The sequence below is a fragment of the Watersipora subatra genome, chromosome 3 (assembly GCF_963576615.1).
Source record: "Watersipora subatra chromosome 3, tzWatSuba1.1, whole genome shotgun sequence".
NCBI classification, from domain to species: Eukaryota; Metazoa; Bryozoa; class Gymnolaemata; order Cheilostomatida; family Watersiporidae; genus Watersipora; species Watersipora subatra.
The window spans coordinates 57,784,896-57,856,984 of NC_088710.1; the positions used below are offsets into that span (position 1 = coordinate 57,784,896).

The following is a 72,089-nucleotide window of genomic DNA, read 5'->3' on the forward strand; positions in this document are numbered from 1 at the left end:
AGATGGTAAAATGTTTGTTTCAATACAATTTCTATAATAAGTGGCCCTGTAAAAGCATTACTATAATTCCAATGAGGAGTCGTCTTTGCCAAAAATTCATTTGGTATGAAAATGACATTCGACATTAATTGTGGATTCATCAACAATTGAGCTGATGTGACCCCGGTGCTTGAAAACACCTTCAATACACTATTTACCTATTACTATCTATGTATACTGGAAGAGATCTTGTCAAAGTGCCGTTACCACGGCACATCCGTTTCAACCTCAATCAGTTCATCTGAGTTTCTTGTAAGCAGGTAGTCTGTTATTCCAGTCTCCAGTTTACCTCATCACAGCTCACAAACGTACTCAACTCCCTAAAATGGCACCCAGTTTATTTAACTGCTGTGTCTATGCTATGGACACAGCAGTTAAGTATGACATATCAAAGTTGCTCAGCCTTCACTTGCTCGTTAATGTAGTTGGATATCGGAAGTTGGGAGATGCAGGTTTGAGACATAGGCAAGGAATCATCAAGCTACAAAAGGATTACACAAACTCAAATTAGACAGTTGCTAAAACTCACAGGAAAGCAACCAGCATAATAAATAACTATACAAATAATATCTAAATTAGGTAAAAAATGGAAGTAGGCTCAGAGTTGTTTCCCATTTGACTCTTTTTAATCATTAGATAACACTTTGTAAAATTATGAACATATGATGAACTCATTTGGTTAACTGTTGTTGCCATGCTTGAGGCATATACCTACTTGGATACTCTCTTGAGAAGGCTGACAGAAATGTCCGGTATACCGCAGACGAGTTGTTCGAGCCTATCAGCTGTGTAAAGGAAGAGGATTGCCACTGGTATTATGGAAGCCCTGCCATACTGCATTAGCCTGCAACAAAAAGATATCCAGCATAAATATTATAGTGTATCCAGTTACAGTAATACCTTGAGATAATGCATACCTTAATGCATTCCCGGACCGAGCTCATATGTCAATTCATTTGTATCTCAAATCAAATTATCCTATACAAAAAAAAACCGATACAAATTGATCTGTTCCCATTGACTGAAGAAAATACCTAAAAGCAGGATGTTACAATGGATAGACACAATTGTAATTGTTCTAATTCAACACCTACGCTCACAAAGTAACGAATACCTATCTAGTGGTTACGATCTGGGATCAAATGCGACATTATTATGTACAGCAGTAGATAGAGTTCTTGCCTTCAAGACAGGCGGTAGCGGCTAACGACGTTGTGACAGAGATTTGACGGCAAGAATAACATAACATAAACTTTAAAGGTTGACTTGCAACAAAGTTCACATTACAGTTATTTGATATGAAAAGATTCACCATGTCTTACTCTGTTGTGTTGTAAGTGCAAAATATGTGGAAAGGTGATTACAAGCTCTTAAAAGCTCAAAAACGAACAGAAAATAGCAGCCACACGAGACCGCCGTAGTTTGGATTCCTTTTCCAAAACGGCTCAAATGTGATGTAGTTGTGAGAGATGGTTTCTGTTTACACTTTCATGCAACCTTATTCGTCGAAATATTTTCACAAATTTACTTCACGCATTCAATAAAACCATTTCTATTGTTCTTACGCGTCTGTTTTATCGTCATTGTAATGCTGTCACTTTTAGCACTGATATCTTATAACTTACCGTAAAAAATCGTTAAACTTTTTAACCTTAGCTCGGAGTACATATCATTGTCTGATAATCATGACGAGCTTGTTGGTCACTTGTGATAATCCAAAAGTGCTGCAAAAATTATTTACGAAGTATTGGGTCACATGATCAGATTACGACTTGGCCATTGAATAATGCCGAAACAAATCTGCAAAGTAGCGAGCATCTATATTTGATAAGGGGTCTTCAGTAAAACCCGAAGTGTTTGTCATAAACTAGTACTATGATAAGTTTTATAGTTTTATAAGTCTACAACACAACAGAGTAAGACATGGTGAATCTTTTGATACCAAATAACTGTAATGTGAATTTTGTTGCAAGTCAACCTTTAACAGAAATGTACTTAGCGAACTTAAAACGTACTTACACACACTTAAAAATAAGTTTTAATCTTATGCTACTTCAAACTCAGTTCTTATTTCATTTTTTACTTTTTTTCCGGTTTGACTCTTTTTCCCTCACTTTTGAAATTTTTCAAACTGATTGACAACAAAACCGAGCAATGCCATTCTCATAAGCAGCCTTTCGCACACTTGGCTACCTAGCGGCCGCATGAAAAATTGTTTTGTGTTCTCGTATCTCAAATTCATCTCCTGATTGTCTTTTTGTAGTTGACTACTTAATTTAACTATTTATTAATCAGTTTATCAAATGGAGTTATTAGCAACAAGCAATTAGTAAATATGTTGGCATTAACAGCACAGCAATCCGATATAACACAAACCTACGAATATCAAGTTTCATCATAGGGTACCAACGATTTGAAAAGACAGAAGAATGGAATACAGACAAACCGCACTTAACAATCATACAAAGATTTTTTTTACATACGATGTAAAATTCAAGCAAACGTTTGACTCTAGACCTAAAATAGTTTTTTTACAGATAGCTTAGTAGTTTCTCAAAGCATTACAAATTCGTGAAAACAAGTGAAAAGGGCGTTGAATATTACCAATCAAAAAACATTAAAATATATCCATTTTATTAGTACAGACTTTTGCTAGTTAAGGCTGAGTGAGGTTTACATATCACTGAGCCTGCTGTTATATTTTCATGTCAATTCAGTAAAAATAAAACCTCTTGTTATTGATTACTGGTATTCAATTTGGTAGAGTAACAATAAAAAACTTCTTTTAATTGATTATTATTGCTTTATAAGTTTTTTTACATGCGAATTAACTTCATATGTAGAGGCCTGATTTCATATGTAGAGGCCTGACTTCATATGTAGAGGCCTGACTATATATAGAGCTAGAAGTTACCTGCAGATGAAATTCATTTAATCCATATAAGAGAGCTCTTTCCACATACTCCTTCCTGTTGTGAAAAGGTCAATGGTCAACTATGCTACTACTGGCACATACTTGTTATCCGAGCCTTGGGCCTCAAAGCATGTAAGAGGTATTACCTGTGCAGAGTACAGTGCAGCATAAAATATACTGCAGATAGCGTAACTGATTCCATAGCAATGTACAAATTTATTACATACATGCACATTTACATGAAATCAACTATTTCAAATAAAAAAGAAGTGGTTTAAATAATGCATAATTTGCGACAAAAAACTAAGTCAGAGTGACTCGTTGCAACTACTAAGTGTCACTCTTAGTTTTGAGTTATAACAAAAACTGAACTAGCAAAATAAAGTAGGAGAGGGTACCTCATGAAAGTCTTGTGGAGTAACGCTATCCTCGTCGATATCTCTAATCCTCCCGTAGCTCTTCGATATCCTCTGGGGTTAGAGAGAGAGTCCGACTTGAAGTTTTTATATTGCAGGAGCTAGATGCAAGTCAAGAGGCTTTTTGGTTCTCACAGCAACTCCCAGCAAAATCCCGATGAACTTAAACTGCTGTAGGTGTAGTTCACTTGTCAGACTCGGGTTCAGCAAATACCTTTAACGATAGGAACTATATCAGAGATGCCAGTTAAGAATAATAAACAAGTCCATGAATTATGCTACAAAGAATAGTGTAAACCAAGACATGAGCAGAATGAAAAAACAACAGAAACAAAAAATAAAGTAATTTTTAAAGTAATAGAAGTATTAACAGCATCAAAACATTGAAGAGTTTACTATTGTGATAATTTTAAATCTGTTGCAGACGTATAACAAAAAGTAGTAAGGAGATGCTCACCTGTCTCTGTTGTATTCAATATTATTGAGTCAGGTGTAGGGATGAGTAACTCTCCGACTCCAGTTTCCGACACATTTCTGTGATTGTGTCATCAAATACTCCTCCAGGATCATCCGCTCCTTCGCCAACAGGCTTTAAGCTCTTGTCAGCACCCTTAAATCACCAGACCTTAATTTTACGAATTGACTTGATATCTGTGTTATAATTAGCTTAGGTTTTCCCTTTCTGCAACAAATAATGAGTTAGTTTTACAAGAGAAAAAAACCATTAGAAATCCTGTTATAGTGTGACAAACAATTAGATGGCTTTGACTGAGTTTGTGTTTCAACAAAAAAGCCCAAATGCTAACTAAATCAACCTAATTAGATATTGTTCCAGCATGGAAATATAATGAGTATGTGAGAGCGGGTGAAGGAGTTTTACAAGAGTGAAACAAAGCGGTGATATTAGTAATGCATCCAACATGGCTAGATGTGTGCAAAAACATGTTAACTCTAAGAACACATGATATATACCATAAGAAGTGCTGGCAGGCGACTAGGAACCTCTGCCAAACTAGGTTAGAAAATGACGGCCTCCCACTGAATGAGACCAGGGCAATAGGTAGACACATACCTATTAGTAGTAGTTCAAGGTAATGGATAGTTCCTTTGCTCTAACTCACAAGTGACCAGCAAGCAAGACTCTTGAAATTACATCCATGCTATTGAGTCTTTAAGCCAGCTTACTCGGTGCCAGTAATTTTTAGTGGTTTGTGGTGCGAAGTTCTTCCTTGAACCATTGTTTTAGCTAAGCTCCTGACAAGAAGTAGAGAGAAAAACTCGAGGCAAGGGGATTGAGCGGATGGGTGCTAATGTTATGTGCTTCTCTCCCGAGTTGAAGTTTCCATAACCATCCTGAGTGAAATTTACCAATAGATAACATAAAGCATAGAAAACTTATTTGCACATACAATAACACCAGATAAATATACATTTACAAGTGGAAGGTAGCAGTGCTGGATAAAGCAAGAAGCACTGGGAGCATCTCACACCATGGATAAGGCACTCAATAAAAACACAACTTTACTCTTTTACTCATATTAAAGATTGTGCAAAGCATCACAAGAGCAGGTGTGAATCGGTAAACAAATTAAAAACAAGCCCAGATTGGCAGTTATACCTTAAATATGTCCTTGGCACTCCGTGATGTCACCAACTGTGTGATGCGAACAGCATAAGTATGCCCAAGCTGCCCATCAACGCGATTTTACCAAACAAAAACATCTCCTGTACTGCTTAAAGCCAGGGTGTGCTCAGGTCCAACTGCACTGTCCTCAACAAAGTGACCAGACAGAGTTTCGACTGCCTGAGGCTTGTTGGTGCATCGTAACACCTCACCATGGCCTGTTAGACGATCTAAATTAGCGACAGATATTAACATTTTAGTATGACTCACTTCCAATTTCAAAATTTCAGCAGGTTGAAACTACAGGGACTAAACAAAACATAAAAATAGTACGAATGGTTTTTATTGAAGGGTTTTGCATATTAAATATAAGCCTCTACAATTTCTGGTTAGTTGTGAAACCCAAATACAAAACAAGCCCTTATTCCAAGTGTAGACAACTCAACCCTTACTGAGAGCAACTGAAAACTGTGTTTCAGCAGCTTCCTTGGTTATTCCTACATCCACAAGCTTTGGAGTAACAACTGGCTATGTTACAGCCGTGATACAGCCAATGCCAAATTTCTTATAGTCACCATTACCAAATAACCAGACAAGATTGCCATCAGTTGAGAGTACGAGAGAGTGATTAAAGCCTACAGTGGAATTTAGAAACCTCTTGTGTATTTTATTCTGATGTATGATGAACAATAAGGTGAAATAGTTATAACAAGACCTTATTATAACTCAATACTAGCTCAAGTTTATATAATCTCATTGCTCATATAGCAGTTAGACAACAAGAACTAGTTGTGATAGAACAAGTATACCATTTAGACAATAACAAAATAAGAAGGTTAAATATATAGCACATCCTAGGAAAGTAGAATAGTGTCTGTTTTACAAAATCACCATTTATTAGGGTTGTCTGCACCCATAAGTATGTACTTCTATAAAGTGAATGTTTTTGCATGCATTCCCGTCAGAGGATACCTATTGCTGAAAATGATTAGTAACTTCATAAATCAATTAATAAACCATATATAGCTTACACTAGCATATACTAATGTGAGGTTTAGCTTTGTGATAATCATCAGTTTGAACATTCCTCTAAGTGATACCTGCATAAATTATACCAATATACTGCCACTATTTAAACACTACTTGAAATGAAATTAACAATGATGAGATCACACACAAACATACCATTGCAGAACTGTTAGCTACCTGTACAACGTCCTCCCCTTGGAGACTCTCGATATGCTTTGGGCGTCGCTTTCGATCAGTATTGCCATGGTAGAGTTTGCCATAGTCTCCATCTCCCCAGCTAAAAACCTCACCACTTTTTCCTAGGGCAAGACTGTGGCCATCTGAACCAACTGAGGTGGCTATCTGGGTTATGACATAGCCTGGACAACAAACATGTGCATTAGTGAAGAGATAATCCTTTATTAAGGATGAATTATATAATCACTAGCAGTAATTTGTCTGTCATGCTTAACACAAAATTAGCCAAATCTATATCAATCTCATTGTATGTCTGTCATTCGTTAATATGATTAAAGTCTATACACTGGTATTGCATTCGGAACCAGCAGTTCTGCAGACACACGAGCTAACCACTTCACTACATTGTACTTGCCATACAATAGAATAATTGTACACATACTAATGCAGCGCTTGCGAAAACATGTCAAGCTCTAGAGAATAACCTTCACGGCTCTTATTATAGTAAATATTTAGACTGGCTCAAGTTGCTCATATTAATTGGGTAATTATTTTATTACCCAACTTCAACTTTACCAAACAAAACGTTTACAAATTACCCATTAAGTCTCTTTGTTTAATTCATTGAGGATGAGCATGAGTTCCCTGTTTGTTACATCATGGAAGTGACAAAAATTAGTTATTAGGAACAACACAGAGCAAGAAGTCTATATTTAAATTAAAAGTAAAAATTGGACTAATTTCTCAACTGCAGCAGAAATTTGAAAAGAGCGGGAAATCGTAGTGATAATTGTATTAGTATATAATAGGCATTTCTATTACGGGTTTATCTTTATTTCACTTGTTACCAAGAGTATAGCAATATTTTATAATCTTTTAGCTTTTGAGTGTTAGCCATAGCAAGCTTTGCATTAATTACGGTATGGCAGTTGAATGTAAGACATACAGCAAGCAAGTTGTGCTGCACAGCGTTATATTTTACTTTTAACCAGCACGGGTGTTTCATAAACTTCAACTCTTCTAATATACTGGTGCGAGAGCAATTGGGAACTTTATTGTAAGTAAACACATACTGTAGAACAGTTCATTTTTTCTCCTGTTTGTGGTGTAATCATGACAGTTTAGTTTCATTTGATAATCAAGATGATAAGTTATTGCCAGTTTTAGCATGAATGTTTGTATGTTTTCATTTATAGATTGTTATAACTAACTTTTATTACTCTTGCTTTATTGCTTACAGAGTACAGTGTCACAAATATAAAGACTGTTGCTAACCTAACCATATCAGCTCCAATCCAGTACAATAGTACATGAGGAATGGTGAGAACAGGTGTTTTGAAGGAGACTAAGTTGAACACAGGGTAAGTGTAGATAAGACTCAAGGTAGGATCAGTGTAACTTGAGGTGAAAAGCGGTGAAACTCTACAGCGCTCTAGATCACAGTACTCAGGTAGAATGCTCGCTCTCTATGTTTAATAAAATAAACATTTGATAAGTACAATAGACGCTCCTATAACATAAACCTTCTCTAACATAAATTCTAGTTAATCTAAAGCATTTATGTAAAATTTTTGCTTTATATTACGTAAAAATTAAAAACCAAGTGAGAGGTATTACCTGCGCAGAGTACAGTGCAGCACAAAATCCACTACGGATAACGTAGCAGATACCATAGCAATATACGTACTTTTTTACGGACTTGCATATTTTCATGAACTTGTAGCCAGCTATTTCAAATATAGGAGAGGTGCTGTAATGATGCATAACTTGCGACAGAAAAGTGACAGTCAGAATGACTCGTCGCAACTACTAAGTGTCACTCTTTGTTTTGAGTTATAGCAAAAACTGAACTAGCAAAATTAAGTAGTGAGAGAGAGAGGGTACCTCATGGAAGTTTTGTGGAGTAACATCATCCTCGTCAATATCTCTCATTCCCCTCATAGCTTGTTCATATTTACAAGGGTTCGAGGGAGCCTAATTTAAAATTTCCATATTGCAGGTGCTAGATGCAAGTCGAGACGTTTCTTGGTTTTCACAGCAACTCCCAGCAATATCCCGATGAACTTAAACTGCTGTAGGTGTAGTTCACTTGTCAGACACAGGTTCAGCAAATACCTTTAACAATAGGATTTATATCAGAGATGCCAGTTAATAATTATAAACAAGTCCATAAATTGTGCCACAAAGAATTGTGTAGACCAAAGCGTTGGCAGAATGATAAGACAACAGAAACACAACAGATAAGTGGAACTTAAGGAACTGACACCATGAGATAAAACAAAAGTTGGTGTTGTTTAGAGTAATGAAGTGTTAATGGCATTAAGACATTGAGGAGTTTACTCTTGTGGTACTTTTAGATACTTTACAAAGCATCTAAAAATGCTTTGTATAAAAAAGCTGTATAAAAAAGCAGTGAGGAGAGGCTCACCTGCTCCTGTTGTATCCAATATCATTGACTTAGATGTAGGGATGAGCAACTGTGCAATGCCAGACTCCAGTTCCTGACATATCTCTGTGATTGTGTCATCAAACACTCCTCCAGCATCATCTGCTCCCTCACCAACAAGCTTCACTTTCCAAGCTCTTGTTGGCAGCCACAAATCAGCAGGCCTTAATTTTATGACCTGACATCTGTGTTATAATTGGCTTAGGGGTTCTCTTTCTCCAACAAATAATAAGGGAGTTTTATAAAGATAAAACAATAGACATAGAAATGCAGTTATGGTGTGACAAACACTTAGATGGTTTTAACTGAGTTTGTATTTCAACAAAAAAGCCCAAATGCTAAATAATTCAATCTATGTAGATAATGTTCTAGCAGGGAAATATAACGAGTATGTGAGAGCGGGTGAAGGAGTCTTACAACTCTAAAGTAAGGCAGTGATATTAGCAAAAACATGTCAACTCCAAAAAGTACACATGATGTGTACCATAGCAAGTACCGGCAAAAAATTAGGTATAAGAAACCTATAAAACGTACACATCGTAACACCAGACAAATATACATTTACGAGTGGAAGGGAGCAGTGTTGGATGAAGCAAGAAGCACTGAGAGCATCTCATACCATAGATAAGGTGGTGTTTATTAGTGGTTATACCTTGGGTATGCCTTTGGTGCTCAGTGATGTCACCAATTGTGTGGTGCGAACAGCTTCAGTCTCATTTGTTCAAACCCAAACTGCCCATTTACGCTGTTTCCCACACAAAAACATCTGCATTGCTCACAGCCAGAGTGAGCTCAGACCAGACCGCTATGTCCCCTATAAAGAGATCAGACAAAGTTTATACTGCCTTAGGATTGTTGGTGCATCGTACTGCCTCATCATGACTTGTTAAACAATCGAAAACAGCCACAGATATTAACAAGGTGTTGTAACTCACTTTTAATTTCAATATTCTAACTAGACCCTTCAGCATGTTAAAACTACAGGAACCTACAAAAATATATGAAACAAGATTACAAATTGATTTTATGTGAAGAGTTTATACATTCCATTCTAAAATTTATATCCAATACTTTTATTTAATATTTAAGCTACTGTTGGTGAAAAAAGCAGCTAGAAAATACCTTGACCCTAAGTGTAGACAACTCCGCCCTTGCTGAGAGCCAATGAAAATTGTGTGCCAGCAAGTACCTTGGCTATTCCAAGTTTGCCATAATCACCATCACCAAATAACCAGACAAGATTACCATCAGTTGAGAGAGCAAGAGAGTGATTGAGGCCGCAAGAAACCTAAAAAAATCCTTTTGATAGTTTCAAGAGTGCTTCAAATTTTTCACACTCGCATTTTAAAGAATGGGTGTTAATAAGAATTGGTTATTTTATAAAGTTAACAAAGTCAGCCATACACTATTTTTCTTTGTTAAAATGTATTTTACTATCATATCATATTTGGCTCACCTACCTGACCAACTGGCCTTTCGAATTCCTGAACCTTTTCCGAAATTTTGTGGTTCACAACTGCTTTCCTTAGTCTCCGTTGCTAAAGGTGAGGAGAGCAAAGGTTGCTGTGACGAAAGCACTATGTTTGTATCTGCAAGAGAGCTAATAGCGCAATATGGGAATGTATGAGCAGACAAACCTGAATTAGTTCATGGCAAGAGTAAAATATCAACATCTGGTTAACTCCAGCAACGAAAAAAATTTCAAGTAAAGATGAATAAAAGTGTTTCGTTTTAACAGAAATGCGAGCAGCAGAATTCAGAAACCTCTTGTCTATTTTATACGAGTGTATGATGAGTAACTATCTAGTCACAGTTATAACAAGACCTTAGGATTGATAGAACTCTGTTAGCTCAAGCTTAGATAATCATAGAGAATTAAGAGAATCCCAGTGCTCATATTGCAGTTAAAAGATAAGAGCTAGCCTAGTTGTCATGGAACAAATTTAGCATTTAGACAACAGGATAAGAAGGCTACATATATAGCCCATCATAGGAAAGTAGAATGGTGTCCTTTTACAGAATCATTATTTCTCAGGGTTGCATGTACCCATACTTACGTACTTCCATTAAGTGAATGTTTTTTGTATGTATTCCCATCAGAGGGTACCTATTGCTGAAAATGATTAATAACTTTATAAATCAATTAATGAACCACATTTAGCATATACAGTACTAGAATATACTAATGTGAGATTTAGCTTTGTGAGAATGATCAGTTTGAACATTTAAGGTGATATCTACACAAATTAGACCAATATACTGCCACTGGTTAAATACTAGTTGAAATGAGATTAACAATGATGAGATCACACACAAACATAACAGAACTGTTAGCTACCTGTATAACTTCCTCCTCTTGGAGACTCTTGATATGCTTTGGACGTCACTGTCGATCACTATTGCCATTGCTCAGTTTGCCATAGTCTCTATCTCCCCAGCTAAAAGCTCACCCTTTCTCCTAGGACAAGACTGTGGCCATGTAAACCAACTGAGGTGGCTATTTAAGTTATGACATAGCCTAGACAATAAAAATGTACATTAGTGAAGAGATAATCCTTCATTAAGGATGAATTATATAATCACTAGCAGTAATTTGTCTGTCATGCTTAACACAAAATTAGTGAAATATTTTACTGAAATAATCGCTGTATGAGTTTTGGTATCTGTAAAACTTACAAAATTACCCACGAAGCCTCTTCGTCCCTTCATCTGATTCACTGAGACCATGAATGAGCTCATTGTTTATTATATCACGAAAGTGACAACAATTACTTATTAGGCACAACACAGAGCAAGAAGACTATATTTAAATTACAAGTAAAAATTAGACTAACTTCTCAATTGTAGCAGGAATTAGCAAAGTTCAAAATAGCAGTAAATGGATTTGCAGTCGAGGGTGCATGAATGCTAGGATGGTGTAGGCAGAGTCTGAGCTAAAATTAAGTAAAACCCAAAGGTTAAAATAATGGGAACTCATAGTGATAGAACATGAGGAATAATGAGAGCAGGTGCTTGTAAGACACTAAGTTGAACACAGGGTAAGTGTAGATAAGACTCAACGTATGATGGGTGTAACTCAAGGTGAGACATGGTGGAACTCTACAGCACTCTACATCACAGTACTCGGGTTAAATGCTCACTCTCTAAATTTAATACTATAAACATTTGCTAAGTACAGTGGACGCTCCTATAACATAAATCTTATATGACGAAAATTTCAATTAACAATAATATTTTATGTAAAGTTTTTCCTTTGTATTACGTAAAAAAATTCATATAACGTAAAGCGTCAAGTCTGCGCAAGTTCTCAAATTCGATTTTAATAACGAGAATCTCATAGTTAGTTGTAAAAGTACCTTTATGAACTACCTGATAATTACTATGACAAACATAATAATAATGGCAGATAAGCAACTGATTTGAGATGTTGCTAACTAGGTTGTTCTAACATATTTGAACTCGGTGCAGAATAGTTGCAATTTAAAGTTAAAATAAAATATTGTATTTAATATTACTTTAGGTGCTAACCATCTGCCTGGATTAATGACCATGTACAGAGTATCTTTAGTAGACAACTAGCAAAGAGCTATACATTGATTAAGGGTCTAAAGCAACTCAAATCTTAACCCTATCAATATAGACATGGTATCTGTGTATTAACTAAGTTAGCGACATGCACAGGTTACATTGCGCCAACAAGAGTTGAGTACAGACGATGTTAATTAACCTGCAAACACCTAGCAAAAGGGCTGTGGTATTGTCTGTGAAATCGCAACACCAACAAGAACTGGGTACAGACAATGTTAACCTGTAAACACCTAGCAAAAGGGCTGTGGTATTGTCTGTGAAATGGGAACACCAGCAAGAGCCGAGTACAGACGATGGTAACCTGTAAACACCTAGCAAAAGGGCTGTGGTATTGTCTGTGAAATTGCAACACCAACAAGAACTGAGTACAGACAATGTTAACCTGTAAACACCTAACGGAAGGGCTGTGGTATTGTCTGTGAAATGGGAACACCAACAAAAGCCGAGTACAGACGATGTTAACCCGTAAACGCCTAGCAACAAGGCTGTGGTATTGCCTGTGAAATTGAAACACCAACAAGAGCCGAGTACAGACGATGTTAACCCAAAAACACCTAGCAAAAGGACTGTGGTATTGTCTGTAAAATTGGAACACCAGCAAGAGCTGAGTACAGAAGATATTAGTTAACCTGTAAACACCTAGCAAAAGGACTGTGGTATTGTCTGTAAAATTGGAACATCAACAAGAGCCGAGTACAGACGATGTTAACCTGTAAACACCTAGCAAAAGGGCTGTGGTATTGTCTGTGAAATTGGAACACCAACAAGAGCCGACTACAGACGATGTTAACCTGTAAACACCTAACAAAAGGGCTGTGGTATTGTCTGTAAAATTGGAATCTTGTGAATATTAACATTAGCAGGTGTTTTTCTTCTCATACAAACTCTTTTGTTGCCATGTCAGCTGGCTAGTGTGGAATTGTCTACTCTCAGTATATGGATAGAATTATTGTGATAATAAGTATGATAAGAAACAGTATACATCTCAGATGTTTAACACATCCACCCGATAGAAACAAATAAAAAATATTAATAATTAAATGTAAAAATAATTTCAGTCTCAGTTCGAAAAAAATACAAAACTTGCTTTTAGAGCACAAAAGAATTAGCCAAAAGCCGCACAGGATGTCCTGTTACTAGTTCTATGTATTAGAATAACACCGGACTCCATGCTATACACAGTGTGTAATGACAAGTCTGCCCTTATGACTACTTTAGCCGGATGACCGAAGAATATATGACAAAAGAGCAGCCAAATTCATAAAAAACCTAGAAAAATCTAAAAACATCTTATTTTTATGTGACAAAAAACAGCATTCAAGTTTGATAACTTAACGCAAAATCCAAAAGCTCAGCAAAAAATGTAGTTAAATATTTATTACAACAGCCACAGAAATAGCTAAACTACTATTAAAAAGTATTAAATATGGTATCTACTTCCTCTAGGATATGGCATAACAAGAATACATACCTGGTGTATTTGTTAGATGTCAGATGCGTATATGTATGCATTTGGGCATACTCTAGCTTGTTGACTCATTGAACGTTCCAGAATTTTAACAATTCTCTGAGCTCTAGAGAAACTTTATCCAAGCTCGGCATAGGTGCTGTCAATATTCAACTTGACTAATGACTGTGCAGTGTTACCAGCTCTGCAATATCCTCCCATTCTTCGCTAGTGACTTGACAGTTAATATTGATTTTCTCCTTAATGACACCCGCGCAGCAGGTAGAACAGCTTAAATGTCTTGACCAATGGTACACCATGACAAATTTCTAAAACAAAAAAAATCTACAATTTATTCAACTGAACAAATTGTTGTGTAATAAAAGTACATCAGACTAAACTTCCTTATCAGTTAGTTACAGAACACAAATTTATTTCAATATGTGATTGGGCAGCCAGTAGCATAGCGACTAACCATAAAGAATTGTGCATAGATAGAAACAGTCTACAGATCAGAGAGTCAACTAACCATAGAGTATTGTAAATAGATAGAAACAGTCTAGAGGTCAGAGAGTCAACTAACTATAGAGAGTTGCGCATAGATAGGAACAGTATAGAGGTCAGAGAGTCAACTAACCATAGAGTATTGTGCATAGATAGAAACAGTCTAGAGGTCAGAGAGTCAACTAACTATAGAGTATTGTATATAGATAGAAACAGTCTAGAGGTCAGAGAGTCAACTAACCATAGAGTATTGTAAATAGATAAAAACAGTCTATAGGCCAGAGAGTCAACTAACTATAGAGAGTTGCATATAGATAGAAACAGTCTATAGGCCAGAGAGTCAACTAACTATAGAGTATTGTGCATAGATAGAAACAGTCTAGAGGTCAGAGAGTCAACTAACTATAGAGTATTGTATATAGATAGAAACAGTCTAGAGGCCAGAGAGTTAACTAACCATAGAGTATCGTACATAGATAGAAACAGTCTATAGGCCAGAGAATCAACTAACCATAGAGTATTGTGCATAGATAGAAACAGTATAGAGGTCAGAGAGTCAACTAACCATAGAGTATTGTACATAGATAGAAACAGTCTAGAGGCCAGAGAGTCAACTAACTATAGAGAGTTGTATATAGATAGAAACAGTCAGAGGCCAGAGAGTTAACTAACCATAGAGTATTGTACATAGATAGAAACAGTCTATAGGCCAGAGAGTCAACTAACCATAGAGTATTGTGCATAGATAGAAACAGTCTAGAGGTCAGAGAGTCAACTAACCATAGAGTATTGTACATAGATAGAAACAGTCTAGAGGCCAGAGAGTCAACTAACCATAGAGTATTGTACATAGATAGAAACAGTCTAGAGGTCAGAGAGTCAACTAATATGTTCAATATCGACATGTTAACATAGGACTATGAGCGTGTATGGTAGATGGCCGGCCCAGCAGAAAGGTTCTTTCGAGGCATGGTTACTCTGCTACTCACTTCCACAATGAGTTGGGTTCACTGCCCATTCTCCAGATCTTGGACTTGTGTAGTTAAAAAGAAAACTCTGAAATCCTGTGACTGGTTTTTGTCAGCATCAATCTATACTCATATTCCAGACTTTTCTTACGCTGTCTTAAAACTTGTGATTTAGCAACCGGTAATAAGAGATAGACACTTTCGTGTAAAAAGCAAACCTTTGAGATTACTAGGATGAATAGTATGTGTACAACTCACTTAGAAGCAAGAGAACCCTAGTAACCTTTTAATATTTTTGTGACAGAATTTCAAATCAGAACAAATATGAGACAGCCCACTGCCAAACAGGAAACCAAACAAGTTAGCAAATAACAAATTAAAGTAAAAATAACTATCTAGATGTATAAAAGGAGAGACATATTTAACCATTTCCATACCTTTTTGGCATAATTGTAGGAATTCTGGAGACCTAACCAAATGGATTATTTACTCCCAGCTGCGGCTCCAATCGGTGGATGATGATGTAGATGTGGTAGACAGACTAAATGAAGTGACGTCTAAAATATAATATTACAAGAAACTTATTAAACCTTGATTAGACCTATCAGCATATTTTACCAATCTCAACCCAACAGGTCTTTACAAAGCAACACGAGTACTACTTGTTTCAGTAAAGAGCAATTTATCAACCCTCATGCTGGATCTTATGTTATGTTTGAGTAATATTACTAACATTCATCAATAATAATAAATACTCGCATCGATATAACATTGTGATAGCACAATTAATAAACCTATCACAAACCAGTAACATTGCTGCATGGAAATGTTATGAGCTATGAAGACAAAATAATAACAATATATCATAAAATCATCACTCACGAGATTCAGCAGAGCTTGATAGTGTGCATGACCTACAAGATCAGGAGACTAAAATAAATTCTATACAAAAATAGAAAATACTGCCAATAGAGGAATCAATCAGCTGTGTAAGAAATAGAAAGGTGCTCCATAACGTGCATGAGAGATGAGTTTTACATATGGAATATGAGATGAGGTAACGCTACTATGATATATATTCACAAATCTGTACAAACAGACATGAAAGCTTACCTGAATATTAATTAGAGCCAGTTAGTGAATATAGCAGTTATTATAAATACATAACAACATAAACCAAGAGATGCGTTACAGCTTTAAGTTTTAACCTATGAAACAAAAGAAGGGCAACAAAAAAAGTGAGTTAAAGGTACAAAGAAATGAACAGCAACTTACGAATTCTGATGCAAGATTTCTGGAGGAGAAAAAGGTTGTTAGTAAGCACCACATTAGAGTTTGGAAGGAAGTCGTTGATTTATCATACAATGAGTAACCATGCGAGTATCTTACCTGTTTGTGTTGCCTTGTTACGTTTCAATCTGAAAATAATAAAATATTATATTCACATGTTCAATGAGGTGTTATAGTAATTATAAAGTTAACAAAAACATGAAAATTGAAAAGGTTGAAGAGTCTAACTAGAGATAATGTTTAAGATCTCCATATGGCAGCAGGCTAGGAAACTTTACCTAACCTTGAGCGGAATCACCATTGCTGTCAATTTTTTTTAAAATCTGGTTTCACGAAAACACAAAATGTTAGTCAAATTTTTTTCTTTTAAAATTTAGTCATGCTACTAAAATTTTCAAATATTAAAAAATTTAATCGTTGAACAGATAATTTATGAAATAAATTAGTTTTATATTGTAATTTGTATAACGTATAATGAGAGTTGGATTGAGCTTGTTGAACTTTATGAATTTGTGTTGTCAATAATACAGTGAAAAAGAACAGTTTTGTCTGAAAACAAGTTACTGTTACTATCTTATCTCTTATTTAGCAATAAAATGTGCTATAGTATTTACTTACGGTTTGATAGGAAACTTCCGGTATACCGGAATCTTTTTTGGCTCAGCTGAAAAAAGATGATTAAAATCATACAATGGCAGGTATATTTTATAACTTGAAAATATTATAATCTATTCTTCAGATATGAACATACTAATTTACATCCTGCTAATCTCAGTTCTATATTTCAATGTTGCCTGCCACGGTGCAAGTCTTTTTTCAAATACAAAATAATAGTGAATAGCTATCCAACACCCAAGATTCACAATGTGCGTATAATAAGCATAAGTAAACCAATCTTATTCCAAAAGATATGATCTTAGAAACATTTAAGAAATTGCAAAACGATATTGCCAAGTCTGATAAATTGATTTAAAACTGTAACTCATCAGTAAGTGCTTCTGTCCCATTACTATGGTAAAGTATTTATGTAATCTATTTAGAGCTAAAACAATAACTAACCTTATAAGGTCAACAGACAGTCTATAAATAAAAATACCTTCATGAATTATGAGAATGATGATTAATAATTACAGAATTAGTGTTATTTCATGAGAGTCTGTCATAGTTTATATTTTCAGAGCAATACTTAATATTAATATATAACATGTACTAATATAACTAAGTGTTCATTTACTACAATACCCAGACACCTCTATTTCTACATACAGGGTTACTAACACTAACCAGATCCTAACAGATTTACTAACACTAACCAGATACTAACAGAGTTACTAACACTAACCAGATCCTAACAGAGTTACTAACACTAACCAGATTTTAGCAGAGTTACTAACACTAACCAGATCCTAACAGAGTTACTAACACTAACCAGATCCTAACAGAGTTACTAACACTACCCAGGTCCTAACAGAATTACTAACACTAACCATATCCTAACAGAGTTACTAACATTAACCAGATCCTAATAGAGTTACCAACACTAACCAGATCTTAACATAGTTACTAACACTAACCAGATCCTAATAGAGTTACTAACACTAACCAGATCCTAACAGAGCTACTAACACTAACCAGATCCTAATAGAGTTACTAACACTAACCAGATCCTAACAGAGTTACTAACACTAACCAGATCCTAACAGAGTTACTAACACTAACCAGATACTAACAGAGTTAAGTACTCACAGTGTCCAGCACGATTTTTCCTTAGGTAAAAATTACCATTCTTTTCGTAAACTCCTGTAAACAGCAGTATTAGTCACTCTCTGTTAACTAGTCATGAATAGGTAATATAGTATATCTGTTAACTAGTCATGAGAATGCAACATGATTATAATAGTAGGGCTGATTGATCCTCATAGACTTGTGATATGAGCACTAGAAGATGTTAAGGTTTGATATATAAATACACACAAGATAACTCTTTCAGCCTACTCTCTAGCACACGGAGTTCACTCATGAACCTTATAAAGTGTATCCAACATATCTTCTCAAATAAAACTATGTCCTACTATAATTGTGTCACATTATTTTGGCTGATTGCTTATTTGGCAATACAATTGCAATGAAACTACCTGACTAAATTAGCTAATGTCTATGTCTATGAAGATCGTAATGGTAAATCTTTTCTAAGATAAGACCTGTGTCCGCCCTTCTATCTGAAGGCACGGTTCAAGGTTGGGAAAAAAGATTACATTATGGAAGATTTGAACTCGTGACACCCAGCTAATTGACCCCCTTTCATTGTTATAGTAAAGATGAAACGAATAGTAAAGAGATATTTATTCTCTTTGCTTTATGACAAAGATAGCGAGCAGAAAGCAAAAATAATGTCGATGGAGTTCGCAAACAAGAACTTTAATTCATAATTTCTCATGGCACATTAGACTACCAGGGTTCAATAACATGTATCTATCAAAATTGAAGTTATACCATTCAGTAAGACATACCAGAGTCGACTCTCTTTGGTTTTGGTGCCAGCACCACTTTTGGTTCCTCAGGAACAACCTTACGTTTTCTCTGCCCAAAGGGATTTAAATAGATGGCGGCCAGCCTTAAGAAAATATAAACACTGAAGAAAGTTGGTGTAGCTCAGCAAACAATCATAAATGTTTTAAATACGATTGAAAGATTACACTATACACTAAATTCTCTAAATTCAAATTTGGTGGTTAGTGAGCTAAATACGTCGAAATAACGAAGATACTGATATGCTTTTGACCGAGATCCCTCCTACAATACCTAAAAGATATACGATGTTTGCTGTCTCAGTTTGACACTAATGGTTATAAGTAGTAGTGAAAACCAGACCGGAAACAGGGAATAAAGATTAAAACAATGACAAAATTAAAGCTTAGTTTAGTAAAATACAGTGAAACTCGGATAACTCAAACTTCAAGGGACCGAGCAAAAGTGTTCGAATTATCAGAGTGTTCAAGTTATCAGAGCACTGTCACAAGTCCATGTATTTACTTATTTATTAGTAGATACATGAACATATACAAACTATAATATAAATCAAAAGCACAAATGGCTTGTTTCAAATTAAATGCTTCTAATGTAAAGTTTAAAACGTTTTTATCAAAAATTATAGAGATTTTTCTATCACTTGAGATTGGTTTGTTGTTTGAGGTGATGTTATTGCCAGGACGTTTTTTAGATTGACATTGGCAAAACTTGATCGTTGCTGAAATGCTCAAAGAAAAGACATCTTTTTCTTTTGAGCGTTTTACCCACGATCAATTTTGCCGATCTTTCTTGAAGTTTATGCAAAGATTACCTTACTTTACCTGGGATTCGTTAAGAGCAACACTCCGAGGCAGTTCAATTAAAAGTTTTACGGTACATTGTATATCACTCACGCTTTTTGAATGGATACTTATTGAATGTACACACGTATTTTGTGTTTAGGTCAAACGATGAATAGTTTTTTTTAGCTAAGACAACGTATACGTTTAATTACAATTTTTAAGACGTTTTAAACATTCAACATTCCGACGTTAATTCAACACGGAATCAACGTCGAAAAACTATTCATCACGGGCTAGCCGGGTCACACACTCAAGGATTTTCGCCACGCAAATACAAAACAAAAACAACATGCTGTTTTTGTTTTGTATGTGTGTGGCGAAAATCCTTGCGCCCGTAACCCGGCTAGCCCAGGCTATTCATCGTATAGCAGTATAAATCAAATTTCACCATACCTTTAGAACAGTCGTTGACAAAAATATTTTGCTGATGGAGGTAATAACGACGCTTATGAATTACGAAAAGTTGAGGTTTACCTCTATGGCTTGGAATAAAGTGATTTTCTAAAGCGATATAACAGTTCGTTATAACAGTGTTGAGTTCGAGTTATATAGAGCCATTTATCATTGCGTGGGAACGGACCAAGCAAAGCCAGTCGAGTTAACCATGTGTTCGCTATATCCGAGGGCGAGTTATCCATGTTTCACTGTACCTACTAAAATGTAGCTTTATGTGTCTGTTTAGTAAGCTAAAATTATTTAATTTAAATTCAAACTTTATTTCATACGTCTGTCCCAAAAGAGCTCCAAACAGAAAGTACTGTACATAATAACGTTACATTTTAGTACAAATAACAACCATTAAATACTATACATGTATATATAAAGTTCCTGCAGAAAACTATAGCTACTAAAGTTAATATACTATTTTGTTACTAGTGTTTGTTATTTACATCAAGTATATAACAATTTTACCAGGAGGTATTTGCATTAGATAATTGCCATACGCTTCTATGCCACTCTATAACATATTTTCACTTAACGTTGCAAGGCATGGGAGAGGGGGTCACTGTGGTCACGATTGATATGATGAGACATTGGTAGAAGCTGATTCAGTAGTTATACGTAATTAGTAGTGTGGTAAGAGTTAGACTTGATGCCTACATTATATAATACAATGAGAAACCCAGCGAGAAAACATGTATTATCCAGCATTGAAGGAGAGTAGAACTAACTACATCACCTCCAAGAGGCTAGACGATGTACATCCACACCAGCTGTTAAACTTTTGTGTTGTCATAGTAAGTATGCTGTGTTAAATATACAAGATAATAAAAACTCACCGCGCATCTGAAATTCTGAATCTTTTGATTGGGTTTTTCTTTGCTACAGATAAAGACATCACATATCAGCTGTAGTTCTGTGTAAAGTGCAGTTTTGTGCAAGTGCACAATCAAACAATATAACTAAACGGAGCATTAAGTAGTAATAATAAAATTTAATAATGATCCAAATATAATTAAAAATAACTTGGCAGAAACCTGTGAGAGATACTAATTGTAACTAAATTAAAAGCCTGTAAGAGATACTAATTGTAACTAAATCAAAAGCCTGTGAGAGATACTAACTGTAACTAAATCAAAAGCCTGTGAGAGATACTAACTGTAACTAAATCAAAAGGCTGTGAGAGATACTAACTGTAACTAAATCAAAAGCCTGTGAGAGATACTAACTGTAACTAAATCAAAAGCCTGTGAGAGATACTAACTGTAACTAAATCAAAAGCCTGTGAGAGATAATAACTGTAACTAAACCAAAAGCCTGTAAGAGATAATAACTGTAACTAAATCAAAAACCTGTGAGAAATACTGACTGTAACTAAATCAAAAGCCTGTGAGAGATACTAACTGTCACTAAATCAAAAGCCTGTGAGAGATACTAATTGTAACTAAATCAAAAGGCTGTGAGAGATACTAACTGTAACTAAATCAAAAGTCTGTGAGAGATACTAACTGTAACTAAATCAAAAGCCTGTAAGAGATACTAACTGTAACTAAATCGAAAGCATGTGAGAGATACTAACTGTAACTAAATCAAAAGCTTGTGAGAGATACTAACTGTAACTAAATCAAAAGCCTGTGAGAGATACTAACTGTAACTAAATCAAAAGTCTGTGAGAGATACTAACTGTAACTAAATCAAAAGCCTGTAAGAGATACTAGCTGTAACTAAATCAAAAGCCTGTGAGATATACTAACTGTAACTAAATCAAAAGCATGTGAGAGATACTAACTGTAACTAAATCAAAAGCCTGTGAGAGATACTAACTGTAACTAAATCAAAAGCCTGTGAGAGATACTAACTGTAACTAAATCAAAAGCCTGTAAGAGATACTAACTGTAACTAAATCAAAAGCCTGTGAGAGATACTAACTGTAACTAAATCAAAAGCCTGTAAGAGATACTAGCTGTAACTAAATCAAAAGCCTGTGAGAGATACTAACTGTAACTAAATCAAAAGCATGTGAGAGATACTAACTGTAACTAAATCAAAAGTCTGTGAGAGATACTAACTGTAACTAAATCAAAAGTCTGTGAGAGATACTAACTGTAACTAAATCAAAAGCCTGTAAGAGATACTAGCTGTAACTAAATCAAAAGCCTGTGAGATATACTAACTGTAACTAAATCAAAAGCATGTGAGAGATACTAACTGTAACTAAATCAAAAGCCTGTGAGAGATACTAACTGTAACTAAATCAAAAGCCTGTGAGAGATACTAACTGTAACTAAATCAAAAGCCTGTAAGAGATACTAACTGTAACTAAATCAAAAGCCTGTGAGAGATACTAACTGTAACTAAATCAAAAGCCTGTAAGAGATACTAGCTGTAACTAAATCAAAAGCCTGTGAGAGATACTAACTGTAACTAAATCAAAAGCATGTGAGAGATACTAACTGTAACTAAATCAAAAGTCTGTGAGAGATACTAACTGTAACTAAATCAAAAGCCTGTAAGAGATACTAACTGTAACTAAATCAAAAGCCTGTAAGAGATACTAACTGTAACTAAATCAAAAGCCAGTGAGAGATACTAACTGTAACTAAATCAAAAGCCTGTGAGAGATACTAACTGTAACTAAATCAAAAGGCTGTGAGAGATACTAACTGTAATTAAATCAAAAGCCTGTGAGAGATAATAACTGTAACTAACCCACTTGAATATTAAATTGAGCAAGTGCATTGGTCAATGAAAGGCATCTAAACATTCTAGTTTTATACAGGTGTTGCACAAGCACCACAAAAATGTGCATTTGCAACTCCGTTAGTATGATTTAAGGGTCGAATCAAACATTGCCATAAAACTGTTCAAGTGTTCAACTGATATACATTCTATTCTCTATGACTTAAGCAGCGGTGGTTCAGAGGTTAGGGTACTGACTTATGATTAGTGAGCCACTTTTTCAAGACATACAAGGACTATTGGTGGTGTTAGGAAGAGTATCTAACCATGATTGCTCTTGCACTGCACTGCTAAGGAAAACAACCTTGACAGGAAACCTGAGAAAGGTATCAGAAAACCATCTCGGTACCCTCCCAAAAAAGTCCATTAAATGTCTAATCTATTAGAAAAGATGATGACATGAGGGACCTGCCTTCTGCAGATTACACCTATCCAACTATTTCTTACATCAAATCAAGGGCGGGTAGACCAATCTACTCAATAGTAACTGACATCAAATCAAGGGTTGGCAGATCAATTTATTCAATAGTAACTGACATCAAATCAAGGGAGGGTAGACCAATTTACTCAATAGTAACTTACATCAAATCAAGGGTTGGTAGACCAAGTTACTCAATAGAAACTGACATCAAATCAAGGGTAGGTAGATCAGTTAACTTAATAGTAACTGACATCAAAACAAGGGTGGGGAGACCAATTTACTCAATAGTAACTGACATCTAATCACAGGTGGATAGATCAATTTACTCAATAGTAACTTACATCTAATCAAGGATTGGTAGACCAATTTGCTCAATAGTAACTGACATCTAATCACAGGTGGATAGATCAATTTACTCAATAGTAACTGACATCTAATCACAGGTGGATAGATCAATTTACTCAATAGTAACTGACATCTAATCACAGGTGGATAGATCAATTTACTCAATAGTAACTGACATCTAATCACAGGTGGATAGATCAATTTACTCAATAGTAACTGACACAAAATCAAAGGTGGATAGACCAATTTACTCAATAGTAACTGACATCAAAACAAGGGTAGGTAGATCAATTTACTCAATAGTAACTGACATCTAATCACAGGTGGATAGATCAATTTACTCAATAGCAACTCACATCAAATCAAGGGTGGGTAGACCAATTTACTCAATAGCAACTGACATCAAATCAAGGGTGGGTAGACCAATTTACTCAATAGTAACTGACATCAAATCAAGGGTGGGGAGACCAATTTACTCAATAGTAACTGACATCAAATCAGGGGTGGGTAGACCAAATTACTCAATAGTAACTGACATCAAATCAAGAGTAGGTAGACCAGTTTACTAATATTAAATATTAAATTGAGCAAGTGCATTGGTCAATGAATGGCATCTAAACATTCTAGTTTTATACAGGTGTTACACAAACACCACAAAAATGTGCATTTGCAACTTCGTTAGTATGATTTAAGGGTCGACTCAAACATAGCCAGAAAACTGTTCAAGGATATACATTCTATTCTTTATATGACTTAAGCAGCGGCGGTTCAGAGGTTAGGGTACTGACTTATGATTAGTAAGCCACTGGTTCAAGACATACAAGGATTATTGGTGGTGTTAGGAAGAGTATCCAACCATAATTGCTCTTGCGCTGCACTGCTAAGGAAAACAACATTGACAGGAAACCTGAGACGGGTATCAGGAAACCATCTCGGTACCCTCCCAAAAAAATCCATAAAATGCCTAATCTATTAGAAAAGATGATGACATGAGGGACCTGCCTTCTGCAGATTACACCTATCCAACTATTTCTTACATCAAATCAAGTACGGGTAGATCTATTTACTCAATAGTAACTGACATCAAGTCAAGAGTAGGTAGACCAGTTTACTCAATAGTAACTGACATCAAATCAAGGGTTGGTAGACCTATTTACTCAATAGTAACTGACATCAAGTCAAGGGTAGGTAGACCAGTTTACTCAATAGTAACTGACATCATAGCAAGGGTGGGGAGACTAATATACTCAGTACTAAGTGACATAAATTATGGGCTGGGATACCAATTTACTCAATAGTAACTGACATCTAATCAAGGGTGGATAGATCACTTTACTCAATAGTAACTAATAAATTCTAATAAGAATTTAGGTGATATCTAACTTACGTCGAGGCCCTGCCTTTTTATTGATCTTTTCATTCTTTTGATTCTTCACTCTCCTAACAAGGGATTTATATTAGTATCACTGACAACATTAGCTAGTCTCTATAACAGCAGTGTGACATCAATGGTCAATAGAAAGATGGTTTAAACAGAACATTAAAAAGGGTATTACTTACGAGGCATCGCACACCTTGTTACTGCCGAGAGCTGCAATACATATGAAACAATAATAACATAATAAGCATCTCTGGTAAGAGCATATTAAAGCAGTATGTTTGGATGATAGAAACAATGATGCAAAACACCAGGGTTGTCATGCATTAGAACTGCACTGTATCCTCACAGTTGGTGCGCAGTAATTCTACAGTGTGTTACAATTTTCTAGTGCGCAGTAGACATTTACTGCAACTGAGCTCTTACTGGAAACTGCCCACTCTAATCTACTGCATATTCACTTCAATCACTTTCATTTGAAACCCAGCACTTCATGCGTACTGCTAATGCGCGTAACTTTGAAACTGCATGTGTACTGTAACTGCGTATTAGTATGAAGTTGATACTGTGCATCAACTCAAACTGCTGATTTTCCAAGAATTTGCACTGCATTGTGCAAAATTGTCAGATGCTATGTTCAGCAAACTCATGAACTTGTATTTTAATTCCATATCGTTTCGGAATAGAGAGTCAGGCTTTATCACAATTCCGATCAATGAAATTAGAATCTTAGTATTGCATCGTCGTTAGCATTTTATATTACTAGAAATTCCCCTGTCATACAGCCCACGACCAAAGTGATATTGGAAAAAAGAAAGGGTACTGATAGTTGAGAAATGCAATATTAGCAGTCAAATGGCACTGAAGTGCAATAGGATAACTGCAATGGTAGCTGTAATGTACTGGGTGTGGGTGTTATTATGTACAACAAACAGCAATAATGAAAGGAAAAAATTATATGTTTATATCTTCCCCCTGCAATAGGAGAAATGTAATATTAGAAGTAAAATGCACTGATATTATTAGAATAACCAGTATTATCAATATAGTAATACAGTAATGATAGAAAACCAATGCACAATTTTGTTTACATTTCAAAACGTCATAGCAACCAATATCAAGAAGTTGTGATATTTATCTAGATTTTTAGAAAATCTATTTAACAAAATGATTTAGGAAAAATAATAACAGTAACATATTGCCCAACATCGGTCACTATATACTTCGATCTTGTAAATTCGAATGACTATTCTTATAGTTAAGTCTTATAAAATCGAATAATTATTCTTATAACTAAACATCGTAATAATCTTATAAGAATCGTTAGAAAAATATCATTATCATTTCCTTTACGTTCACTGCTTTGGACATCAGTTGGAATACCAAAGTACTCATTATAAGTGTCTAAAATGTCAGTTACTTTGAAATCGGCAAAAAAGAAACAATTACTTTTCAGTACTTTTACGTTAGTTACAAAAACCTTCGGCAATTCGACAATGCTATAGACTGGTGAAATGTGCACATTTTTGTCGTGAAATGCGCACGACTTAATGGTTCTACTCTCTGTCTCACGGCCTTCTCGGCGTTTCGTTGGCCGGTCTTAATTTTGATTAAAAAAGGCTTGTCAAAGTTTTAATAGCGGTTTTAGGCCAAGTTAATCTGTCTATTTATGAATAATCCGATCAGATGGGTAAGGTGTAGGATATTGTCTACAATTTTCAAAAACTTAGTAACATATTTAAATAGGTTTATATGTGTTTTGTATCGTTATTATACTTAAACGACTCCATTGAAAAATGGTTAAATTTGTTGATGAGATTTCGGTACAAGAGTTTGCGATGGCCGTTGATGAATAATTTTCGTGAGTTGTGTGCACATGTGCATTTATCATAAAGCTCCCGAACAATCGCTTCGCTCTTGTTTGGTCGTGGGAAAACCATAATAGATTATCACTTCAACCGTATACAGTATGCTAATTGTGATCAATTTGTTTGCCTGTTCATACTCGAGTTTGGGCAGCATTCACATATCGCAATGGTGTTGTGGTTGCAACCCAGTCAACTCAATACTCGATTTTGTAATGAATTTTCACAAAAATGTGCCGCGCTTGGATGTACAGTGTAATGCAAAAGTGCCTACTGTATTTAGCTAAATGCGCTTTAGCAACTTTCTTACGGAATATAACACTGCGCCCTGGGCAGTAGGCAGGCCGCCATTGCACCAATACTGCTTACTGCGCATTAGAAAATAGTTGTACTCCATGTTTACTACGTACTGTGCAGTAGTAAAAGTATGTAATGAAAAATTTGTTATTTAAAATGTTAATGCCCAGATGTAAAATGCAATGCATTTTGAAGGCACAACTCTACAATACACTTCCATTTACTCAATAATAGCTAATTAACTAGAGTGAGAATGTTAAAAATTTAGGTGATATTGGAAATATGATTGATCTAACTTACGTCGAGGCTCTGCCTTTTTATTGATCTTTTCATTCCTTTGATTCTTCACTCTCCTAACAAGGGATTCATATTAGTATCACTGACAGCATTAGCTAGTGACTGTAGCAGCAGTGTGACATCAATGGTCAATAGAAACATGGTTTAAACCATAGATATAGTAAACCCTACTATATCTATGGTTTAAACAGAACATTAAAAAGGGTATTACTTACGAGGCATCGCAAACTTTGTTACTGCCGAGAGCTGCAATACATATAAAACAATAATGACATAATAACATGCTGTTAGAGATGATTAGAAAGTGACTCGATTTAATGCAATTCTCATCAATAAATTAACAATTTCCCAATTCAATTGCATCATATGTCATACCTCTTTTATGAAACAATAATAACATAATAAGCATCCCTGGTAACAGCACATTAAAGCAGTATAATTGGATGATAAAAACAATGATGCAATAAAATTGAAGCTCTCTTAAAAGTGATCAGTAACCAGGGCCGTATTCCCTGGAGCGGCTGGGCGGCTGAGCCGCCCCAACCTTTTAGTAATTTTTACCGGCTAAGTACTAAGAATTGCAGTCTAAGCTCATTCACTTGGAATTTCCAACTACTAATGACGAGCGCTAGATGCAACTAGTGATAAGGCTCACTAATCTAGTACAATTGTATTAGTTTTGCCTGCCACTAATGCAGTGAGTGAAAGATCCTTTTCTGCATTGAAGCAAATCAAAACAGATGAGGAGCACTATCGGGCAGGCTTGTCTAAATAATCTTCTAATATTACACATATATAAAGATGTTGAAATACATGTAGATACAGAATCAGTTGTGAAAGATTTCGACCATGGACATATTGACAGAACAAAATCTATTGCAATAAAGAAGTAATGTTTTTTGACAGAAATCTGTATTGTCATAAGTTTTATATCGCTTGTTGAATAAAGAAAAAGTTTTACCTACCATGAACCATAAGCAATATATTTATGTAGACTTCGATGCTTACAATTGATTGCATTTATGCATATTTTGAGGGTTGTTGATGCCTAAAAGGTCCAGAGCTCCGGGGCGCTGCCCCGTACCCCGTTGAAGAGGGATCGTATAACACCGCCCCCTAAACCCCAAGTGTTCATAACTAGTTGCCTAACATTTGCAGCCCCAACTTGCAACCAGAGAATACAGGCCTGTCAGTAACATACATAAAACTGACAGTTTACAACAATGCGAGACAAGCCATAAGTATAAGTCAGCATTCTTGCTACTATCATCAGCTCTCATTTTATCATCTCAAGCCTGAGAGTTATGACTTTATTTAAACAATTATATCTCGTCGATGGCAGACGTATATTGTGAAATAAAGACACAGAGTGACACACATTGACATATACATATGATATGCTAGCGGTAACATAATGAGGAGTATGTCTATATCATGTTCATCAGGATAATAATGGCTGCCAAGCGTCTTAGCCACACATATGTTTAGATAAATCTTGATTGATTTTTAATAAATTTCTCAATTGTAACCGAATATGATGCAATGTTCTTCACATTATATTCTAATAGTCCTGCGCATTCGTTAAATGCAGAACAGTGAAAAATACCTTTATAACTATTGCCAACTATACCTTGACATAGGAAAGACTTGGTCTTTTTTTGGACAGTTTTTAAGAATGAGCTTTCCTTGGTTCTTCTGCCACTTTTATCAGTGGTCACCTTCATCGGTGAAACCTTCCTCACTGGAGCCAACTTTTTTTTGTTTAAAAAAAAGCCTGTAGCCTTGCTGTCCAGGATGGTTGAGGAACTTCTAAAATATGAATATTACTTTATTTTGCATGGTTCTCAGTACCACCTTGCGGCAATGTTGCATGTTTGAGTATTGCGATGAGTTATTTGAATGATTAAAGCTGCCCAACGTTGATAGCATTAACTTATATTATAATTTATGCACGCAAAACTTAGGCTAGTAAGGCCAGAGGAAGAGTATACTCACGTTCCATAGAACATTTCCTCAGATTCATCGATTTCGTTGAACATGTTGTAACAATCTTCTACACCCAAGGTTAATGTAGACTATTACGATATGCACAGTCAGTAGTACACTATTGCGACGGAATAATGTAAAGCACAATTGACGGCAGCGTACAATTGCAGAAGATTGATGTCAGACAACACAATCGCACAGAACAAGTATAAAATGGCGCGATCTGTACAGTTGATAGTAGTGTACAATCGCACGAGATAAATATAAAATGACACGATCAGTACAGTTGATAGTAGTGTACAATCGCAAGAGATAAGTATAAAATGACACGATCAGTACAGCTGACAGTAGTGTACAATCGCAAGAGATACGTATGAAATGACACGATCAGTACAGTTGATAGTAGTGTACAATCGCACGATATACGTATGAAATGACACGATCAGTACAGTTGATAGTAGTGTACAATCGCACAAGATACGTATGAAATGACACGACCAGTACAGTTGACAGTAGTGTACAATCGCAGTAGACGAGCACAGAATCACACCATCAGTAGATTTGATAGCAGAAGACAATGAACTAGAAGGGAGAGCATTCGTGAAGCCAACAATTATTCACATTCCAGAGCATCACAATGACTTCAGCAACAATTTCCATTACCAGTAAATCATGCTGATAGACTTAATTCAAATATCTTAAATGGACTGTTCATTCAAACATCAATTTGTTATAAATTAATACATTGATAGTAGTGTTAAAGCCTAAAGCGAACCAATTTTGTTACACATACAGGGTTTATAGATTTCTGTATATGAGATAACCAAATGTTCTCTCATAATGAAGATATCTACATACATAGTCTTTTTTTCAATTTATGCATATTATTAGTGATTAAAAGACATGTATGAAATATTCAGGGAAAAATGTGTTGACAGAACATACTTAGAATGCAAAATTCACATTTTTCTTATGGCCAATAAAATATATACATGTACAAACTCATAAAAAATTGCACTAAAGTGCTTCAAAAACTCAAAAAAATTCAAACTTATATAGAGAGGATATCTTTTATTTTACATTATTTGTAGACCATAATAGCCGAATATTTTAGTGTAAAGATGTGGTAAGGACAGCCAAAAAATTTTGAATATCGTCTAGGGGTGACTGACCTGTATGGTGTACTAAAAGCTTTAATCTGACAAATGACATTCTCAAGTACGATTACTTGCTAGGCCGACTATTGCTCATAAATGTTTGATTTTTGTTGAAGCTGTGCTGGAAAGATATACTTAGAATATATCTGATGAAGCATCAACCTAGAAGCCCTTTATATGGCAAGGTAAAGCATTGATTGAGCTATAGCATAGCATACACACATAGAATCCACATAAAGAATAGTAATACAATGTTGAGTTTAACTACCATATAAAGTGGATGATGGAACTGAACTAGGGTTAGGTTAAAGGAAACTGTCGGCTCTCTTTACTCTCGACAAGAATAAATACACTGAGTGTATCACCAATGAGAGTATATATTTGTGCAATATATATATACATGAAGTTAATTTGTACACATACAAGTAACAACACGCAGGGAGACTGTCGCTATCTATGCATTGACCTTCTTATCAGGCTCCTTATATAGCCAGTTGGTGTTGTAGGCTCCACCCTCTGCTGCGGTCCCAGCTGGCTAGTCCTATGTTAACTAGTTCAGTGTATCGAGCTGGCTCATCTACAACCGAGTCTGGTGCTGTGATAATAAGACTCGGTCCGGTTGTGGCATCGAGCAAAGGCCAACTGGGCAGCCAGTCCTGATCTCCTCGCTCTACTGTCACAAACTATTATTTAACTGCAAAAAATAATTTGTTACAAAACACATTATTATCTCAAATCAGCTCTTGGGATATTCTTAATAAATACACAAGAAGTAACACTTGAATAGGACATTTAGGACATCGACAGCTTTAGCCACTCGAGAGCCAGATGATGTCTACCTATCTCGACAAATACCGACGGTCCATTGACTGATAAATCTGTAAAAAGATTGTGAAAATTAAAACGTTTTTCGACTTGAAGGAAGAAGCTAGGTAAGTGGGATGGCCACAGGAGCTAATCAAAATATGATTGGATGATTGTTTTGAAGATCAATTCATAATGAGCGCCAACTGGCTGAGAGCAACCAAGAGTAGACCCTGAAAGCTATTATCATATATCACAGCCTTCATCTCAACCATCAGTTCAGTGTTAGTCATGAAATTAATATCTCGGACTCTTCTGGATTATACTTATAGTCAAATCACCTATACTGCAGGTTGGATTACTTGATAGCTACAATGTCATGGTATAATTTTTCTTCATCTGGTTCGTGGCAGATACAACGAACTTTGACTTGGATGTTAGCGGTGTACGGTTGTGAACATCAGTTCAAGGTTATTTACTTACCAGCAAATCACTGAGAAGATGAATCACTGCAAGACTATTGGCACACCAAAAGATAGAATAGTTCTGGAAGAAGTGAGTTGGAAAATATTAAACAAAAACAACAGAAAATAGCCTAACTGGAAGAGAATTAGCTATATAGGTCAATGAAGATCTGCAAAGATTGTAGTTACAGCAAAATGATATTAGAGATTACAAACATTCATTAACATATTACAATAGTTTCATTTGCTTTATATCCATAGGTAGAAACTTCCCTGATATTTTTCTGTAACTGATCTCACCGTAACAGTACGGGAAATAAAAATAAAGGTACATTTATAAAAATAGAGCATATATATTACCAATCCGGCAGCCACAAGTTGAATGGTTGAATGGGCTGAGCTTGTGCTTTAAAACACCTTCAGTACACTATTCATTGACCTGTATATGTACATATTCAGGTGTATATGTACACATTCAGGTGTATATGTACATATTCAGGTGTATATGTACATATTCAGGTGTATATGGACATATTCAGGTGTATATGTACACATTCAGGTGTATATGTACATATTCAGGTGTATATGTACATATTCAGGTGTATATGTACATATTCAGGTGTATATGTACATATTCAGGTGTATATGTACATATTCAGGTGTATATGGACATATTCAGGTGTATATGTACATATTCAGGTGTATATGTACATATTCAGGTGTATATGTACATATTCAGGTGTATATGGACATATTCAGATGTATATGTACATATCCAGGTGTATATGTACATATTCAGGTGTATATGTACATATTCAGGTGTATATGTACATATTCATATGTATATATACACCTGAATATACACATATATTCAGGTGTATATATGTACATATACATTTGCATATGTACATATTCATATGTACATACATGTATATATATACCGCAAGATATCTTGTCAAAATGGCATTACCACAGCACACTTTCTTTTTAAAACTCTACAGGTTCATCCGAGTTTCTCGTAAGCGTGTAGTCATCTATGTATATGTACATATTCAGGTGTATATGTACATATTTAGGTGTATATGTACATATTCATATGTATATATACACCTGAATATACACATATATTCAGGTGTATATATGTACATATACATTTGCATATGTACATATTCATATGTACATACATGTATATATATACTGCAAGATATCTTGTCAAAATGGCATTACCACAGCACACTTTCTTTTTAAAACTCTACAGGTTCATCCGAGTTTCTCGTAAGCGTGTAGTCATCTATGTCTATGCTATGGCAGTTAAGTAAGGCCTGGCAAAGTTTCTAAGCCATAACTTGCTTGCTACCCTAGTTGAGTATCCAATGTTCAAAGATGCAGGTTTGAGAGGTAAACAAGGAATCAGCGGGATACGAAAGGATAACACAAACTCCATTTAAACAGTTGTTAAAGATCAAAGGAAAGCAACAAGCATGAAAAATATTTAAAATAAAATATAAATGAGGGAAAAAGTAAAGCATGCTTAGAGCTCTTTGGTATTTTGGTGTGCGTGAAAATGAACAAACGACTCCAATCTCTCCACACATTCCATATATTTTTTAACATATCAATTGTGTAAGTTCAATCTTTCGTTTGACTTTAGACTCAAAACAACTTTCAATATATAACTTTTGTTGTATATTCTTAAAACATTACAGCTTTGTACATAAGAGTGGAGAGGGAGATGGATTGAGTATTAATAATCAAAAATGCAAAAACTTTAAAATCTATCAATTACCATAAAACCTCCAATTGAACACCACCTCTATTTAAATGCCACCTCTATTTGACCACCACCCTGAAAAAAGGGTTGAAAAATAGAGCGCCACTCTCTATTTGAGTGCCACCTTCATTTGCCCGCCACTTTGCCAATCTTTGATCTTTACAAACCCATAATATTAATTGATCAGTAGAAAAGTGTCTACAAAATAGTACTAATAATGACTTGGTTATATCAATAACATTTAATTCTGTCATTGTTCAACTCGAAAGATTTAATTTTTTTTATTAAAACTTTGAAAGCAACACCATAGAAATAAATAACAACTTTCTCAGGCTAATAGTAGCTCCTCGTTTAACGCGCTCTTGATACTTGGAAGTACTGTATATAAAAACGGTTTACATTTACGATGGTACAAAGGTTATGTTTAGCAAGCAAAGCATTTACGCGTTGCATTTGTGCTAAATGCAAAGTGTAAAAGTTTTGCTCTGCCTAAAAGTTGTTTGGACGGTAATATCGACTAGTTCAGCAGCGCAGAAAAAGAGTTGACGTCAGAAGACATTGCATCGTTATATTATTTTATTATTAGTAATTATTATATTATTCTTTCAAATATTATTTTATAATTTATTATTATTTTATAATTTATTATTATTTTATTACTACTAATCTATTACCAATGACCAATTTACTACTATTTTATTGCAATGTCGGTTAATTGGCTAGTCATCCATATGAGAGAGCTCTTTCCAATACTCCTTTCCTGTTGTGAAATGTCATCTGTATGTCCTGGCCCTCGGCCACCATAGGCACATACTTGATATCTGAGCCTTGAGCCTCAAAGCGCGTAAAAGATATTACCTGTGCAGAGCACAGCAGAAAAAAAATATACTGCAGGTAGCATAGCGGATACCACAGCAATGTACAACTTTTATTACATACTTGCATAATTGGGTCATGATACAAAAAGTGGGATTGAGACAAAAATTTAGATAGTTGCTCAGCTAAACAGAGAAAATTCTACAGACTCCACTGCAAAAAAATGTAGCTTTATGTTGGTTAGAACAGATTTTTAGTAAAAACTCTACATATGGTACTGTATATCTTTTAAAATGGGCTGAAACACAAAACCGATATAAATATGCCTGGAAATTTCGAGTGATGTAATTATTTACAGTTAGAGTCACCTTAGACCTTAAAATCACCAGTAAATTAACCCTATTGCTACAAATATGCAGTTTCGAGAACAGAATTTTACGCTAAATCTGAATATTTAAATAAAAAAAGTTTTAACTCTTACATGTCCACATATAATATCAGCTAACCAAATTTTGTTATAACTGGATTGGCTACTGCTCACGAATATGGTAATATTTACCAAAGCAAAATACCTATCACTTTATAGGTAGTACAATAAAACTTGCTAATTCTGAAATAAATCCATGAAAAGAGTGGTTTGGAAAGAGGCTTAGATGCTCCTAGACCAACTTTACAAGAACATTTACAATGAAAATAGTGGTTTGGAAAGAGGCTTAGATGCTCCTGGACCAACTTTACAAGAACATTTACAATGAAAAGAGTGGTTTGAAGAGAGGCTTAGATGCTCCTGGACCAACTTTACAAGAACATTTACAATGAAAAGAGTGGTTTGGAAAGAGGCTCAGATGCTCCTGGACCAACTTTACAAGAACATTTACAATGAAAAGAGTGGTTTGGAAAGAGGCTTAGATGCTCCTGGAACAACTTTACAAGAACATTTACAATGAAAAGAATGGTTTGGAAAGAGGCTTACATGTTCCTAGACCAACTTTACAAGAACATTTACAATGAAAAGAGTGGTTTGAAGAGAGGCTTAGATGCTCCTGGACCAACTTTACAAGAACATTTACAATGAAAAGAGTGGTTTGGAAAGAGGCTCAGATGCTCCTGGACCAACTTTACAAGAACATTTACAATGAAAAGAGTGGTTTGGAAAGAGGCTTAGATGCTCCTGGAACAACTTTACAAGAACATTTACAATGAAAAGAATGGTTTGGAAAGAGGCTTACATGTTCCTAGACCAACTTTACAAGAACATTTACAATGAAAAGAGTGGTTTGGAAAGAGGCTCAGATGCTCCTGGACCAACTTTACAAGAACATTTACAATGAAAAGAGTGGTTTGGAAAGAGGCTAAGATGCTCCTGGACCAACTTTACAAGAACATTTACAATGAAAAGAGTGGTTTGGAAAGTCAGCCTCTCAATTATCAAGTTCAAGTTCACTTTCATGAATGAAGTTTCAAAATGCAGTCTTAACTCTGATGACTTCCTGATCCTCTAGCTTTGCAATTATTACTTTAGTCATCTTCGGCATCAATTAACCAATAGAACTTGGGAAGTTATCTGTCTAAACGTTCTTCTTCATCAGATAATTCTGCATTCGTTACAGTGCCAAAGTATTTTTCTAATGTAATTTTCAAGTCTTTATAATTAATCGAGCCAGTAAAAAATTGATTGTTTGACTCCGCGACGCCATTTTGAATTATTTTCGGTTTTCATAGCAATGGCTTTCAAAACTTTTTCAAACAGCTGTAACTTTCAAACTTCACATCATGAGGAAAATGTTTTGTGTAAATCAAATAAAATAAGAAACAAATTAAAACAACTATAAAAGTGTTTAAATGTAAATGTGGAATGATTAGCAAGTGATAGCTAAATAAAGTCTGTTTTGCTACAAGTAAAATAAAAGATGATTTGGTAATGATACAATCAATACGAACCGAGAAAACAAAATAAAAACCCTGAATATGTTGAATTAATAATTATAATTTGTGCATAGACGTGTGTGTGTTAAAAAGGTTAGTGTTCCAGCAAAAGCTATCTATCAAAACTTTGAATACGACCATACTGGTACCCATCGATACTGGTACAAATGTTAAAATGAGATATCAGACTGTCTTTGTCTGACCGAACAGAGAGAGAATGTAAAGGCTATTCCTACTCAAGATAATACAATTGTCCGCATGAAAAGTATTAGCCTTTACCGATTCATCAACTGAACCTTACGAAAAATCAAAAACAGAAGTGTAACGACACATTTGAAATTGAAACGGCACATTTTAAACTTACAAATACAAAAAATAGGTAATGGTAGCAAAAAATTAGTCTTTAAACAATTTCAAAAAATAACAAATGCAAAAGGTAATACTAGTTAATAGTCAAAAGTGCACATTTAGTGTGTGCATACGGTATATGATAAGAGATATAGAATGTTGAGGACTGTATAGCTCAGTGGCTCAAAGGCATGATTTGAAACTTGTGGTTACAATATCCATGAGTTCAAATTCAGCACGCAGAGAGTTTTTTATTCCAAAATTTTAATAACCATTAATGGACAGGCAGACATCTGAACAGACGACAAACAATGACAAACTTTGAGATTTATATATATATATATATATATATATATATAGAGTTAGACATAAAGTAACATTAGCTAAATATACTTTTTTGAGGGGCTAGCAAATAGACAAAAGCTTCTTACCTGTTTAGGTTGTAGATTGAAGAGCCTCCAGCTTGAGTAAACCATAGACCAATGGTTGCTAAGCAAGAGAAGACGACTTTGGAAGAAGTGCTTACAAATCTCTTGTAGAGCTGTATACTGGCCTGGTACTGGATCAGGCACAGAATCTTCAGTAGAATCACATTTTAGTGTGACAGACCAGACTGCTGGATGACTCCTTCCTGTAGTGACCTTTTTTGGACAAAGTAACAGTTGTGTAGACCCAGTGTAGAACACCACAAGGGCAGGCCTGAATAGGCAGATGAAATAAAAGCAAACCCAGATTGGCAGTTATATGTTGGGTATGCTACGAAGGGTTTTTATTGAAAGATTGTTATGTGTTGCATATTAATTATTACCTTCTACAATTCACGGTTAGTTTTGAGAGCTGGCGTTTAAGAAAAAGAGCAGAAAAGAGAACATCTTCGCCCTTTGGTTTTTGTGATGACTGCGATTAAATGTTCGTTTTTGAGCTTTAAGAGCTTGTAATCACATTTCCATATATTCTGAACCTACAACACAGCAGAGTAAAACATGGTGAACCTTTTGATACCAAATAACTGCAATGCAAATTTTGTTGCAAGTCGACCTTTAAGATAAGTTCTTTATGCTGAGTGGAATTTATGTTAAAGAAGGTATACATTATAGGAATGTCTACTGCATAGAAAACACTACGAATGGTATTGATGCGAAGAGTCTTTATATGTTGCATATCAATTGTTAGCCTTTACAATTCCTGGTTAGCTGTGAAAGCTAGTGTTTTTGATAACGAGCGCAGAATAAAATACCTTGACCCCAAGTGTAGACAACTCCACCTTTACTGAGAGCAACTGAAAACTGTGTGCCAGCAGCGACCTTGGCAATTCCTACATCCATTAGCTTTAGAATAAAAACTGGCTTTGTGGCAGTTTGGGCACTGCCAATACCAAGTTTGCCACAGTCACCATCGCCAAATAATCAGACAAGATTGCCATTAGCTGAGAGTGCGAAAGGGTGATTGAAGCCTGCAGTAGAAGTTAGAAACCTCTTATCTATTTTATACTGATGTATGATGAACAACAATATGTTGCAATAGTTATAACCAGACCTCATGATAACCCTATACTAGCTCAAGTTTATATAATCTCATTGCTCATATAGCAGGTAGACAACAATAACTAGTTGTAATGTAACAAGTATACCATTTAGATTTTAGACAATAACAAGATAAGAAGGTTAAATATATAGCACATCATAGGAAAGTAGAATGGTGTCTGTTTTACAGAACAGTTAATTGCCAGGGTGGTCTGTACCCATGTATTACCTACTTCCATAAACTGAATCTATTGTAACTTTTGGTACGCATTCGCATCAGTGTTCCTACTTTCAAAAATTATTAATAAATAAATCAATGAATGAACCACATTTAGCTTACACTAGAGTATGCTAATGCCAGATTGCAGATCTACAATTTTGGAAATGTTAGATTGTAACTGCCAACTTTAGTTTATTTGTAAAAATCACCAGTTTGAATATTCCTCTAGGTGATACCTGCATAAATTAGACCAATACCCTGTCAAATGGGTAAATGGTGTCTAAGTGTCTAAATGTCTAAATGGTGTCTGTTTCACAGAATCACCATTTATTAGGGTTGTCTGCACCCATAAATACATACTTCCATAAAGTGAATGTTTTGTATGCATTCCCATCAGAGGGCTTTCACTGCTGAAAATGATTAGTAAGTTCATAAATCAATTAATGAACCACATTTAGCTTATACTAGAATATACTTTTGTGATAATCAGCAGTTTGAACATTTAAGGTGATATCTACATAAATTATACCAATACACTGCCACTGGTTAAACACTAGTTGAAATGAAATTAACAATGATGAGATCACACACAAACATAGGATTGTATAACTGTTAGCTACCTGTACAGCGTCCTCCCCTTGAAGACTCTCGATATACTTTGAACGTCACTGTTGATTGCTATTGCCATGGCCAAGTTTGCCAGTCTCCATCTCTCCAGCTAAAAACCTCACCACTTTCTGCTAGGGCAAGACTGAGGCCATCTGAACCAACTGAGGTGGCTATCTGGCTGATGGCATAGCCTAGACAATAAAAATGTGCATTAGTGAAGAGATAACCACATAAATTATATAATCACTAGCAGTAATTTTTCTGTCATGATTAACACAAAGTTATTAAAATATTTTACTGAAGACCCTCGATATGTTTTGGGCGTCGCCACCAATCACTATTGTTTTTGCCATAGCTTCTGTCTTCCCAACCAAAAAGTAATTTATTGTTAATTTATTGGTATTTATTAGTTACTGATTCATCATACTGTTTAATTAGTTTTATTTACACATTTTAATTATTGATTAATTATTTTTTCATCACTACTTTCCGAAATGTTTTTTATGCCACATAAGTGCAACATAATGCCCAAGGGTGTAATATCCTTAATAATATGTTATATTGTGTCTGTTTAATTGTTTGTAGGTCATACGAATGTCCAGGTTGAGGTTGAGCTATTTCACATTAGACATAATACCCAAGTGGGTCTTGCTCATCTCATCCTCAATATTTTTTCCAAAAATTAGCGCTATATTTCACTGAAGTATAAATTTTCATATTTTCGAAACTTTAATACATTACCCATGAAGTTCGAGTCTTTGAGAATGTGCATGAGTTCCTTGTTTGTTACTTCGTGAAACTGACAACAATTAATTATTAGAACAACATAGAGCAAATGGGCAACATTAAAATACAAATGAAAATTAGACTGATGTCTCAACTGCAGCATAGCTGAAACAGGAGTTAGTAAAAGGTGAAATGGCATTAAATGAATGTTAGGATGGAGTATGCAGAATGTAAGCTAGAATTAGACAAAAACTAAACAGCTGACCTTACTACCTCATCACATATCTCATCTAGATACAATATACGATGTGTCACCTTGTTATAGTGGAAAATCAAGTTTTTGAAATAGCCATATACATGTATTAGCGATGTTCCCACACACGTAAATGTCAAAAGATTAGTTGTTAGGTAGGAAACTTAGCAGTTACAATACATTGCTACAGCATATATTATCTCCCATTAGCGGAAATAAGTATCCATCTTAACAACCATTGCTTACGTGCGCCATACATGTACAATATTCTTATTGTGGAGCTGGGAATTATCTACTCAGTCCGTAGCAACACTATAGTAGGAAAACCACTTCTATTCAGTCTATGCATTTATATAGAAGTAGCTTAATAGTTATATTCATTCTATGTCTAGCAACTAAGAAAGCAACATCAATTAAATGTATACTAATAGGTGATCGATCAACATGTATATTGTATCGTAATATCTTACGTCTAGACTGCTATGCTAACCCCCAACCCAGACTGTAGAGGGTTGGTTGAAAATGTACGTACAGTGGCGTATATATCTATATATATTAGAGCTGCACAACGATTATAAAAATTGATTAATAACTGGTCTGAACCAGTTAATCTTCTATTAATCTTGGAATTAATCTAGCAAAAATCTGCATATTCAAAAACAAATAATACAGCTACATATAGATTAATTATATTTTAGACAATTGTTAGCAGTAGTACATGTTATGTACAGTGTACATAAGTTACAATGTAATAATTATTATGAGTATAAAAACTGTCTATGAAAATCTTTAATTAAGTCAGCCAACAGTTGAGACAGCACAGTTTATTCCCATTATCTGAATAAAGAGATGCCCTCTTCCTACATACAATATTGCCAGCTTTAGAGAATAGCCGTTCACAGGGGACAGTAGTGCCAGTTGTCAGTAGTATTAATTATTGTCTGCAACAACTGGTGATGATTTCTGCGCGGTAGGATAAGAATTAGTTAAAATATATCTTAATGATGATGTGCTGTGGTGGTAAGCAGATTCTTTCTGGCATATACCGCACTTAGCTTTCTTGTTTACGCTTCCAACAACTTACAGAAATGCGCTACCTAGGGTGGAAAATATTTTCTGCTTTCATGTTCCAATAAAGTGTCAATCTTATATTACTGACATTCTGAAGCTAAAATATGATTGTGACTTTTTTGAAAAATGAAAATACATGTAAAATTTACGTGAGAAAATTTTTAAAAATGAACAAAAATAAACTGTAAGATACGTATTAAATAATACTGAAATCACTTTTGTTGCTATTACCTAAAAATATGTTCAAACAACTAGCAACAAGGCTGCTTACAGCTAGGTCGGCACGGCGCTTGTTCATTGTATAAACAAGTTTAATGTTAGCGACTCACTGTGTTTTCATAGTTGAGTGCAAAATAATTGCGGTTGTAATTTATTGGTAAGAAAGTGTTGATTGTCATAATATTTATTTGTTAGTAAATTAAATGGTAATAACCTGCTACGTTAGTATTACTAACGTATGGTACTAAACAGTACAAAGGAAAGGAACCACATCAAGATCATCACCTCAGTTGCATTTTAATTGAAGATTAATTGGCCAAACTCAATTAATCGTGTATTTGTATTGGTCGCGTTAATCGTTTAATTAACGCGATCATTGTGCAGCTCTAATGTATATACATATATATATACATATATATAATTATATCTATATATATATATAGTTGTATTTATAGTTGTATATATCTATAATTATAGATATATATATATACCCGATAAAAAATTGTTTCCTCACCCCGGATACCCCGTATGGGTGGTAAATTCTGCTCTAACTCGGGTCTCCTACCAGAGACCTGGGAGTTTGAGCACTCGTCTCAAGATCTTAGCTGTTCCCAATAGCGCACTTTTCTGCAACTCACCTGAGTTGATTGTTGTTGGTATTTGGGCAAGCCACATTTTATGCGCCGGTGTTATTGCGCCCAGTGCCCCAATCACTACTGGGATTACGGTTGTTCTTACATTCCAGCATTTTTCAATTTCTTCTCCAAGAGGGAGATATTTTTCTACCTTTTCTTTTTCTTTGCTGGCTATATTGTAGTCATTGGGTACTGCTATATCTATTATAGTAGCCCTCTTGTTCTCCTTGTCTACCACCACTATATCTGGTTGGTTTGCTAGGACATGCTTGTCAGTTTGGATGTAGAAGTCCCAGAGGATCTTAGCGCGGTCATTTTCATTGACCTTACCAGGAGCTTCCCACCAGTGTTGTGGTTTATTAAGGCCATACTCATCACATAGACTTCTATACACAATACCTGCGACATGATTATGCCGCTCAGTGTATGCGTTCCCTGCTAGCTGTCTGCATCCACTGATGATGTGTTGGATGGTCTCAGGTGCATCTTTGCACAGTCTGCATCTAGGATCGTCTCTAGTGTGATAGATTTTCGTTTGGAGTTGCCTTGTTGGGAGCACTTGCTCCTGGGCTGCCATGATTAGCGACTCTGTATTGGCCGTTAGGTTTCCTTTGTTCAGCCACATATATGTCTGGTGAAGATCGCCAACCTTAGATATTTGTTGGTGGTAAGCACCATGAAGAGGTTTCGTATGCCAGTCAATTTCCTCATCATCAGGGCATAGGTCCGTTGTGAGAGCAGCCGATTGAAATTCAGCTAGCAAATTATCTGAGATGGCCATGGAGGCTGCATATGCTTTGATGCTTCGCTCCTCCTCTTTCACTGTCTGCTGTACACTTTTGAGTCCCCTACCGCCATCTTTCCTATCAAGATACAATCTAATAGTATCAGATTTTGGGTGGAGTGCTCCATGCATGGTCAGCAGTTTACGAGTTGCTATATCTGTTTCTTTGATGGCTTCCTCAGTCCACTTTATTATGCCTGCTGGATATCTTATTACTGGCAGTGCGTAGGTATTTATTGCCATGATTTGGTTCTTGGCATTGAGCTGGCTCCGTAAGACCTGCCGAAGGCGTTTCTTGTATTCGGAAATGGCTTTGTGACGTACCTCGGCTTCGTGGTTGATGTTGCTTTGCATAATCCCCAAGTACTTGTACCCTTCTTCTATATCTTTGATGGTACCATTTGGCATTCTTAGGCCATCTGTGAGCATAGAATGGCCTTTCTTAAGAATTAGCCTTCCACATTTCTCAATACCGAAGGTCATTCCGATGTCCTTGCTGTATACCTGAGTGAGGTGTATGAGCGAATCAATGTCCCTTTCTTTGTTAGCATACAGCTTGATGTCATCCATGTAGAAGAGGTGGTTTATCTTGGTGCCACTCTTAAACTGGTACCCATATTGAGTCTCCTCCAGCATATTGCTTAGAGGGTTTAGGCATATGCAGAAGAGCAGCGGTGATAAGGAGTCACCTTGATAGATGCCTCGCTTAATTTGTACACTCGCCAGCTTTTTGCCATTAGCCTCCAGTTCCGTCTTCCATTTGGTCATCGACATCTTGATGAATGCCACAAGAGCAGGGTGAACATTGTACATACTGAGGCACTCAAGTATCCAACTATGGGGAATTGAGTCATAGGCCTTTCTGTAGTCAATCCAAGCCATGGCAAGATTGGTTTGCCTTCTCCTGCTGTCTTGACAGACCGTCCGATCCACCAGTAACTGATGTTTAGCTCCTCGGGTGTTGCGCCCAATTCCTTTCTGAGCACTGGTCATATAGTGACTCATGTGCTCTTCCAGTTTGTCTGCAACTATTCCTGAGAGCAGTTTCCAAGTGGTGGGCAAGCACGTTATTGGTCGATAGTTTTTGGGAATCGGCCCCTGCTTTGGATCTTTTATCAGAAGCACAGTTCGTCCTTTGGTCAGCCATTCTGGATGGTCACCTTGTTCTATTAGGTATTCCATCTGCTTAGCCATTCTAGTGTGAAGTGATGTCAATTTCTTTAACCAGAAGGCTTGAATCATGTCATGGCCAGGTGCTGCCCAGTTTTTCATACGCTGCACTCTGCACTTAATGTCGTCTTTGCTGATGGTGAGTCCTTGCTGAGCCACAGTGTGTTGTTGGTTCTCTTTAAGCCTCTTCAGCCAATTTGCAGTGGTGTTATGAGTGGTCTCTTTCTCCCAGATGTCCTTCCAGAACTTTGAAGTGCTAGATCGGGGAGGATCAGACATTGGCCTCTGCAGTTCACCTTTGAACTGGGAATACACTCTAGATGGATTATTGATGAACAGTTTGTTCATTCTCTTGTTATCTCGCTCTTTGGTGTACCGCTTCAGTCGTGCCGAGAGTGCTACTAGCCGCTGTTTGGCAGATTCTAGAGCTTCTATTGTGGCTTCCCTTTTTGGACGCTCCAAACTGTGGTTAGATCTCTCACTGAGCCTACTAACTTTCTTGCGCAAGTCCTTGATCTTATTTTGTAGCCTCAGCTGCCAGGATGGAATGGCTTGAAGCCTTGTTGGCATTGGCTTAATATATATATATATACATATATATATATATATATATATATATATATATATATATATATATATATATATATATATATATATATATATATACACACATATATAGATATATACATATATATAGATATATATATATATATACACACATATATAGATATATACATATATATAGATATATATATATTTAAGGCATCGTTACATAAACTATAGCATCAGATTAGCCTTGTTGTAGAACCATAACCTAACCATCACTAGACCACCTCCCACCTGAAGCACTTCACTCACATACACAGTGAATAACACTATAGCACTGGCTAACCAGAGTCCTCTGCGCCTAACGACAAACACAACTGAAGTGAAGACTATCCATATACCATGAGATTTGGACTCATACTAATACTGAAGGTAGATAGCTCATTTAGAACAAAATCAGCTACAACAATCGGACTAACCTATCACATATATCATCTACAAATAATTTATGTCACCTGACTAACCTATCGCATATCTCTTTTAATGTGGGTAATCAATGCCATCTTACTAACTCCTTGCATACTGTAAGCCCTCTAACCCCTTTATAACAGTTCGTATAAAACTGCGTGAATATTCAAGATTTTTGTAGTGTCTTTGCCTTTCGGTAGGGTAGACCTCGACCTTTATTAGCTATGCTTTCATTTGCTAATCTAACGCGGAATACAAGAACAACAAGGGTGGGCCGAACGCGGTGAAGTTTGTCACCGAAAGAGCGCCTGCTAATCTAGTCCGAGAGCCTTCCGCCTTTCTATATCGTATATTATAACGGATGTTCCGGCGCACGACACCGTTTAAAATAATGGCTTTGCATAATCAAAGAGTTTTGAAATCGAGTTAATTTGGCATTACCTACTAATTCTTTGTCACTCAATGAAAATTAATCGGTTATTGAGTGCTTGTGGACGTTGTGCTAGCTATACTTGAGTCTGATAAGAATTACTCCAAGAATTATTCGGATGAGCTTATTGGAATATCCGTTGTGTATTCCAATACAGACTAGCCAACCCAAGAGTGGGGCAATGCGTGAGATTTGGTTTTGGGGCAATTGATGTATCAATGATAGTACATATATATAAAATTGTGGAAATTGGGGCAAAAATCTCACGCATTTTCATTTATTCTTTGGGGTGATTGCGTGAGTCTCTCGCCCAAAGCGTGAGAGTTGGCAGGTATGCTCCAAAATGTTTGGGCAAACGTTATGTCGAAAATCCACAAATATAGTTACGTGAAGGCCTACGTTTTGCTGCAATGTCAAGGCTGCCGATCGTCGCGTTTCAAGATTCAAAAAGGTTCTGTGAATGTAACCAACTTTCGATAAAGATTTTGCAGGTAGCCTACATATCGATAATCCTATGATCGCAACGTTTTTGAAATTATTGTCTACTTCTTTCGTGTTTCTCAATTTAGATAATGTTGTTAAAGTTTTTTAATGGACAAATATGTCTTGCAGTGTTGTTATTTTTGATTTAACACAAATAGGGTCTGCCTTCCGAAACATTGTTATAGGTGGAAATGGAGAAATTATGTTATGCATAACTAATCTGAATCTACACACAACATCAGTGTTGATTTTGCTATGTCATTTCATTCTATTTTGATTATGTTCAAGTGTGCGCTTTTGCTTTGTCATGTGGGAACTAATTTGATTTTTACTGGTTCAGGCACTCTTCTCTTCTTCTTTCGGACACATTAGAGCAGGAACAAGCGGTGCGCCTCATAAATTAAAGTCATTAGTCAGTATTTATCAGTAGTATCTTACTATGTCACGACCACAGGTGTCCTTAAGCGGGATATTGCCGAAGCCGGGCCGTAGTTTACACAAAAAACTTGTTTTTTTGGTGCGCGCGCGTGTGTGTGTAGACTACGGCCCGGCCTCGGCTTCGGCAATATCCTGCTAAAGAACACCTGTGGTCACGACTATATGTTATAGAGCAGCGTGCTTCTGCATCGGTATGTTACGAGGGCAGTTAGCAAGCAATCTTTGATTTCAGTTCACCGACTTTTTGTGGTAGGAAGATGTTATGGTACACTGATTTGTTGGCGAATATTGGAGAAGGTTCTTCTTTTGGCGCAGCCCTAGTTGTCGTCATTTCAGTAGGGTGGTCTTGTATAAGTTCATCATATAAGCTTGACAGAGCATTATAGTTTTTTTCGTTAGACAAAATACGGTATAAGAGAGTGTGTCTTATTTTCATACGTCTATCTGCAAGTGTGTCGATCTCAAGCTTTTCTCGAGCAGCAGTAGTGCTTTTTCTTCCCTTGATGTTGGCAATATACCTTATGGCGTTGTTCTGCACCATTTCAATATTTTGAACTAACTTGTTGATGGGCGTGTACCAAACTGAGCTAGCATATTCAAAATGGGGTCTACAAAGGCTTGTATACACTAGAAGTCTGGCTTTCTCTGGAGCATGGTGGAGCGCACGTTTGATCATGCCAAGTTGGCGATTTGCTTTGGATGTTTTATCATGTATATATGCGAGTTAAATTTTAGGTCTGATTGTAATATCATGCCAAGATATTTAGTTTCAGCAACGATCTCAAGAGGATTGTTGTCCTGGTGGTAGTCTGGCGGAGGAGATGCCGCAGTAGGGTTAAATACCATTATCGAGCATTTGCTTACATTAATGAATTACAGGTGAAGGTGTTAAGCAATTGTAAGCAATACTGATACTTACCAGTAACAGATAATTCTTTATTTTATAAGTCCAGCTATTAAAATACTGTTGTGGAAGTCAGCGCTGACTAGCCACTTGCAAGTAGGTTCTGCGTACAAGTTGTCTTACACCAATTGAGTAATAGCTATCATGCACAACTAATTGCTGCAAGCAAGGTGACTGGTGAATGAGTATGGCTCTTTATTCACACGCCAGCTCTATAAGCATGAAAAGATAGTTCTAACAATTAGACACATTTCACTACAATCAAGCGTAATGCCGAAATGAGTTACAAATAATAGATACTCAAACAGTTGCACTTGTAAATGTAAGAATGTTAAGATATATATGTATACACAAAGCTGCACAAAGGTAAGCTACTGTTACCATGCTGTTCTTAATGCAGATTAAGAACGTAATTCTCATCTTTAGTTCTGTCATTCGTAGTCTGTATTGCTAGCTCTGTGCTCTTTGTTCCCATCTTAACACTGAAGCACCTTTGCTTATATAGCAAGGGCTGAATGTTAATTTATGGGCTTTCCCTGCAAGCTGGTCTTTTTGAATTACAGGCTAATTTGAGAATAGCTGAACACTTATGGCAATGGGAGAAGCTCAGCTTTGTCAATTCATCACATTCTCCAACCCTAGATGCGGTGTCAGTATTCAAATACTGGCCTACAAGCGTCGATAAAGGATAGATTAAGGAACCAGCTACAATGTTGACAACCCTGTTGCAACCTTAGGTTACAATACTTAGTTGTACTGAGAATGCAGCATTTTCATTTTGTTTTGTTTGCTCATTTTTGATGTTGATTGAGGGTTCCTTTAGCCCGAGAGCTTGTATGTGTTCTAGATTATCATATTTTATAAGAAGCTTTGTGTATCTGCTTTGAATTTCTTTCTTTTCTTTTACCACTTCTGCAAGGCGAGACTCTAATGCGAGCTCGTACTGGGATGGTACTCGAGGTCGTTTCACTTCGTTCCCTTACAGCTGGCAGGCTGTTGCAGGCGCAGTAGTAGCTTTGCTACTCAAATACGATCTGCAGCTACCAGCCGCTTTGGTGGAATGATTTTGTTTGCTGGATTTGCCGCGACAAGTCTACGCTTTTCTTCCCTTAACTCAAAAGCTTATTTTTGTTGTTCTTTTGTTAGATCATTGATTATGAAGATGTCAGTACGTTCTTTATTGCTATAGTTTGCCACGAAGTACCTCATGGCAACTTCTGCGGTGAATGACACTTTGATTGGTCGGTGATTTGGGTATGGGAAATGTCGTTTTCTTGGAGCAGTTTCAGCATGATTGTTCGAAGTGCTTTTTTTGCCTTTGGGGACATTGTGGATGACGACATTCAGTTTTATGTTAGTGGGTAGATTTTGGATGTCTTCTACCATGGTTTGGAGCTGTTTGATGTTGTCATTGGATGGTATACTTGCCGGTATGACTGGTTTCTGAATAGAAGTGAGCATATGGTTGAATTCGCCAAAATTTTGGGTTTTTGTTGTGTTTGCTTCAGCATATGATTTGGTATTTTTGGTCGACTCATTGATTTGTTTGGAGATTTGGTCTATTTTCTTTGAGAGCTCTGCAGAGGTAGTTTTGGTGAAGAGCCCAATTTCTTTTGTTAAGCTCGGCAATGTTTGCATCAAGGGTTGGCGCAAATACATACCGAATTAGTTTAGAGAGGCAGGTTGTACAGTAATAGCACAACTCTGGCAGGTCGTACATATGAGGAGACACTCCCCCTTTCCAGGATTCAATACGAACAGCTTGCCATTGTACATGACACGTACCACATTCAACCCTGGCTTTGGTTAGTTTGATAATTTTTTTTATATTTAGAGCAGTTTTTACCTATTTTAGTTGGGATACCACTTTAAGACATTACTAGGATGGAGAAAAGAATGAAACACCTGGAGGTGACTATGGTGTAGCAAACTTACTGGTGATGTGAGAAAACAAAAGTGTTAGGCTCTTCAAAGGCTCAGAAGAGTCAGTTTCCTGGGCCGTAGGACCCTCAAATTTCTGTTCTTTTTGCATTGGTGGATGTAAGGTTATAGCAAGGTTGTAGGCTGAATTCAATGACAATTTTTGAGAGCGATGAAGATTCATGTCTACCATCAACCGGAACCGGAAGATCGACTTCATATAAACGAGCACTGATGACAGTCATGAGTATATGATGACTGTCTTTAATGTTGGTCCTCTAATGTATTAGGTGTCATGTTCATTGTAATATTGCACATGTCTCCGGTGTTTAGGCCTTTCTCCATTACCCCATCTGCTTTTGCTAATACTTCTATACAACAACATTACGAGTATTGTTGTATTTTGTACCATTTTCTTAGTTTTTAGAGTTTGAATAGAAAATTTTGTCAGTGAACACATTGAAGTGTTATGTATACACTGCTCGAACAAGATGATTTCGAATAATATCGTGATGTTACACGCAGTCTTGCAAACCTTTCTCGAGTTGTCCATATTGCCCCTTGTCTGGGACTTTTGAACAGTCCGGTATACATATGCAATGGTTTGCTGGTTTTTAAATTTTTTTTTTATATGTAATTTATTTTCAATTTTTCAACAAAGAACCTCGAATGAGGTAAAAGGAGCATGAGAATTCCATGCCTTCCTGTTACTATTATATTGATCAATTTTTCTGTTTGTTGTGTAAATGAAAGTATTTACATGATTGAAGTAAAGAAGGCACCAGTCCTGTATTGCACTCGCCTTCATACCCTGCCCTTATCTCGTAACTAGAGGAGAAGTAGGATACTTGGCCCAACAAAACAGCAAAATTCTTTATTGTAAAATAACTAACGTAGTTTTGCATTGTTGTATTTATAATTTTGTATAGTCGTAGAGCTTGGTTAAGTGCATCTGTGGACATAGCTTTGCTTTTGTACTCCCAACTGCATTCAAATAATTGTGGAGTGAAGTCAATGGCCCATCTATCCTTGAAAGAGGATACAAGGATCAGTATGGAGGATTCATGGGCCACTACTTGAGGGTGCTTGAACATAAGTGGCCCACATATCCTCAATGTCTACAGAATGAAAAGACATTTTGGGTCTTGGCGTGTAATACTTCATTATAACTATTTGAGTGTTATTAATATTTAATAAAAACTGCATCGCAAAATCTTAGTTCAACTCTGTTTATAACGCCTGTGACCAGGACTTTAGGTTTAGATTATTTCATGGCTAAGCTCAATGTCAGATTTTAAACCTCCGCTCCCTAGTTTTGCTACTAGACAAGGTTGTTGATTCTGGGAGCATAGTGTGAAGATTATGTACACTCACATCATTTTGATCTATAGTAGCAGGTAGCCTGAAGACACCATCTGAACCTTTTCTGTAGAAAATCACCTCCACATCATTACCAAGACCACTGCTCAGAATACGCTCAACATAGAGCACCCGTGTGTTCTTAGTGTTAAATTTTACCACATAGAATCTTCCTACTTCATCTGTTATTCACTAAAATTATAAAGCAAAGTCTTATTTACAAGACTGACAAGTCAAAGGCATTGAGTACAACTGCTTTGCCATATTTTTATTTAATTTGATTCTGAAAGAAGCTAAAACTAGTTATAGTACATAATTCTTCATGCTCCCTCACACTGCCTACCTCTGGGATACCTTCAGGTAGTCTCTATTCTACCTAATCTCTAGATGAATCATCTAGTACCATCACTGATCCATTCTTATCTTCATCAGAAGAGCTAGAATAATCTGTTGGTCTCATCTTTTTCAATGATAGAGTAGCATTCAGGTAACCACTAGCAATGTTCTTTTTGTTTCTTTTTTCGGGAGTAGTTGGTTTTTTCTTTAGCAAAGGTCTTTTCCTTGGTAAAGGTCGCACATTCGGTGGTACTTTACTGAACACATGTACATTGTTTTTTGAAGCTGATGGTGAGCCAGGTTGTTCCATCTTAAAGTTGGAAGACGCTGTTACCGACATACCTGGTTCCTCAGCAGTAGTTGCTTCAAAAACAGTGGCAGAAAGAAAGTCCATGTCCATAAATACATTTTTGTCTAAAGGCCATACTCCTGAAGTTTTGAAACCATTTAAAATGTTCTGTGCGCTGCATGCTTTAGTGTATGCTTGCCCAATAAGCTTTGCACTTTGGTATATGGCACCTAGATGGCTCAGCTGCTATGAGTTTGCATTGGCATTGAAGAGTTGGGTCATTGCTCTGAACACAGTTCGATCAAGAGGCTGTGTTTCATTTGATGTGTATCGTGGTAAAAGAACGGTGTATATACCGTTCTCCTTGAAGCGTTTCAATACGTCATCGCTGATAGGACTTGCGTGATTGGCAGTAGCTAATATTATCGGATCTTCTTTACGTGATTTGGTATGTGTGATTGTGTGGTCAATAACCTTCAGGAACAGTTCCTTAGTCATCCATACTGATCCAGTGTCGGAATTGGTTAGTCCCAAGCTTCTTTCAAGAGCGCCATTTAGAAAATTAGTGTAAAGCTTTTACCTTGATAATATCAGCACCGGTGGTAGCTGTAGAGTTGTGTTCTGCGTATATAATATTAAACTCGCCGCTTTGGTGTGCAACTCTAGACTGCTTTATTACCATAAGATAAGACAGCACAGGATGGATAATGAGCTAACAATAAAGTCACCTATGATGACATACTGTTTATATAAACAAGCACTATACCTCAACAATACACCTCTTATCCATTTTACTAAATTTAGAAAATGTTGTAAAAGACTAACAATGATTGCTAAGTTAAGCTATTTAGCGATATTCAGAAATATTATAGACAATAAAATGTAAATATCATGTAAGCACAATAATTCTTTACTTTAAAGCTCAAAGTTTGAGAATGTGATAAATTAGAGTAAGTAGTTATATCCACCTAGACCTTATAGACTAGTATTCCCTTTTCCCAACCAGTGCATGGACCACGTAGTCGCCATATCTGTCCGGAGGTTTAACAATTCGCGGAGACCGTCATGGAGTCATTGACCCTCATGGAGAACCCACAGCAATGCCAGCAGACTCGCAGCTGTTGCCAGGCGTGTTAGATTGACATGCATTTTGTTCAGAAGCGCTTGTGCTCAAAGGCAAGAATTTTACAAGAGTGGAGTGGTGTCGCACTGTCTTTCCTCTACTATTTTCACAAACTATGTCTGAACCTTGCTTCCCTATCACTGTATGGCTTTCTTTTCCTTAGTTTGCATCTACAGTAGTTTTCTTTCTTAACAACAAATCTATCTCCTACTTCAATGTCACTATTTTTTTTTGTCTATGGTCATCAGCATGTTTTGCTCTTGGTCTTAGAAAGCGTCATTATCTTTCGCCTTGTCATAAATAGTAGGATCATGTTGAACGTCTAGTGCAGGAGGTTTTTGCACCAACAATGCCATATCCTTATCCTTTCTGTTTTTCCACAAGCTTTTTAGTGTTTTAATTGCACTCTCTGGCAACCCATTACTCTGTGGGTACCAAGAACTACTGATAACTACTCTGAATTTGTACAAATCTGTAAATTCTCTAAACTTTTTATTATAATAAGGTCCAATATCTGAACGCAGTATGCTAAGAATACCAAAGCAAGCAAACACTTTCTTTATAATAGTTATTACTTCCTTAGATATTTGAGCGTTGATGTGCAGTGGTTCAATCCACCTGGAACAGTAATCAACTATCAACAAATATATTACTTTCCATCCAATACAAATACGTCACTACCGATACGTCAATACTTGTTGCTGAAGAGTTTGGTTTTTTAGTGTCCGGATTGCACTAAGAAAATGATTATAAAAATTTTTTTCAGAGCATAATGAATACAAGCACATGAGCCTTTACTACACCCAATATTGAATTTCATGATATAAACCCTAATAAGTATTATGCTATTATATAATAGCCTGCTTCATGTTCTATGCACATATCACAACAGATTTTATTGCTAGTTTTTTATGAAGCATTGGCAATTGGAATACCATGGTCCATGTAATCCCAACTCCGATAGAATTCTGGCTACATTGTAGCTTTTTGTATTATGATCAGCGTTAAAACACCGTATCAATTGTAATTTGGGCTGTACCGTTTGCTAACACAAACTATTTTTAGTTTTTCAGTTTTATTTTCAGCATTGGTTTTTGTTTCACCAGATACATCGTAAATTTTCCGGTCTGAAAAGGTGTGTCGTAGTCGGCCATTTGAAGGTATGGCCATTTTAGAAATGTTGGTATAATTCAACAAACAAGCATAGTTGCTTTAGAGATGTGAAAATCTATTGTTCCAGTGGATAACATCAGATACTATTCCATTTTAGATTAGATCCCAACTCTGCAAGAAAATGAAACAACCTAGAATATAGTTAAAATTTACTATTATGTCCCTATATGACTATATGAAATATGAAATATGATTACTGCATGTTTCCCGATATGAAAAGTTGTGTTAGGAAAGGGTCATGGTCATGTCCTTTGTCAGGTCAACACATACATATAGAAATACCTCTAAGAATCACAATATGAATGTACTTGTTGCTGAAGAGTTTGATAAGCAGATTTCAACATGCACCAAAAAATGAGTAAAATGAAATGAGTTTGTACTAATAACAAAATTAAATCTAATGTTATGAACCTTAATAAGTATAGCCTGCTACGTGTTCCATGCAAATTTTATACTCACCAAATTTTAATCCTGTTTTTTTTCAGGAAGTATCAGCACCATGTCAACATCATCAGCTACTTGAGTTATTTGTTACAAGAGCTCAGCATATTTTCTGGCTCTGTTGCATGCGTTGCTCAATTATGTAGGTCTATCGTCTGCAGTCTATCGTCTGCAGGTCTATCGTCTGCAGGTCTATCGTCTGCAGGTCTATCGTCTGCAGTCTATCGTCTGCAGTCTATCGTCTGCAGTCTTTAGGTCAATATACATTTCACTATTTTGTTTGTTGATTTGCAGTCATTTTTAAAAACTCAAAACATTGCAGCAAAGTGTTAAACAGACAAATACTTGTTGAGCAATCACTCACGAATTTAGTTTTGTAATGGATCTCACATTTTAAGTAGTAGATTTCTCTCCACACCTAGAATAATGCCCCATGATACCATTTGGTTCAGTAAGTAAGATTGATACAGAAGATATCTGTTTATATCATACCACCTTTTGGATATTCATGCGTAATGGTCATGGCTAATTGCACATATTAGGAATAAGAACATAAAAAAAATTTCTATAGTTCAGCAAACGATCTTAAATATTAATATTATTACCGCTGAAATATGATTTTGATGAAGCTAAATTAAATGCGGCTTTTTGCATTTTGTGTAAAATATTCCATAAGCAATAGCATTATAACATTCAGTGTCTACTACAATTAAAGTTATACTAGTCAGTAAGACATACCAGGGTCAACTCTTTTTGGTTTTGGTGCCAGCACCATTTTTGGTTCCTCAGGAACAACCTTACGTTTTCTCTGGCCAAAGGGATTTAAATAGATGGTGGCCAGCCTAAAGAAGATATTAACACTGCAAGAAGTTGGTGTAGCTCAGCTGACAATCATAAATGTTTTAAATGTACAATGTAATTGAAGGAATTGAAGGATAACATTTTACTGTAGAAGAAAATATAACTCTTTTACAGTGTTCTTATACATGTAAAAGACTTTTATATACAGTTTGTACATTTTCTGTATTATGTTTGCTCTAACTTCAATAACATTGTGTATCTAGTGGAATTAAAGTTATACTAGTCAGTAAGACATACCAGGGTCAACTCTTTTTGGTTTTGGTGCCAGCACCATTTTTGGTTCTTCAAGGGCAACCTTCTTTCGTTTTCTTTGCCCAAAGGGATTTAAATAGATGGCGGCCAGCCTTACGATCACAGGTGCTTACAATCCTAAACGATCACAGGTCCTGAACATGTCAAAAAACTATTAAAGTAGGTTAACAGTGGTAACTTGAGACGGTATTAAATGTTTGATTGCATACTTATTATATGCAAGAGAATTAGATATAAGCTAGCGAATTGGATGCTCATGAATTTCTCTTGCTGCTTTTCATAGGAAGAATTGGCACTGAGGCAATATCATCAGTCACTTCAGTTATCTGCTTTTTGAAGGCCCAGCATTGCACGGGTAACAAAAAAGGTTTTAACACAGAACATTTATTTTTAATCAACATATGTTATAAAATTTAAATGACGGCGCTGGTTTATTTCTGTGTTTGCTATAAATTTAATTAAGTTTATGCTATATATACATATATTAATAGCATTTTGGGAAAGTCTGGGCACGTGTTATTCTGGGCATGTATTTTTTTATTTTTAGCAAAATATTTCTTTTATAAATTAGTTAAAGTTAGCTGAAGCATGAAGCGTGGGTATTTTAATCAATCGCCAATAAATATTGGCGGGTGCAATGAGTATGTGCACAATTATTTCAGAGTATAGCAAGTAGTGGCTGTCTGTAGAACTGGTGATTCCGAGTTCAATGCCAGGGCGAAACCTGCATGCGATATTCAATTGTGAAAAGTTTTTTTCTGGCCTCCTTAGGTCTGTATATATAATATACGACAGAGTTAACTAATGTTGTGTCATATTTCATAATAAATAATTTTGATATTTAGCATAAAAATAAAGTTTAAATGTCAGTAATTTATTTTAAAGTGGTTAAAATCTTATTTAATATGATTATTAGGTACTAATAGGCTAATTGATTACATGGCCGAGGAATATGAAACAAAACTAGCTTGTAATTGCATGTACTTTGAATAGAAGTTTTGTTTTATGTATCTCCAAATGTAATTACAATTTTCAATGCAAATCATAATGTTGCAACAACATGCAATGTTTTTCGACATTTAAATGTGTTTTATCAGCTAGATCAATACAGCTCTCTGTATCTATCATAATTAGGGTAAAAGTCTCCTGAACAATGTCAGGTATGTTCAACGTGTTACTAATGAAACTATGTGTTACTAGTAGTGACCCTGTTCATCTTCTTATTTACAATTAGAGATTTATTGTTATTTCATGAGAGTCTGTCATAGTTTATACTTTCAGAGCAATACTTAATATTAATATACATCATGTACCAATATAACTAAGTGTTCATTTAGTACAATACTCAGACACTTTTATTCCTACTTACTGAATTACTAACACTAACCATATCTTCACAGAGTAAAGTACTCACTGTGTCCAGCACGATTTTTTCTTAGGTAGAATTTACCATTTTTCTCGTAAACTCCTGTTAACAGCAGAATTAGTATATCTGTTAACTAGTCATGAGAACGCAACATGATATAATAGTAGAGCTGATTGATCCTCATAAACTTGTGATATGAGCATTTGACAATATTGAGGTTTAATATATAGATACATGCAAGGTAACGAGTAACTGCTATTATCATATCTCATATTTAACATTAAAAATGTACCATAGTATTAGCTTGTGATTGGGTGGAACATTTCCGGTATACCGACATCTTCTTTGGCTCAGCTGAAAAAGATGATTAAAATCATACAATGGCAGGTATATTTTATAATTTGAAGATGTTATAATCTATTCTTCAGATATGAACATAATTTATATCTTGCTAATCTAAGTTCTATATTCCAATGTTGCCTGTCATGGTGCAAGTCTTTGTTCAAACACCAAAATAATAGTGAATAGCTATCCAGCACCCAATATTCACAATGCATGTATAACAAGCGTAAGTAAGACAATCTTATTCCATGAGACATAATTTTGGTAGTGACACAATATGGCCAACTGCAGTGAATCGATTCAAAGCTTTAGCTCATTAGTAAGTACATCTGTCCCATTACTAAGGTAAAGTGTTTATGTAATATATTTAGAGCTAAAACAATAACTAACCTTATTAGGTCAACAGACAGTCTATAAATAAAAATACCTTCATGAATTATGAGAATGATGATTAATAATTACAGATTTAGTGTTATTTCATGAGAGTCTGTGACAGTCTATAATTTCAGAGCAATATTTAATATTAATATATAACATGTACTAATATAACCAACTGTTCATTTACTGCAATACTCAGACACCTCTATTCCTACTCACAGGTTACTAACATTAACCAGATCCTAGCAGAGTTACTAACACTAACCAGATCCTAACAGAGTTACTAACACTAACCAGATTCTAACAGAGTTACTAACACTAACCATATCCTAAGAGTAACGTACTCACTGTGTCCAGAACGATCTTTTCTTAGGTAAAATTTACCGTTTTTTTCGTAAACTCCTCTAAACAGCAGAATTAGTCACTCTCTGTTAACTATGATTAATTTATGTGATTGCCCCGCAGTCTGTTGCTGCAATATGCTAGTGAATATGTGCCAACATAAAGAACAATAAAACTTATCTGAAAAATAGAGCCGTCATTTGATGGCACTCCCCTACAAGAATACAAATTATCAGCTGCAATCGGTGCTTTATTTACTCTTTACTTAGTTTCTTGTGCTTGTATGTAGTCTGACATCAGCTTATATCATTCTCACACTGCCTATTGCCTTTATGGGTCCCAAACTATTCATCCTTATTTTGCCTTGAAAACCAGCTATGCATTAATTGCATCTGTCTTCTAAAAACTGTTTTCCGATGTTAGCATTAAAATGTCGTCATGACAACTCATGCAGTCTTTTGTAGCTTGTTTTTTTATGTATGTGAAGTAAAGCTTGTCTGAACATATTTAATAAGGAAAGAATTCCACATAAAAATCAAGTAGTTTTTGCTTAGTTTTGTTGCATGCATACGGTTATCGATAATGTGTTTTAGCTATTCATTGGTTATTTGAAATTTTAGCACTCTACTCTGACCAATAAGGAAATTTAAACGCTTTAGTCAGGTTTCTATTGTACAAGATAAAATGTGTTTCTTCCAATTTTTACCATGGCTAGTTAGATATTAATCTGGTGATTACACAGCTGAGGAGTAGGAAACAAAGGTTAGCTTGTAAATGTAGTTGTGCGCAAAATATTCCGTACCCCTTGGTTGAACAACTCAATTTCACATTTACAGCATTATTACATATTGTTCATTTAGAGCATAAGTAAAGTTCTATATCAAATTAATCCTTATTTTGAACTAATTTAAAACATGTAAACTAGAATGCTAAAAATTTTATATTTTAGATGTAATCTGTACATATACGACCATACTACATAGGTACTACATACGTTTCAGTTTGCATATGTTAAGCCATATCATTTTAACAACACTTTTAAAAGCATTGGGTGGTCCTGAAGAAGTTTTTCAGGATAGTCCTTTATTTAACTTCTTAACATTTAGTTAAACAGCCTTTGTTGCTGAAAACCTTCAGGGCTTGCTAGCATCAAATTTCTACAGGTATTTTATGGTGATTATGTGGTGCCAGGTTGAAATAAGCTTGGTGATAAGTGTTGTGTGGTCTCTGCTTATGCTTTAGCCGACCCTAACCCAAAACGTTTTTAATAAGTTTCAGAATTGTGCCTTAAGCAGGGCAATCAAGCATTGTAATATCGGGATCACCAACCAACTTCTTCACTTTTTTTGGCACCCGTGGCAAAGCGCATTATCATTTTGGAACAACCACTCTAGTATTCCACCTTGCTTGAAACTTGCAAAACTTTTCTGCAACATTAAAATATTCGTCATTCTTCAACAAGTTATCTACAAATTTTATGCAACCTACGCTTTAGCTGACTTGCAACCCAAACCTTTACTAAATAAAATAAGGTAAAGCTGCTTGATTGTTGCCAGGAGGCACCGTGAACAAAACCCTTCACCAGTTTCACACATTTGTTGATTTGATCAATGATTTTAATGATTGATTTTCATCTATGATTTTCAGAACTATTTTGTATGGTAGCGGTTGACTTTTCTCTACAAACAACTTCACTTCTTAGATTGTTTATTTGTCAGCAAGGGCTATCGGTGAGCTTGGCAACTGCGCTGACCACTACCCTTCTGTCTTCTTATGGTTGATATGGACACATCAACTCGTTGACTCTCGACATTTTTTTCATCTGTGAACCATTTTGATGCCAGTAGGCTTTTGATGTTTTTGTCAACTTTCGATCACCTATCACATGGCAGGCTTTTTGGCACCCTATATTTTCATGGCTGTTTTTACTAAAGTGTTAGCACGAAGCCACGCAACTAGCCAGTCTAGTTATTCATCAGTTGCAGCATCTCAGCATGCTTCTTGACTATAATGTTTGCATTGTTTATTTGTATATATCGTTGTTTTTTAGTCTGCAGGTTCATGTATACATTCACAATTTTACTACTCAAACTGTAAACTTTAAAAGTAATTTTTGGTGACTTGTCAAATTTTTGATAACTAACATCTGCAACACTAATAATAAATGTTATAGAACGTGAACAATAAATATTTACAAGTAGCAGTGGTAATCTGAACCTAGGAGTTAGCATTTTAAGGTAGTACTATACTATTTATATTAATTGATAATATAACCATTTTTACTGTTATATCATAGGTGACAGGGGCTGTCATTTTCAGACTTTGAGGTGAATATTGAGTTTCTGAGTATGACATATAATCTGATGCAGAATTCTGTGAGGATTCAGAATCAATTTAAATCTTTAAAATCCTTCTATCCTACCCTTGCCAGCTGTGTTTTCTGACAGCGAATGTCAGCGGAATACATAATCCATTGTTCTGAGAATAAAAGAGTTTAAATCTGGAGAGTCCATAGATATATATACCATAGGTATATATATATCTATGGAAGAGTCAGTAAAGCGCTGACTATTTTGTTTGGTTCCTAGCAACGGCATCATCAACCCCATCATTCGGAGTGAAAACTTGAGCACAGACTAAACTTGACGCTGCGAACCTGATCGATGGATTTTCTAAGGTCGTGACCTTAGTATTGACCTTGACCTTTAGTGCGGCTACATCAAACTCTATTTTCTATCTATAGCCTGTGTTACTTGCACAATAGCAATAGCAAACACCCCAAAATTGATATGAATGACCATCATTGCTATCTCAATATGACAAAATCAGACAATATTGATAAAAATGATTAAATGGTGGTAATTAAATTTAAAAACACGTCGCGACCTGTTACGATAAGCATTCGCCTATGATTGCTATGTCTTTCTGTCAAATATAACATGCACACATTCAATGGGTTTGGAACATACTTACACATGTCCAGGTATGTTACAATAGAGAAATAGAAGTATTTATTTCAATCCTTAGAGAACTAATGCTTATTAGTAAGAAGATAACTCCAAAAAACAGTTTTCAAGGGAGATAACTTAGACGATAATTTTTTTGCCCGAGGGCACCTAGTAGGGTGGGGAGTGTACTTATCACTCTCTCTGGCTTCCTTCCTCTTCTTGCTGGCTTGTTTGACTATACTTTTCTTCACCGTAGACTCTTAGTAACATCCACTGCATATTTCGATTTCTTACAATGTTTGGATGTAGATGGGATTGGCTCATCATCTGCAATAGACAAATCCATCAGTTTTTCAAATGTTCTGATCACAATACAAAATCAAGCCACCATAGCTTCAATACAAAAGAAGGAAAAGCGACCCATTTAGCAAACATGGAACAGGAGTAAACTCACACGAGAGACATTCAATAAGCAAGGTTGAAACGATACCTACCTGGAACCAGCAGGCAGACAAGGTCTTTCGTCTCTTCTGTAAAAAACTCCCTAATGTCTTTGGCCAAGTACACACGTCTGTCATAGTCCAAACCTGGTGGTTCGGTCGTCTGTGGCATGCCTTCTGGTATAGCGGACCAGATCTGATGAGATGTTGTCTCCACCGAAGATTGGCACAACTTTGTTGTGATGATACCTTCAACAAGACCAGATACACCAATAATATAGTTGTTATCTGATGTATTCACACAGCAAGGAACACAAAATCGAAATTAAGACCACTAATTCCTGGATTAGTAGCAGAACATGATGAACTGGTGTTGCTTGAGTAGCTGTTTAATATCTTTGCTTTCAAGAAAGCTGGACCAGTCGAGAACTGGAACAATGACAGATCCATTTTGGGCTCCAACAAGTTGAGCTCTATTAGAAGTGGAAGATCTCAAAACCGCCTGTGAAGTGGGTGAACGAGTGATTAGGGACGCTTATAAAATTAAAAACATCTAAATTGTAGCATAACTGTGATGCAGTACAGCTGCGCCAGTGATATGTCATTGGACTATGTCACCTGCATTTCTTACATTTCAAATTTCTCGTAGTGAAGACACTTGGGTTCTTCTGATTTGCTTCTTCAGCCAGCCAAAACAGAGGTCGCAACAAAACTGTGTGTCCAGCCACTAAGAAATTAATTTCGACATGAGCATTTCTACCAGTTTCCACCCTCCACAAAAGATACTTCATCATAGCATGATTTTTTGTTCTGCCCACTACAAATCAGACATGCATATAACTTCATTATCAAACTTTTCAAGGATTACATACACTGAATGTTAGAGGGACAGACCCATGAGAAATTATCTGCATGGATCACTAGTTTCCTTTCTCCTAAACCATAATTCTCAAGGAAATAGTGGAAGTATGATATAACAGGGTTAGCTTCTTTGCCGTTCATCACTGCTTCATCGATAAGAAAGTTTACTTGTACTGGAATAGCTGGCATACACACACCGAATATTCCACACTTGCGCGGTGTTTTAAAAAATATAGGACCAGGCTGGTGGGGATCACATGGGTAGCGAATTCGAAAGAATAGCAGGAAAAGGCTAGATACAGTGAAAGTTCAATATAGATTCTGACAAGAGGACACCACCATATCAGTTACAGTGCATTGTACACACCTGTTGAGCATAGTCAAAGCAGTAGTGTGCTACACTCGGCCCAGTCAGAGGAGCGTGTGCTCCTAACTCTGTATGATTATTCAAAGCTTCCTTGGCAGCTTGGGTGCATGCGTCCATGTATTTCCTTCCATCAGAGGCGTGCTCTAGATGATCTTGGTGGTTTGAGACAGCTCGCTGCTTCTTCTCCACTGGAGCATTAGCCAATCTGAATTCAAACACGACAACTGTTCAAACTCACATACGAAGGTGCAATTACTAAGCATTCACCATGAAAAAACAGTAACAAAACTCTAAAACTAACTCTAGCTCACTTTGTATACTTGTAAGTGTGTTGTTGGCATGTCCAGCACAGATCAGATGAAGGTTTTGAAATTATGAGCATGGGTAACACAGCCTTCCAAATCCTTCGGAATGATCTTATACCTCTAGGATCTACATTCTCTGCTGTGCAACTAGCCACATAATCCTCATAAAGCTGGAGCACAGTGTAGTGACAAGGCAGCACTTTAGTATCAGATTTCCTAAATCCTGTGTAAAACAAAAGATGGATTGACGCAAGGGCCGGTGAGGAACACAGACAAAGCGTTGTTTTTCTGCACACACCACACAATTGGAAAGCAATAGGCAGTTGTAGAAAAGTAATACTAGCATACATAATCACTAGTGAATTTGATAAGCATTGACACCAGCACGATAAAAGACACCAGAAAAATTTACCTGCCCCAGCATGCGACCTGTACAAGATGATGGATAAAATTTCAAGTTGAATTATCATAACACAATCACTGATAATAGGGCCTCACTCTGATCCAAAGCTGCACATGGATGGGGGGGGGTAGTCACTATTGACTGAATAAGTAGTGGTAGTTTTTAGTGAATGCTTACCAGCAACTCAACCACGGAGGGCTAAGGCATGGATGGCAGCAAAATTTCTAAGTGATGTGACGATACGGGTAGCTTCCTCGAGAGTGATAGCTTTCTTATTGCGGCCTTTATGCTTTAGATTCCTTGGTGAGCAACCATTCTGTTTATAGTGAGCTTGCAATGCCAGGAGTCTTGATTTACCAATAGCATTCAAATACATAAATCCGTTCCGGCATAAACTATGACCTGAATGAGAAGAAACACTCTGAATTGATATTGAAAAGTTCAGTAGTTCAGCAAGTGTTGCAATCTGTAGTTACAGCATTTCAAAGGTGATTGATACTATTACAACTACTACCACTGCCATCACTACTACCAGGCATCGATGCTGTTGCTGATTGAATGCATGATGACTAACAGAGAGATTGTGATAATAAACTACTGCTAATAGTATACTAATAAATTTAAGAATACTTAAACTACTACCCACCATACAATTACAATATTAAGCATGATTGACTACACACTCACCTTCATGTGTATACTTAGTTCTATTTCTAGACCTCCCTTTTAGCTGGTTGGTCATTCGATCTTTCACTTAATCTGTAGTGAGCGTAGTGGTAGAGATTTTACCAAGAATTAGAAGATCTAGACTGTGTTTGTCATAACTTTGGTTGATTGTTCTGCTGTCATCTATCTGTTCCACTGTGAGCCATTCTAAACAGAAGGTCGAGCATTGACAGCATGATAGTTCTTTCATGTCTTCTTGTTGTCTCTGTGGCTGATCATTTATGTTATCATCACTGTGTTGTTGTTCATTTTGTTGTGGGGGAACAGCAATGTCAGCGCCGTCGTTGTTGTTATCATGATGATGATGATCATCATCATCAGCAACAACTACTGGTGCATTCTCTTCTTCACCTCTTACAAACTCTCAAAGCGAGTACAGTAGCCATCTCTTCCTCAATATCTTCGTCATCAGTTTCATCTTCACTGCTTGAATCATCACTTACTGCGCCTTGTCCGGTGTAAAAGTACTCTTCTAGATCATCTGTGTTTACATACTTTCCTACACGGTCCACCATTTTGAACCGGATATGGATCGCTTGACTACGGAAAAAACGGAATCTTCCGACCGATGCGGTGGACTGATGATAAAACAGAGGTCACGAGGTGAAAGAGCAGGTCGCAATTGACCAATGGGAAGACAATCAAATATCCATGAGCACAGCAGACGACCGAAGATTCAACTTCACGGCTCTATCCTGAACATATAGAGATCTACTGCAAAATCCGAAAATCACGGCCATTGTCACATATTTATAAATAATATAATAATTATTGCTTATATAATAAATGTGAATGATGAATTAAAATCGAATAAACAATGAACATAACGTAATACATATATTAAAAATATGAAATACTTGATAGATATTGTATTTAAAGAGTTTAAAAATATATAGTTTTAAAGCAGTATAAGATTTATATTCATAATGTAAATGAAATTATTTAGATTTTTGAAAGTTTGTTTTGTTATATCATTATTTACCATTGAGAAGTATTTTTCTTAATAGCTAACGTATTACCTACCACCTTCAATAATTTCGTGGGTTATAGTTTGAGAATGCAGTCAGAATCAATACTTATTTTAATAGCTAAATATGTCTAAACAACCACTTTAAAACTAGGACAAACAGTTTTATCGTAGCCATATAACCTCAAAAGGCTAACTTTTTGGTTATTACAAAAACATCTATAGCTACTCTAATCTATGATGAACAGTATTAGCATATGCTCATAACCCGAAAGGATGACCTTCGCGTTATAATAACAGCCCAACTAGTATTCCTATGTAATTGAGACAATCAATCACCGTAGGTCATTAACTCGACATAGTGATATGATGACTATTCAAGCTTTAGAAAAATCACAACCATCTGAGTCAATCAGATTATTTTAGTCTAAAGACTCCTACACAGTGACAAGCTGTCGTAGAATAAACCCCAAATACATGTATCTTATTAAAATACCAACAATGCAACGAAATGAACAAGTGGATGGTATAAGTAATAGTTTTATAAGGTTCCATATAGTTGTATTGTGTATTGCCAAACATGTTTGCAATATCCAACACTGATGCACAATGTATTTTGTGTATTGCTAGGTACACTAGCAATAGCCATTATACAGCAGCCATGAGTTAAAAATCTTTACTGCTTGTCACTATCAGGTTTACTGGTAGTGCATGAGGCAAAGACTCAATAGATACTAAAAGGATCTATTGCTTTGTACAACATAGAGAAAAAATTGCAACATCAGCTTAATATAATGGAGCAGTATCCATGTATTTAGCACGAGAGGGTCACACCTGCATGTGACCACAAGCTAGATCTGGTCAACTCTAGAAATAAACAGATTCCTCACGGTTCAAGCAAATGTCTCAATATTTTGGGCGGCTTGACGTTGTAACCCGGATTTTCGAGTTATAACCTTCAACCGCCTAAGCCGGATTTGAGGAGCGGTTTTGTGCAAAGTCACAGTCACGAGTGGTACCGACGTCAGCGTTAATCCAAGTTAATGCTACGGAAGATACCACACGACGCCGCAAAAACTTAAGCAAGATCCGTGTAGAATTGTATAAAAACCCAGAGCGTGTAGACATCTCTTCAGTTGGTTTCCAGTCACTGCTAATGACAAAGCACCACTGAGTGAGAGAAAGCACCAGAGTTACAGGCTACACGTAAGTTGTATTGTGTTGTTACAAAGTAAGGGGGTGGACATTGGGAGAATGCTGAAGGGCAACCGGAACTCCATTTGAAAGAACACATGCTGTTAGAAAATTTTAAGCTAATACACTGGTGGACTCCAGGGGACACTACATACTTTTGATTAGATCAATTATATATATATATATATATTGTATAGAAAAAAACTTCATGGATAATTGTGGTTGCCTCATCTGGACAAAGCCTTTTTGGCTGATGCTGACTACTATTTTCTAATATTATATTACACTAGGTGTTGAGTTTTGAAAATATAACTGGAGTATATGCAATGTTAAACCAAAACTTGTTGTCCCCACATCTAATAATAATTACTGTTTAGTGCTCTATGAATAATTAGTTCTGTTGGTCAAATAAGAAGTCTTCTCACTCGTACAAACAGTTCTGAATGTTAGAGATTTGTACACATCTACAACGCTACACAACCCACAGCAGAGCCGGACGCTCAGTTCATTGTCTAGATATAGTGCGTTACACATAGACCTTGTAATAAGATGATATGTGGGTGTCTTGAAAGGTAATTAAGGAGAGTGCAAGTTTAAGATGTACAGAGAAATATCCAAATAGATTGTAAGAGACAAACAGACAGTGAGATAGATATATACAGTAAACTATTGATATAACCGAGGCAAATTTGAATAATTAACCATGACACACTTAGCATATTTTTCCTATTACAAATTTGAAGGTTCTTTTAAGAGGCTGTGTAGCTGTAGCCTTGTAGAATATAGGATAACTTTTGAGAACACCAAAATTTGGTTGTCAACATTTTTGTCAAAAAAAAAAAAAAATGATTTTGGGACTTTCGGCATTCCCCATTCTGTCAACCCTTGCTATGTTTACATTGTTGGCTGTGCCCGTTGGTAGGTTGGCTGTGCGACAAGCTGTCATTAATCAAGATTAAATTAGCGTTATAATTTCATATTTTGACCTCTCGGATTATGTGCCATGGTTTATGCCACTGGACCATGTACATCTGTAGCTCATTACTGTCCAGTTATAGTTGTGGTTTTGCCTCTATAATTTATAGGTAGAATATGTTAGCAGTTAGATGATTGATCTGTGATAAGCCCCCTTCTTTTTTTTGCGCAACTTTCCTTGACAATCTGGTCCCTTATGCTGTCTAACTGAGTTGGTGTAGCGAACCACATAGCAATTTTAGCTGATAACTGTCGTGTAACCTTGGATGCTGCAAGGTTGAGACTAAGTATAGAAATAGTGTACGAATAAATAGTTTTCCTGCCGGCAGAGGATAAGTAGAATAGGAGTGGCATGTAAACTCAAAATGAATATTAAATGGAAGAAATGTGTTATGCACGTAGAAGTCTTAGGATTAAATGTGTATTATTGACAGATATAAGCTTTCTGCCTAAGTATGAGCTATGTAGTTAGATAATCCTAAGCGATGTTGTTTCCGAGTAGGTATAGCTTCCGCAGCCAATGCACCACGTGGTTATGCATTACATTTCATATCCTTTTTTGTGACAATGACATGGATATTGGTCAATCTATAAACAAAACTACCTTGCTGTAATTTTGTAGATTACCGAGGAATTATCTGCGATAATACTGCTGTACCCTGGTGGCGCACCAGCTGTAAGGGTAAGCTGTATATTATGAATGGCAGAACTTTCCAAATGCTAGTGCATATATCAGACAATGTAACAACACAAAAACTGTATGCTTTAGAGTGTAGCTGATATCAGGACGGGTGACGTCGAGGACTGCCAGACAGATTCATCCTCTCCCGCAACAAATTACAAAAAGGAAACCATAAGGCAAGCTGTAGATACTTGGCAGTCTTTTGTGTGGTTGTGGGAGTGTCTTGTATGTTTAGATAAGGGTTGTGATTATAAGTGGGGATAATTATTTAAGAAAAAAAAGGAAGTGATCTAATTATACGCATACATACATATATATATATATATATATATATATACAGTAGATGCCCACCATGTAAAATATAATAGTATTGTACCTTAGACATAGTATAACCATAGTACCGTAATCGAAGTTGGACAGTTTACGCTTAAAATAAGTTGTGTGTAAAACTCGTGATGGCAGAGCTAGAGCGGGTTAAGGCCGATAACGTAAGGCTAGTGCAAGAGCACGAACGACTAGTGGAAGAAGTTAGGCAGGCGACTAGTCATATCAAGACCCTCGAGCAGCGTGCTGCCGGCAATTCGCAAGCTCAATGCTTGCTAGCTCATGGATGGCGGTTGGAGGCACAGCCATACCCAAGAATGACCTAGAGCGAAAAGAAAATCCTTTTGCCCAGTTCAGATTGGATTTTGAAATCCACTGCCAAGGCATGGGTCTAGATGACAGAAGTCCTTCTAGACAGATGTTATTACATAAAGCCTTGGAAGGGTTGGCACTTCAGCGCTATAAAGGTATCCTTCAGGAGGGCAGCCTTACCTCTTACAAAGATATTATGGATGAGCTGGAGACATACTTAACTGCACTTGAGGGTGGAGTAGGTACTCATCCACATCATTTCATAGGCGGCAGCAAGAAGAGGGTGAGACGGTGACAGCATATTATGCTGCACTGATGAAGCTGGCTAAAATTTCCTGGCCAGACCCTGGCAACCCTCCACCTGAGCAAGTGTTGCTAGAGAAGTTCATCAGGGGCTTACGACTCCCGTTGAAACGGATTGTCTTAGCCAAAGAGCCAGACAACATTAAAGCTGCTTTGGAGCAAGCATGTAAAGCGCAAGCGCAGCGCGAGTTCTTGCTAGAAGATGAGCCTTTGGTGACTGCTGCGGCAGTACATGATGATGCATTAACAAAACAGGTGGAAGATCTGACTAAGCAAGTCAGCAACTTAGTTGCTTTCGCTGCTGACCCCAGATCACTTAATCCTCGTGTTAATGTGCCTCATGCTCAGCAGCCTAACGATCGCCCGAGGTGGCCTGAACCACGTCATCATTTCCCTCCACGGAAGAATGGCGTAGGTCGCAGACCAGGAACGGCTTACAACAGTCGAGGTGATCAGCGCTGCTGGAACTGCAATGCCTTTGGTCATTTTGCAGCAACTTGCCGCAAACCACAAAGGTCTCGTGGCAGTAGGCCACCAAGGGTTAATCCATCGCAGTCCGGGAGGCCTAGAGACTCTGTGAACAGTACAACTGTGGTCAACCAAGGAGCAGACGCACTTGGTAGATCAGCTGGAGGTGGTGTAAGCTTTAGACAAGGGCATGTGTTCTTAGCCATGCTTTGCTTTATGAGCTTGGTTGCTGGTAGTTCTGCTCAAAAGCCAATGGTATGCCAGACGACCGTGAGAGGTCAGCTGTTTAAGTTGCCAGCCATATATGAGTGCCAGATAGACTCTATCGCCTCTACAACTGCCTCACCACAAGACGTTACGCTTGAATTAGCTCGCCGCAACCTTTTAGAATACAAGTCGAAAGGATGGGTGTGCCGTGGCACTAAGTCTAAGGCACGTCTTTTGAGATACTTCTTTGGTGATGAATTACTAAAGGAGTTCTCGGAGGAACCTATTCCTGTCAGTATTGACCAGTGCTGGGAGATGCTTAAGAAAGGTGCCAGCCCTGCTGGTCCTCTCCTTAACACTTCTACTGGTTTGATGAAGACTAACAATGACTTGAGCTGGAAAACACCACGAGGTGGGCTCCCAGAATGTTGCAAATGGCGGGAGTGGGTAGTGTCTAACTATTACGTCACTCCTGTTTCGGTGTACAGCCATTTTGGAGCTAAAACATTCCAATGCACTGGGGCTGACGTGTCGGGATGTCCTCCATACTCTAGAGGTCAATGTCAGCTGAATGACAAGTCTTTGGTATGGGAGGTCAATGACAAGGTGGACTGCGAATATCTACCTTATCGGGCCATGCTTGGCACTAGGGCTGGTACCAGCTGGATGTCTGCTGATGGACAGCTGGCTCTCACCACACACCAGACCAGAAATGTGTCTGACTGTGGTGTTACTTGGGTGCTGTCGGATCAGGGCATTGCCTTTAGACAGATAGGTTTAGAAAGGAATAAGCGTGGTGGGTCAGATGATAACAACATTGGCTACGTAATGACGGACCTTCTGGCCGCTGAACTTCAAGGGCTGCATGATGTTGTGAGAGACGAAATGCATATTCTCTATAGGCATTCATTACAACAAACTTGCAGTTCTATGGAGGTTATGTCTGAATTGGTTCGTGCTTTTACTATCTCTAATCCCACCATGGCTGTGCGCCAACTACTCAATAAGACTAGTGTAGTCGCTGCCGCAACACACGAGGTATTGGAGTTGTGGTCATGTCTGACTATCCGCAATGTAACTTTTAAAAATGTATCCTCAAGTTGGATAGCAAAGAAAAGTTGCTTGGTGGAAGTACCGGTGCAAATATATTTGCATAATCAGACATATGATGGATACCTAGACACTCAAACTTTGGTCATTAAGCACACAGGGACTCCCATGGATTGTTCTGAGAAACCCTGGGTAACGTTTCAACTGCTTAAGAGGATGTATACATATCATAGACCAACTTTCAGTGTTAAGAGGGTTTCACCTGAAGTAGGACCAGCCATTCCATTCACTCACTTGCCATTGCAAGATGACTTTGATAATCTGGTGACACCTCGGGTGTTTAGCCCGGTGGTCATGTACACATGGCAAGAACTACAGCCAGCTGCAGATCTCAATGCCTTGTTACACAACCAGTTAGTCGAAATGGAAGTGCTGAATGATCTGAAGGTCATATCACAACCGGCAAACTATTCTAGATCTGCCCAAGGGAATCGGTTGGCTGAGAACACCGTGAGGCGTGGGTTAGCCAACGTAGCAACCTTTCTGAGGGAGCCTATACATTTGTGGGTATTCTTGAGTTGCTTAATATTAAATATCTTTTTCTTAGTTAAATGTTTTAAAAAGTTCCAGTGGCACAGGTATCTTGAGACAAGGCTCATTAGTTTATGGTCCAATAAGGATAGAATAAGTAAAGGACCAAGTGGTCGTGCAGAGGTGGAGAGTTTCATCGGAGATGAGCCGATTGAGGAAGTAGTGCGGCGGGTATGCAAAGGTAATCCCAATGATGAGGGAGAGACAGAGCTAGTCAACCATCTAATCTCAATGAAAAAGGTTCTGACAATTGGTGTCCAAATCAATGACAGAACGTTTTCGTTCCTTTTAGATAGTGGGGCCTCGATATCGTTGGTAACCAGCAGGCTAGTACAACAACTTAAGTTAAATCCTGTCAGCCGGAAGTGTGACTGGGACACTGAGGTAGTCTCGGTTACTGGACAAAAACTTCCGTTGAACAGTGTGGTCGAGTTGAATATCAAAATTGGAACTAAAAGTCGGGTACACGAATTCCCAGTACTGGGAAATTGTCGTCTAGCAGTAGATGGTGTACCCGGACTAGACATTCTCGCTACCCTTCCTCCATTCACAGTTGATGTGAAGGCCAAGAAGGTGTTTATTGGGAATGAACAGCTGCCAGTATCTGGTGCCGTAGATCTTCAGGTGTCTGCGTGTGCAGCAGACACCGTGAAGATTGCACCTAGGACTGTGGTAGTGGTACCGTGCAAGCTCTCTTTGCCTATCAAACTGGGTACCGAGTTACTGTTTGAGCAGGTCTCACAACCTGTGGGTGAGCTGTTAAGTCCACACACGTTAGTGTGTGCAGATGCCACTATCCCAGTCCGGGTTGCTAACGTAAGTCAGCACCCAGTTACTGTCTACGAGAATTCCAAAGTAGGAGTTGTCTCTCTAGCTGCTGAGGTTAAAAGCCATGGTATTGCTGAAGACAAGCCATTAGGAAAACGTTCCAGTGAAGTGTTGAAGTCTCTCAATCTTGGAGATAGCAACATCACTTGGGAGGAAGAGGGCAGGTTGAAAGAATTGCTGGTGAAGTACTCACAGCTGTTTGCCAATGAAGATGCTGATCTTCCTGGTACAACAGCCTGTGAGCACGAGATAAAGGTGACCGATGGGCGTCCCATCAGACTGAAACCATATAGAGTGCCGCAGAGTAAAAGAAGTGAGGTAGAGGACAAACTCGAAGACCTGCTCCGAGCTGGTGTCATCTCCCCTTCTAGCTCTCCCTGGGCGTCTCCTGTGGTTTTGGTGTCTAAACCTGATGGTTCAGTGAGAATATGCATTGACTATCGGAAGCTCAATGCTGTCACTGTGCCAGATGCCTATCCTCTGCCACGTATTGATGAAGCCATAGAATTTCTATCAGGGGCGCAGTATCTTACTACCCTTGATTTGTTTTCTGGTTTTCATCAAGTCCCTGTGGTGGAAGACTCAAGGAAGTACACCGCATTCATTACC

The 72,089-nt window shown here is 36.7% G+C and overlaps 1 pseudogene; it reads right to left on the reverse strand.

Moving 5' to 3' along the window:
- Positions 1-444: 444 nt before the first annotated feature.
- On the reverse strand, positions 445-29,635 carry LOC137390787 (probable E3 ubiquitin-protein ligase HERC1; annotated as a pseudogene).
- Positions 29,636-72,089: the final 42,454 nt, after the last annotated feature.